At 37.8% G+C, this 72,089-nt stretch overlaps 2 protein-coding genes across 4 annotated transcripts; both read left to right on the forward strand.

Moving 5' to 3' along the window:
- The first annotated feature begins 19,997 nt into the window (after positions 1-19,997).
- On the forward strand, positions 19,998-21,766 carry LOC104663445 (olfactory receptor 2D3). Its single transcript, XM_010364596.2, is given in 1 exon segment — positions 19,998-21,766. A coding segment is annotated over 1 exon segment (1,065 nt). The 5' UTR covers positions 19,998-20,361; the 3' UTR covers positions 21,427-21,766.
- Positions 21,767-25,816: 4,050 nt separating this feature from the next.
- On the forward strand, positions 25,817-51,858 carry ZNF215 (zinc finger protein 215). Of its 3 annotated transcripts, XM_010364597.2 has the most exons (7): positions 25,817-26,116; positions 27,027-27,172; positions 31,987-32,565; positions 41,240-41,322; positions 42,751-42,883; positions 43,215-43,310; positions 49,496-51,858. In XM_010364597.2, the coding sequence occupies exons 3-7, from the start codon at positions 32,163-32,165 to the stop codon at positions 50,335-50,337; spliced, it is 1,557 nt and encodes a 518-aa protein (XP_010362899.2). In that variant the 5' UTR covers positions 25,817-26,116; positions 27,027-27,172; positions 31,987-32,162; the 3' UTR covers positions 50,338-51,858. The 3 variants fall into 3 exon arrangements, with proteins under 3 accessions (XP_010362899.2, XP_030774788.1, XP_030774789.1); XM_030918928.1 differs by lacking the exons at positions 42,751-42,883; positions 43,215-43,310; XM_030918929.1 differs by lacking the exons at positions 25,817-26,116; positions 31,987-32,565; positions 42,751-42,883; positions 43,215-43,310 and having other exon boundaries at positions 27,152-27,172.
- The last annotated feature ends 20,231 nt before the right edge of the window (positions 51,859-72,089 follow it).

The following is a 72,089-nucleotide window of genomic DNA, read 5'->3' on the forward strand; positions in this document are numbered from 1 at the left end:
AAATTAGATTTATTTCTCCATTTATGCATGTTGACTTTTCCTGTATTCTTTCTGAACATATTCACATTTAATTCATACCTACATATTTTGGCAAAAAATATATATCTATATCTAGATTTTTTTGAGATGGAGTCTCATTCTATCACCCAGGCTGGAGTGCGGTGGTGTGCTGTCAGCTCCCTGTAACCTCTGCCTCCCAGGTTCAAGTGATTCTTCTGCCTCAGTCTCCTGAGTAACTGGGACTACAGGCATGTGCCACCACGCCCGGCTAATTTTTGTATTTTTAGTAGAGACAGAGTTTCACCACATTGGCCAGGCTGGTCTCGAACTCCTGACCTCGTGATCCACCTGCCTCAGCCTCCCAAAGTGCTGGGATTACAGGGGTGAGCCACTGTGCCCGGCCATTAATTGTATATTTTTAAAATTAATTTTATAATTAGTTCTGATTAATATATAAGAAAACCATGCACATAGTTACATATATAACTTACCTGCTTACAGATTTTTTATTCTAATCATTTTTCAGATTATATTAAAATTTACAAACAGAAAATCAACCTACAAGTAGTGATCAATTTACCCTCTCCTTTCCAATAATTATACCTGTCATTTCTAGTTTATATTTCTAATTTTTATTTCATTAGCTAAATCGTGGCAAATAAACAGACACCTTTTTTTTTTTTTTTTTTTTTTTTTTTTTTTATTTTTTAGCTACTCAAGATTCATGACCTTTAATATTTTATATTCTAGTCAAGGATGGAAAAAACACAAACAGAATGGAAAATAAAAACACTTTTTAAACAATATGCTGAAATACACTTAACTACCAAGTGTAATACCAACTGTGAAGATGGAGCAATTAAGTCTTCCTAGTGGAAGAAATGGTGTCTTAGAAAAGATTCATTTGATCTTGATCTGGTTTTTTTTTTTTTTTTTTTTTTTTTTTTTTTTTTTTTATACTTTAAGTTCTAGGGTACATGTGCATAACGTGCAGGTTTGTTACATATGTATACTTATGCCATGTTGGTGTGCTGCACCCATCAACTCGTCAGCACCCATCAATTCATCATTTATATCATGTATAACTCCCCAATGCAATCCCTCCCTCCTCCCCCCTCCCCCCTCCCCATGATAGGCCCCAGTGCGTGATGTTACCCTTCCCGAGTCCAAGTGATCTCATTGTTCAGTTCCCACCTATGAGTGAGAACATGCGGTGTTTGGTTTTCTGTTCTTGTGATAGTTTGCTAAGAATGATGGTTTCCAGCTGCATCCATGTCCCTACAAAGGACGCAAACTCATCCTTTTTTATGGCTGCATAGTATTCCATGGTGTATATGTGCCACATTTTCTTAATCCAGTCTGTCACAGATGGACATTTGGGTTGATTCCAAGTCTTTGCTATTGTGAATAGTGCCGCAATAAACATACGTGTGCATGTGTCTTTGTAGTAGAATAATTTATAATCCTTTGGGTATATACCCAGTAGTGGGATGGCTGGGTCATATGGTACATCTAGTTCTAGATCCTTGAGGAATTGCCATACTGTTTTCCATAATGGTTGAACTAGTTTACAATCCCACCAACAGTGTAAAAGTGTTCCTATTTCTCCACATCCTCTCCAACACCTGTTGTTTCCTGACTTCTTAATGATTGCCATTCTAACTGGTGTGAGATGGTATCTCATTGTGGTTTTGATTTGCATTTCTCTGATGGCGAGTGACGATGAGCATTTTTTCATGTGTCTGTTGGCTGTATGAATATCTTCTTTTGAGAAATGTCTGTTCATATCCTTTCCCCACTTTTTGATGGGGTTGTTTGTTTTTTTCTCGTATATTTGTTTGAGTTCTTTGTAGATTCTGGATATTAGCCCTTTGTCAGATGAGTAGGTTGCAAAAATTTTCTCCCATTCTGTAGGTTGCCTGTTCACTCTGATGGTAGTTTCTTTTGCTGTGCAAAAGCTCTTTAGTTTAATTAGATCCCATTTGTCAATTTTGGCTTTTGCTGCCGTTGCTTTTGGTGTTTTAGACATGAAGTCCTTGCCCATGCCTATGTCCTGAATGGTACTACCTAGATTTTCTTCTAGGGTTTTTATGGTATTAGGTCTAACATTTAAGTCTCTAATCCATCTTGAATTAATCTTCGTATAAGGGGTAAGGAAAGGATCCAGTTTCAGCTTTCTACTTATGGCTAGCCAATTTTCCCAGCACCATTTATTAAATAGGGAATCCTTTCCCCATTTCTTGTTTCTCTCAGGTTTGTCAAAGATCAGATGGCTGTAGATGTGCGGTATTATTTCTGAGGACTCTGTTCTGTTCCATTGGTCTATATCTCTGTTTTGGTACCAGTACCATGCTGTTTTGGTGACTGTAGCCTTGTAGTATAGTTTGAAGTCAGGTAGCGTGACGCCTCCAGCTTTGTCCTTTTGACTTAGGATTGTCTTGGCAATGCGGGCTCTTTTTTGGTTCCATATGAACTTTAAAGCAGTTTTTTCCAATTCTGTGAAGAAACTCATTGGTAGCTTGATGGGGATGGCATTGAATCTATAAATAACCTTGGGCAGTATGGCCATTTTCACGATATTGATTCTTCCTATCCATGAGCATGGTATGTTCTTCCATTTGTTTGTGTCCTCTTTGATTTCACTGAGCAGTGGTTTGTAGTTCTCCTTGAAGAGGTCGTTTACATCCCTTGTAAGCTGGATTCCTAGGTATTTTATTCTCTTTGAATCAATTGTGAATGGAAGTTCATTCCTGATTTGGCTCTCTGTTTGTCTGTTACTGGTGTATAAGAATGCTTGTGATTTTTGCACATTAATTTTGTATCCTGAGACTTTGCTGAAGTTGCTTATCAGCTTAAGGAGATTTTGGGCTGAGACGATAGGGTTTTCTTAATATACAATCATGTCATCTGCAAACAGGGACAATTTGACTTCTTCTTTTCCTAACTGGATACCCTTGATTTCTTTCTCTTGCCTGATTGCCCTAGCCAGAACTTCCAACACTATGTTGAATAGGAGTGGTGAGAGAGGGCATCCCTGTCTTGTGCCAGTTTTCAAAGGGAATTTTTCCAGTTTTTGCCCATTCAGTATGATATTAGCTGTGGGTTTGTAATAAATGGCTCTTATTATTTTGAGATACGTTCCATCAATACCGAATTTATTGAGCGTTTTTAGCATGAAGGGCTGTTGAATTTTGTCAAAAGCCTTTTCTGCATCTATTGAGACAATCATGTGGTTCTTGTCTTTGGTTCTGTTTATATGCTGGATTACGTTTATTGATTTGCGAATGTTGAACCAGCCTTGCATCCCAGGGATGAAGCCCACTTGATCATGGTGGATAAGCTTTTTGATGTGCTGCTGAATCCGGTTTGCCAGTATTTTATTGAGAATTTTTGCATCAATGTTCATCAGGGATATTGGTCTAAAATTCTCTTTTTTTGTTGTGTCTCTGCCAGGCTTTGGTATCAGGATAATGCTGGCCTCATAAAATGAGTTAGGGAGGATTCCCTCTTTTTCTATTGATTGGAATAGTTTCAGAAGGAATGGTACCAGCTCCTCCTTGTACCTCTGGTAGAATTCAGCTGTGAATCCATCTGGTCCTGGACTTTTTTTGGTTGGTAGGCTATTAATTGTTGCCTCAATTTCAGAGCCTGCTATTGGTCTATTGAGGGATTCAACTTCTTCCTGGTTTAGTCTTGGGAGAGTGTAAGTGTCCAGGAAATTATCCATTTCTTCTAGATTTTCTAGTTGATTTGCGTAGAGGCGTTTATAGTATTCTCTGATGGTAGTTTGTATTTCTGTGGGGTCGGTGGTGATATCCCCTTTATCATTTTTTATTGCATCTATTTGATTCCTCTCTCTTTTCTTCTTTATTAGCCTTGCTAGCGGTCTGTCAATTTTGTTGATCTTTTCAAAAAACCAACTCCTGGATTCATTGATTTTTTGGAGGGTTTTTTGTGTCTCTATCTCCTTCAGTTCGGCTCTGATCTTAGTTATTTCTTGCCTTCTGCTAGCTTTTGAATGTGTTTGCTCTTGCCTCTCTAGTTCTTTTAACTGTGATGTTAGAGTGTCAATTTTAGATCTTTCCAGCTTTCTCTTGTGGGCATTTAGTGCTATAAATTTCCCTCTACACACTGCTTTAAATGTGTCCCAGAGATTCTGGTATGTTGTATCTTTGTTCTCATTGGTTTCAAAGAACATCTTTATTTCCGCTTTCATTTCGTTATGTACCCAGTAGTCATTCAGGAGCAGGTTGTTCAGTTTCCATGTAGTTGAGCGGTTTTGATTGAGTTTCTTAGTCCTGAGTTCTAGTTTGATTGCACTGTGGTCTGAGAGACAGTTTGTTATAATTTCTGTTCTTTTACATTTGCTGAGGAGCGCTTTACTTCCAATTATGTGGTCAATTTTGGAATAAGTGCGATGTGGTGCTGAGAAGAATGTATATTCTGTTGATTTGGGGTGGAGAGTTCTATAGATGTCTATTAGGTCCGCTTGGTGCAGAGATGAGTTCAATTCCTGGATATCCTTGTTAACTTTCTGTCTCGTTGATCTGTCTAATGTTGACAGCGGAGTGTTGAAGTCTCCCATTATTATTGTATGGGAGTCTAAGTCTCTTTGTAAGTCCCTAAGGACTTGCTTTATGAATCTGGGTGCTCCTGTATTGGGTGCATATATATTTAGGAGAGTTAGCTCTTCCTGTTGAATTGATCCCTTTACCATTATGTAATGGCCTTCTTTGTCTCTTTTGATCTTTGATGGTTTAAAGTCTGTTTTATCAGAGACAAGGATTGCAACCCCTGCTTTTTTGTGTTCTCCATTTGCTTGGTAGATCTTCCTCCATCCCTTTATTTTGAGCCTATGTATGTCTCTGCATGTGAGATGGGTCTCCTGAATACAGCAGACTGATGGGTCTTGACTCTTTATCCAGTTTGCCAGTCTGTGTCTTTTAATTGGAGCATTTAGTCCATTAACATTTAAGGTTAATATTGTTATGTGTGAACTTGATCCTGCCATTAGATATTAACTGGTTATTTTGCTCGTTAGTTGATGCAGTTTCTTCCTAGCCTCGATGGTCTTTACATTTTGGCATGTTTTTGCGATGGCTGGTACCGGTTGTTCCTTTCCATGTTTAGGGCTTCCTTCAGGGTCTCTTGTAAGGCAGGCCTGGTGGTGACAAAATCTCTAAGCATTTGCTTATCTGTAAAGGATTTTATTTCTCCTTCACTTATGAAACTTAGTTTGGCTGGATATGAAATTCTGGGTTGAAAATTCTTTTCTTTAAGAATGTTGAATATTGGCCCCCACTCTCTTCTGGCTTGTAGAGTTTCTGCCGGGAGATCTGCTGTTAGTCTGCTGGGCTTCCCTTTGTGGGTAACCCGACCTTTCTCTCTGGCTGCCCTTAAGATTTTTTCCTTCATTTCAACTTTGGTGAATCTGTCAATTATGTGTCTTGGAGTTGCTCTTCTGGAGGAGTATCTTTGTGGCGTTCTCTGTATTTCCTGAATTTGAATGTTGGCCTGCCCTACTAGGTTGGGGAAGTTCTCCTGGATGATTTCCTGAAGAGTGTTTTCCAACTTGGTTCCATTTTCCCCCTCACTTTCAGGCACCCCAATCAGACGTAGATTTGGTCTTTTTACGTAATCCCATACTTCTTGCAGGCTTTGCTCATTTCTTTTTCTTCTTTTTTCTTTTGGTTTCTCTTCTCGCTTCATTTCATTCATTTGATCTTCAATCGCTGATACTCTTTCTTCCAGTTGATCGAGTCGGTTACTGAAGCTTGTGCATTTGTCACGTATTTCTCGTGTCATGGTTTTCATCTCTGTCATTTCGTTTATGATCTTCTCTGCATTAATTAGTCTAGCTGTCAATTCTTCCACTCTTTTTTCAAGATTTTTAGTTTCTTTGCGCTGGGTACGTAATTCCTCCTTTAGCTCTGATAAGTTTGATGGACTGAAGCCTTCTTCTCTCCTCTCGTCCAAGTCATTCTCTGACCAGCTTTGATCCGTTGCTGGCGATGGGCTGCGCTCCTTTGCAGGGGGAGATGCGCTCTTATTTTTTGAATTTCCAGCTTTTCTGCCCTGCTTCTTCCCCATCTTTGTGGTTTTTTCTGTCTCTGGTCTTTGATGGTGGTGACGTACTGATGCGGTTTTGGTATAGGTGTCCTTCCTGTTTGATAGTTTTCCTTCTGACAGTCAGAAGGACTGTCTGTTGGTCTGTTGGAGATTGCCTGAGGTCCACTCCAGACCCTGTTTGCCTGGGTATCAGCAGCAGAGGTTGCCGAAGATAGAATATTGCTGAACAGCGAGTGTACCTGTCTGATTCTTCCTTTGGAAGTTTCCTCTCAGGGGTGTACTCCACCCTGTGAGGTGTGGGGTGTCAGACTGCCCCTAGTGGGGGATTTCTCCCAGCTAGGCTACTCAGGGGTCAGGGACACACCTGAGCAGGCAGTCTGTCCGTTCTCAGATCTCAACCTCCGCGTTGGGAGATCCACGGCTCTCCCCAAAGCTGTCAGACAGAGTCGTTCACGTCTGCACCGGCTCCTGCTACTTCCCCTGTTGGTCTTCAGCTGTGCGCTGTCCCCAGAGGTGGAGACTACAGAGATAGGCAGGCTTCCTTGAGCTGCTGTGAGCTCCACCCAGTTCGAGCTTCCCAGCGGCTTTGTTTACCTACTTAAGCCTCAGCAATGGCGGGCGCCCCTCCCCCAGCCTCGCTGCTGCCTTGCGGATAGATCGCGGCAGACTGCTGTGTTAGCAGTGAGGGAGGCTTCGTGGGCGTGGGACCCTCCCGGCCAGGTGTGGGATATATTCTGGTGTGCCTGTATGCTTACAGCGCAGTATTGGGGTGGGTGTTACCCAATTTTCCAGGTGTTGTGTGTCTCAGTTCCCCTGGCTAGGAAAACGGATCCCCTTCCCCCTTGCGCTTCCAGGTGAGGCGATGCCTCGCCCTGCTTCAGCTCTCGCTGGTCAGGCTGCAGCAGCTGACCAGCACCGATTGTCCGGCACTCCCTAGTGAGATGACCCCAGTACCTCAGTTGAAAATGCAGAAATCACCGGTCTTCTGTGTCGCTCGCGCTGGGAGTTGGAGACTGGAGCTGTTCCTATTCGGCCATCTTGCTCTGCCCCTCCAACAGACACCTTTTGTGTAACTCAGAATTTAATGTGAATATTTCTAGTATTTCACCATTAAGCATGATGCTAGCATTTCGTTTCAAATATCTATTATTACACAAAAGAAGAAATACTCCGATTTCTTCTTTAAAAAGTATACTTAAGTTCCTGTTTGACTCAAAGTACTTATCAAGAATGAAATATGAACGTTATTAAGTATCTTTTGAGGCACTTACTAAGATATTTTTCCCATTCTAATCTATTAATATGAAGAATTGTTTTAATAAATTTACTAATGTTGGCCTAAATTAGCACTTATGATAAAAGCTCACTTGATCACAGTGCTTTATTCCAATGGAATACTGTTGGTATCTACACATTTTCATTTTATTTTGACTTTACATCTATTTTATATGTATTCATTTAATGTCAACTTTATTAAAAAGCTGACTTTTCCTTTTTTCTCTATGAATGAAGTAAATGAAATAGTAATTGCCATTCCTTAAAAGTTCAAAAGAATTCTGAATTTGTTAAAATGCTGATATTTTTATTATAATGCAGTTTAAAATATTTTACAATTTCACTTGATTTCCTCTGTGACTCATGTGTTATTTAGAATTGTGCTGATTAATTTCCAAATGCTTGAGGATTTCCTAGATATCCTTTTGTTATTGGTTTATCATGCAATCCTGTCATGGTCAGGGAAATATGCCCTATGTTATTTCAATCCTGTGTTACTAAGACTTGATTTACTGCCTAGCATATATAGTCTAAGGTTGGTGAACATTCCTTTTGCATTTGAAAAGAATATATACGCTGTACCTATTGGGTAGAGTAATCTATAAATGTCTTTTAGGCCAAGTTGGTTGTTCATGTTGTTCAAGTCTTCTGTATCCTCATGGATTTTCTATTTGTTCTGTCAGGAAGACTGTTGAAATCTTCAAATATTTCTCTGTTTTTTTTTTCCTAATTATCCTTTCAGTTACATCAATTTTTCTTTGTACATTTTGAAGTTTCATTAAGTGCATTCATATTAAGCATGGTTTTGTCTTTGTGGTGAACAACACTTTATCATTATGAAATGTCCTTTGTTTCTGGTAATACTTCATATTCATATATTCTAGTTTTTCTATGGCTAGTGTTTTTGTGGTATATTATTTTTCATCCTTTTATTTTCACGCAACTGTTTTTATGTTTAAAAATGAATCCCTTGTATACAAAACATTGTTATGTCTTCTTTTTTTGTCCAATCTGACAACAATCACTGCCTTTAATTAGATGTTTAGTCCACTTCTTCTTCTTTTTTTTTTTTTTTGAACAGAGTCTTGCTCTGTCACCCAGGCTGGAGTACAGTGGCACGATCTCAGCTCACTGCAAGTTCCGCCTCCCAGGTTCACACCATTCTCCTGCCTCAGCCTCCCGAGTAGCTGAGACTACAGGTTCCCACCACCACGCACGGCTCTTTGTTATTTATTTATGTATTCATTTATAGTAGTGACGGGGTTTCACTGTGTTAGCCAGGATGATCTAGATCTCCTGACCTGCCTTGGCCTCCCAAAGTGCTGAGATTACAGGCGTGAGCCACCGTACCCTGCCATCCATTTGTTTTTCATATAATTATGGATAAAGTTTAAGTCTACCATCTTACTTGCTTTCTAATATTCCTATGTACTCTTTGTTCTTTTATCCATCTTTCTTGCTTTCTTCTTGAGTACTTTAAAATTATTCCATTTTTGGTTTTATTTTTAACTATAACTCTTATTTTATATTTTAATGGTTATTCTAGGGGTTACATTATGCATCCTTGACTCATCACGATCCTCTCTTACTGTCTACCCTCTCTGAGGTATCACCTCAGTGTCAGGGGTTTTCAATAAAGATTCTTCACTCTGACATAATGAAATTCCAAAATCTTATAGCCTTCCATGAGCTACCTGGCAGTTGCTATTTTGGGACCTGGCAGTCCTATGCTGTGTATGTACAGCTTAATATTCAGCCAAGACTCAGAGAGATTCCTGAAGTCCCTTTCTGCAGCTTATTCCATTCTGCTACTCACTTGCATAATTCAAACTATCAATTATGGATCTCCGTCTCATCAGTTCAGCAAGGGTCTCATGCTCTCCTTAGGCTCCCACTCCATGGACTACAGTCCTGAAAGTGCCTCCAGGCATAAAGCTAGTGTGATCATAGGGCTTACCTTGTTTGTTTCCTTGCTATGTCACATTATTTTCTGAGTTGGCTGTTTGTTGTTTAAGGTCTGAAAATAGCTGTTTCACATATTTTCTTTTATATTTGCTTTCTGCAAGTGGGCTAGTCCTATAAAAGTTACTTTACTGAGACTTCTTATCATGTATAAGTAAAGAAATGACTTTAGAGCATCCTCAATTAGGTACTACTACATTTTTCCATTTTTATTTTTTTCTTATATTGGTAATATAGGGCTTTTTAGAAAAGAGTAAAAGTGTTTGCTCTTGCTTCTCTGGTTCTTTTAATTGTCGTGTTAGAGTGTCAAGTTTAGATCTTTCCAGCTTTCTCTTGTGGGCATTTAGTGCTATAAAAATCCCTCTACACACTGCTTTAAATGTGTCCCAGAGATTCTGGTATGTTGTATCTTTGTTCTCATTGGTTTCAAAGAACATCTTTATTTCTGCCTTCATTTCATGATGTACCCAGTAGTCATTCAGGAGCAGGTTGTTCAGTTTCCATGTAGTTGAGCGGTTTTGATTGAGTTTCTTAGTCCTGAGTTCTTTTTTGATTGCACTGTGGTCTGAGAGACAGTGGGGAAAGGATTCCCTATTTAATAAATGGTGCTGGGAAAATTGGCTAGCCATAAGTAGAAAGCTGAAACTGGATCCTTTCCTTACTCCTTATACGAGAATTAATTCAAGATGGATTAGAGACTTAAATGTTAGACCTAATACCATAAAAACCCTAGAAAAAAACCTAGGTAATACCATTCAGGACATAGGCATGGGCAAGGACTTCATGTCTAAAACACCAAAAGCAATGTCAACAAAAGACAAAATTGACAAATGGGATCTAATTAAACAAAAGAGCTTCTGCACAGCAAAAGAAACTACCATCAGAGTGAACAGTCAACCTACAGAATGGGAAAAAAATTTTGCAATCTACTCATCTGACAAATGGCTAATATCCAGAACCTACAAAACACTCAAACAAATTTACAAGAAAAAAACAAACAACCCCATCAAAAAGTGGGCAAAGGATATGAACAGACACTTCTCAAAAGAAGACATGCATACAGCCAACAGACACATGAAAAAATGCTCAACATCACTGGCCATCAGAGAAATGCAAATCAAAACCACAATGAGATACCATCTCACACCAGTTAGAATGGCAATCATTAAAAAGTCACGAAACAACAGGTGCTGGAGAGGATGTGGAGAAACAGGAACACTTTTACACTGTTGGTGGGATTGTAAACTAGTTCAACCATTATGGAAAACAGTATGGCAATTCCTCAAGGATCTAGAACTAGAAATACCATATGACCCAGCCATCCATTACTGGGTATATACCCAAAGGATTATAAATCATGCTGCTATAAAGCCACATGCACATGTATGTTCATTGCGGCAATATTCACAATAGCAAAGACTTGGAATCAACCCAAATGTCCATCAGTGACAGACTGGATTAAGAAAATGTGGCACATATACACCATGGAATACTATGCAGCCATTAAAAAGGATGAGTTTGTGTCCTTTGTAGGGACATGGATGCAGCTGGAAATCATCATCCTCAGCAAACTATCACAAGAACAGAAAACCAAACACTGCATGTTCTCACTCATAGGTGGGAACTGAACAATGAGATCACTTGGACTCCGGAAGGGGAACATCACACACAGGGGCCTATTATGGGGAGGAAGGAGGGGAGAGGGATTGCATTGGGAGTTATACCTGATGTAAATGACGAGTTGATGGGTGCTGATGAGTTGATGGGTGCAGCACACCAACATGGCACAAGTATACATATGTAACAAACCTGCATGTTATGCACATGTACCCTAGAACTTAAAGTATAATAATAATAATAATAATAATAATAATAATAAAATGACAAAAAATTCAAAAAAAAAAAAAAAAAGAATAAAAGTAACCTACTCATTATTCCAGTACCCAGGGTCAACCACTCTCAACATTTTGGAAACTTTTTTCTTCTAGTCTTTTCTGTGCATTTTGGAAACATATATTAGCATTGGTCTCTAAGACAACAGCAAAACCACTTTTGGTAAGTACCAATGGGAGGTGATTCTCATTATTATTGATAACGATATTAAGAATCACCATCTGTAGGATCCAAAGGAAATAGTAGTGATCATATAGACCTAGACAGCCAGAGAAGGGGAAAAAGAAAATGACAGGCCCCAACTATTCTGGGGCTGAGGTAGAAGGTTGGAGGTTGGCTTGACCACAGGAGTTCGAGGCTGTTGTGAGCTACAATAGTACTGCTGCACTCCAGCCTGGGTGACAGGGTGACAGAGCAGACAGAGCAAGATCCTGCCTCTAAAAAAAAAAAAAGAAAGAAAAGGAAAAGAGGATATGACAGACATTACTTTGGGGGTAACAGTGATATGTTCCTAAGAACATATAAGTTATTCTCTGTGGAATTTCAGAAATTATTGCAGGAGAAGAAGTGGTTCTTTGAATAGGCTGTTTCACTAATTTTGATAATTCCAATTATACCTAGATAGATACTGTGCCCTTATATTGTCAATATTTTGCCCATATCGTGCCCCCTTTCACTGTTGCAGTTACATATACTTGAAAACATGCTGTAAGTAAATTTTTGAGACTAAATTTTGAGTATGGGGCACATTTTTCCTTTCCATATTCTATTGAGAACTGGGTCAAAACACATGAATATTTAAGTCTTTTACTGTAATTGACAAAATTACTTTCCAGAAAGAGTAATACAAATTTTCCTAACCACTTGCTTTTGCAAATGTGTCCTGTTTGTGTACCTTCATTATACAGCTAATTAATTCTATACTTGCTAATTGTATGATTTGGGGACAGTAACTTAACCTTTCTGTGCCTCAGTTTCCTTACCTACAAGACAAAATTAATAGTATTTTAATTTATCTCATAATGCTATTGGGAAGATAAAATCCTATAAAACCCTAAAATTAATGCTGTTATGGGTTCAATGCTTAATGAATATACTAGCTATTTTTTGTTATGGTTTTGGTGTTAAAATCTTAGATAATTACCCAAGTGAAAATTTATCTTTCATTGTTTCAATTGTACTTATTGAATTTTAATAATATTGAATATTTTTCTTATATTTAGTAGCTATTTGCATTTCTTCTTTGTAAATAGTCTGTTCATATCCTTGGCCCATTATTTCTTGGACTTCACAATTTTCATAGAGCTTTATACAAACTCTTAATGTAATAAGGTCATTTAATTTGACTTCTTTTCCTATTTGGATGCCTTTTATTTTTTTCTCTCTGCTGGTACTATGTTGAATATGATTGGTGAGAGTAGGCATCCTTGTCTTGTTCCAGTTCTCAAACAGAATGGTTCCAGCTTTTGCCCATTCAGTCAGATGTTGGCTATAGGCTTGTTACAGATATACCATCTTTCACGAGTCAGAATGGCTTTCATCAAAAAGTCAAGAAATAACAGATGATGGCGAGGCTGCAGAAAAAAGGAAACACTAATATGCTGTTAGTAGGAACGTAAATTAGTCCAGCCACTGTGGAGAGCAGTTTGGGGACTTCTCAAGGAACTAAGAATTAAACTCATACCAACAATCCCACTGCTGTATATACACCCAAAGGAAAATAAATCATTCCACCAAAAAGACACACACAATTATATGTTCATCACAGCACTATTCACAGTAAAAAAAGAAATGGAATCAACCCAGGTGCCCATCAATGGTGGATTGGATAAAGAAAACGTGTAGGTGGGGGCGGAGCAAGATGGCCGAATAGGAACAGCTCCAGTGTACAACTCCCAGCGCGAGCGACACAGAAGACTGGTGATTTCTGCATTTTCAACTGAGGTACTGGGGTCATCTCACTAGGGAGTGCCGGACAATCGGTGCTGGTCAGCTGCTGCAGCCTGACCAGCGAGAGCTGAAGCAGGGCGAGGCATCGCCTCACCTGGAAGCGCAAGGGGGAAGGGAATCCGTTTTCCTAGCCAGGGGAACTGAGACACACATCACCTGGAAAATCGGGTAACTTCCACCCCAATACTGCGCTTTAAGCAAACAGGCACACCAGGAGAGTGTATCCCACACCTGGCCGGGAGGGTCCCACGCCCACGAAGCCTCCCTCACTGCTAACACAGCAGTCTGTGGCCATCTATCCGCAGGGCAGCAGCAAGACTGGGGGAGGGGCGCCCGCCATTGCTGAGGCTTAAGTAGGTAAACAAAGCTGCTGGGAAGCTCGAACTGGGTGGAGCTCACAGCAGCTCAAGGAAGCCTGCCTGTCTCTGTAATCTCCACCTCTGGGGACAGCGCACAGCTGAAGACCAACAGGGGAAGCAGCGGGGGCCGGTGCAGACGCGAACGACTCTGTCTGACAGCTTTGGGGAGAGCCCTGGATCTCCCAACGCGGAGGCTGAGATGTGAGAACGGACAGACTGCCTGCTCAGGTGGGTCCCTGACCCCTGAGTAGCCTAGCTGGGAGACATCCCCCACTAGGGGCAGTCTGACATCCCACACCTCACAGGGTGGAGTACACCCCTGAGAGGAAACTTCCAAAGGAAGAATCAGACAGGTACACTCGCTGTTCAGCAATATTCTATCTTTGGCAACCTCTGCTGCTGATACCCAGGCAAACAGGGTCTGGAGTGGACCTCAAGCAATCTCCAACAGACCTATAGCTGAGGGTCCTGACTGTCAGAAGGAAAACTATCAAACAGGAAGGACACCTATACCAAAACCCCATCAGTACGTCACCATCATCAAAGACCAGAGGCAGATAAAACCACAAAGATGGGGAAGAAGCAGGGCAGAAAAGCTGGAAATTCAAAAAATAAGAGCACATCTCCCCCTGCAAAGGAGCGCAACCCACTGCCAGCAATGGATCAAAGCTGGTCAGAGAATGACTTTGACGAGATGAGAGAAGAAGGCTTCAGTCCATCAAACTTCTCAGAGCTAAAGGAGGAATTACGTACCCAGCGCAAAGAAACTAAAAATCTTGAAAAAAGAGTGGAAGAATTGACAGCTAGACTAATTAATGTAGAGAAGATCATAAACGAAATGACAGAGATGAAAACCATGACACGAGAAATACGTGACAAATGCACAAGCTTCAGTAACCGACTTGATCAACTGGAAGAAAGAGTATCAGCGATTGAGGATCAAATGAATGAAATGAAGCGAGAAGAGAAACCAAAAGAAAAAAGAAGAAAAAGAAATGAACAAAGCCTGCAAGAAGTATGGGATTACGTAAAAAGACCAAATCTACGTCTGATTGGGGTGCCTGAAAGTGAGGGGGAAAATGGAACCAAGTTGGAAAACACTCTTCAGGATATCATCCAGGAGAACTTCCCCAACCTAGTAGGGCAGGCCAACATTCAAATTCAGGAAATACAGAGAACGCCAGAAAGATACTCCTCGAGAAGAGCAACTCCAAGACACATAATTGCCAGATTCACCAAAGTTGAAATGAAGGAAAGAATCTTAAGGGCAGCCAGAGACAAAGGTCGGGTTACCCACAAAGGGAAGCCCATCAGACTAACAGCAGGTCTCTCGGCAGAAACTCTACAAGCCAGAAGAGAGTGGGGTCCAATATTCAACGTTCTTAAAGAAAAGAATTTTAAACCCAGAATTTCATATCCAGCCAAACTAAGTTTCATAAGTGAAGGAGAAATAAAATCCTTTACAGATAAGCAAATGCTTAGAGATTTTGTCACCACCAGGCCTGCCTTACAAGAGACCCTGAAGGAAGCCCTAAACATGGAAAGGAACAACCGATACCAGCCATTGCAAAAACATGCCAAAATGTAAAGACCATCGAGGCTAGGAAGAAAGTGCATCAACTAACGAGCAAAATATCCAGTTAATATCATAATGGCAGGATCAAGTTCACACATAACAATATTAACCTCAAATGTAAATGGACTAAATGCTCCAAATAAAAGACACAGACTGGCAAACTGGATAAAGAGTCAAGACCCATCAGTCTGCTGTATTCAGGAGACCCATCTCACATGCAGAGACATACATAGGCTCAAAATAAAGGGATGGAGGAAGATCTACCAAGCAAATGGAGAACAAAAAAAAGCAGGGGTTGCAATCTTTGTCTCTGATAAAACAGACTTTAAACCATCAAAGATCAAAAGAGACAAAGAAGGCCATTACATAATGGTAAAGGGATCAATTCAACAGGAGGAGCTAACTCTCCTAAATATATATGCACCCAATACAGGAGCACCCAGATTCATAAAGCAAGTCCTTAGAGACTTACAAAGAGACTTAGACTCCCATACAATACTAATGGGAGACTTCAATACTCCACTGTCAACATTAGACAGATCAACGAGATAGAAAGTTAACAAGGATATCCAGGAATTGAACTCATCTCTGCACCAAGCGGACCTAATAGACATCTATAGAACTCTCCACCCCAAATCAACAGAATATACATTCTTCTCAGCACCACATCGCACTTATTCCAAAATTGACCACATAATTGGAAGTAAAGCACTCCTCAGCAAATGTACAAGAACAGAAATTATAACAAACTCTCTCTCAGACCACAGTACAATCAAACTAGAACTCAGGACTAAGAAACTCAATCAAAACCACTCAACTATATGGAAACTGAACAACCTGCTCCTGAATGACTACTGGGTACATAACGAAATGAAAGCCGAAATAAAGATGTTCTTTGAAACCAATGAGAACAAAGATACAACATACCAGAATCTCTGGGACACATTTAAAGCAGTATGTAGAGGGAAATTTATAGCACTAAATGCCCACAAGAGAAAGCTGGAAAGATCTAAAATTGACACTCTAACATCACAATTAAAAGAACTAGAGAGGCAAGAGCAAACACATTCAAAAGCTAGCAGAAGGCAAGAAATAACTAAGATCAGAGCCGAACTGAAGGAGATAGAGACACAAAAAACCCTCCAAAAAATCAATGAATCCAGGAGTTGGTTTTTTGAAAAGATCAACAAAATTGACAGACCGCTAGCAAGGCTAATAAAGAAAAAAAGAGAGAGGAATCAAATAGACGCAATAAAAAATGATAAAGGGGATATCACCACTGACCCCACAGAAATGCAAACAACCATCAGAGAATACTATAAATGCCTCTACGCAAATCAACTAGAAAATCTAGAAGAAATGGATAATTTCCTGGACACTTACACTCTCCCAAGACTAAACCAGGAAGAAGTTGAATCCCTGAATAGACCAATAGCAGGCTCTGAAATTGAGGCAACAATTAATAGCCTACCCACCAAAAAAAGTCCAGGACCAGATGGATTCACAGCTGAATTCTACCAGAGGTACAAGCAGGAGCTGGTACCATTCCTTCTGAAACTATTCCAATCAATAGAAAAAGAGGGAATCCTCCCTAACTCATTTTATGAGGTCAACATCATCCTGATACCAAATCCTGGCAGAGACACAACAAAAAAAGAGAATTTTAGACCAATATCCCTGATGAACATCGATGCAAAAATCCTCAATAAAATGCTGGCAAACCGGATTCAGCAGCACATCAAAAAGCTTATCCACCATGATCAAGTGGGCTTCATCCCTGGGATGCAAGGCTGGTTCAACATTTGCAAATCAATAAACGTAATCCAGCATATAAACAGAACCAAAGTCAAGAACCACATGATTATCTCAATAGATGCAGAAAAGGCTTTTGACAAAATTCAACAGCGCTTCATGCTAAAAACGCTCAATAAATTCGGTATTGATGGAACGTACCTCAAAATAATAAGAGCTATTTATGACAAACCCACAGCTAATATCATTCTGAATGGGCAAAAACTGGAAAAATTCCCTTTGAAAACTGGCACAAGACAGGGATGCCCTCTCTCACCACTCCTATTCAACATAGTGTTGGAAGTTCTGGCTAGGGCAATCAGGCAAGAGAAAGAAATCAAGGGTATCCAGTTAGGAAAAGAAGAAGTCAAATTGTCCCTGTTTGCAGATGACATGATTGTATATTTAGAAAACCCCATCGTCTCAGCCCAAAATCTCCTTAAGCTGATAAGCAACTTCAGCAAAGTCTCAGGATACAAAATTAATGTGCAAAAATCACAAGCATTCTTATACACCAGTAACAGACAAGCAGAGAGCCAAATCAGGAATGAACTTCCATTCACAATTGCTTCAAAGAGAATAAAATACCTAGGAATCCAACTTACAAGGGATGTAAACGACCTCTTCAAGGAGAACTACAAACCACTGCTCAGTGAAATAAAAGAGGACACAAACAAATGCAAGAACATACCATGCTCATGAATAGGAAGAATCAATATCGTGAAAATGGCCATACTGCCCAAGATTATTTATAGATTCAATGCCATCCCCATCAAGCTACCAATGAGTTTCTTCACAGAATTGGAATAAACTGCTTTAAAGTTCATATGGAACCAAAAAAGAGCTCACATTGCCAAAACAATCCTAAGTCAAAAGGACAAAGCTGGAGGCGTCACGCTACCTGACTTCAAACTATACTACAAGGCTACAGTAACCAAACCAGCATGGTACTGGTACCAAAACAGAGATATAGACCAATGGAACAGAACAGAGTCCTCAGAAATAATACCACACATCTACAGCCATCTGATCTTTGACAAACGTGAGAGAAACAAGAAATGGGGAAAGGACTCCCTATTTAATAAATGGTGCTGGGAAAATTGGCTAGCCATAAGTAGAAAGCTGAAACTGGATCCTTTCCTTACCCCTTATACAAAGATTAATTCAAGATCGATTAGAGACTTAAATGTTAGACCTAATACCATAAAAACCCTAGAAGAAAATCTAGGTAGTACCATTCAGGACATAGGCATGGGCAAGGACTTCATGTCTAAAACACCAAAAGCAATGGCAGCAAAACCCAAAATTGACAAATGGGATCTAATTAAACTAAAGAGCTTTTGCACAGCAAAAGAAACTACCATCAGAGTGAACAGGCAACCTACAGAATGGGAGAAAATTTTTGCAACCTACTCATCTGACAAAGGGCTAATATCCAGAATCTCCAAAAACTCAAACAAATATACAAGAAAAAAACAAACACCCCCATCAAAAAGTGGGCAAAGGATATGAACAGACATTTCTCAAAAGAAGACATTCATACAGCCAACAGACACATGAAAAAATGCTCATCATCACTCGCCATCAGAGAAATGCAAATCAAAACCACAATGAGATACCATCTCACACCAGTTAGAATGGCAATCATTAAAAAGTCACGAAACAACAGGTGCTGGAGAGGCTGTGGAGAAATAGGAACACTTTTACACTGTTGGTGGGACTGTAAACTAGTTCAACCATTATGGAAAACAGTATGGTGATTCCTCAAGGATCTAGAACTAGATGTACCATATGACCCAGCCATCCCACTACTGGGTATATACCCAAAGGATTATAAATTATTCTACTACAAAGACACATGCACACGTATGTTTATTGCAGCACTATTCACAATAGCAAAGACTTGGAATCAACCCAAATGTCCATCTGTGACAGACTGGATTAAGAAAATGTGGCACATATACACCATGGAATACTATGCAGCCATAAAAAAGGATGAGTTTGCATCCTTTGTAGGGACATGGATGCAGCTGGAAACCATCATTCTTAGCAAACTATCACAAGAAGAGAAAACCAAACACCGCATGTTCTCACTCATAGGTGGGAACTGAACAATGAGATCACTTGGACTCGGGAAGGGGAACATCACACACTGGGGCCTATCATGGGGAGGGGTGAGGAGGGAGGGATTGCATTGGGGAGTTTTACATGATATAAATGATGAATTGATGGGTGCTGACGAGTTGATGGGTGCAGCACACCAACATGGCACAAGTATACATATGTAACAAACCTGCACGTTATGCACATGTACCCTAGAACTTAAAGTATATTTAAAAAAAAAAAAAAAGTGTAACATATACACAATGGAATACTATGCAGCCATGAAAAAGAATGAAATCATGTTCTTCACAGCAACATGGATGCAGCTCAAAGCCATTATCCTAAGCGAACTAAGGAAGGAACAGAAAACCAAATACCGCATGTTCTTACTTGTGAGTGGGAGCTAAACATTGGGTACACATTGACATAAAGATGGGAACAACAGACACCGGGGACGACTAGAGTGGGGAGGGCGAGGTTGGGGGAAACGGCTGAAAAACTACTTCTTGGATACTGTGCTCACTACTTGGGTGGCAGATTCATTTGTACACCAAACCTTAGCATTTGTACTCCAAATTTTGTAACAAACTTGCACATGTACCTTAATTCTAAAATAAAAGTTGAAGAAAAATAAAATTATTTAAATTTTTTTCTGACATCTCCCTCCAACATTTTTCTCGGTTTGTGGCTTATCTTATGATTCTATTATCTCACAGTAGTCTTTCAATTTGTGTGGCAAATTCTGCACATATTTTTCTTCATGGTTTCTTAGAAAGTATTTGTGTTTTTCAAGTCTGGTCCTATCCAAATATCACAAAAATTTTAATTTATTTTTTCTTTTTGTATTGCTTTAATTTTAATATTTTATTTCTTAATCCAAATAGTTTGGCCTTTAGTGTAGGATAGCTAAGGCTTTACTTTTAAACCCAGCAAAAGTCTGTTGCTTCTTAATAGGTCAAATTAAGTTTGATTCCTGAAAACCACTTCACACTTTTGAAGTATATGTTATAATTAAATATGTGGTATTTTAAATAGTTAGTGGTAGAGTTTTCCGCATAAGGATAGTCCTAACAGTATATACAGTCATTTCCTAACAGTATATTTATAGCCAGTTAGAAAATCCACATGAACTCTAACATCCTTACATCAGAACTAGCCAAGAGGGCTTTAACAGTATTATACTTTATTTAGAAGCAGTACTGTGGAGAGAGGATTTGGAAAATAACTAACTTGGTTTAAATTGCAACCAATTAATAATAATAAATATATGCATTTATTGTTAATCAGAACAAGCTGGATAGCAAAGAGCTAGAAATACTCAACTAGGTGTCAGTTTTAACATGACCCTCTTCTACAAGATTTGATGTCATAGACCCAACAAAAATGTGTTCTTTCTTTTTGTGCCAAACAGGTAAACAGGCAAAAGTATCAATGGGAGAAGAACACCAAACCTTTGTGTCCAAGTTTATCTTCCTGGGCCTTTCACAGGACTTGTAGACCCAGATCCTGCTATTTATCCTTTTCTTCATCATTCATCTGCTGACTGTGCTTGGAAATCTGCTCATCATCATTCTCATCTTCCTGGATTCTCGCCTTCACACTCCCGTGTATTTTTTTCTTATAAATCTCTCCTTTGCAGATCTCTGTTTCTCTACTAGCATTGTCCCTCAAGTGTTGGTTCACTTCCTGGTAAAGAGGAAAACCATTTCTTTTTATGGGTGTATGACACAGATAATTGTCTTTCTTCTGGTTGGGTGTAGAAAGTGTGTGCTGCTGGCTGTGATGTCCTATGACCGGTATGTGGCTGTCTGCAAGCCCTTGCGCTACTCCACCATCATGACCCAACGGGTGTGTCTCTGGCTGTCCTTCCGGTCCTGGGCCAGTGGGGCACTAGCGTCTTTAGTAGATACCAGCTTTACTTTCCATCTTCCCTACTGGGGACAGAATATAATCAATCACTACTTTTGCGAACCTCCCGTCCTCCTGAAGCTGGCTTCCGCAGACACTTACAACACAGCAATGGCCATCTTTTCAATGAGCGTAGTAATTCTCATGGCCCCTGTCTCCCTGATTCTTGTTTCTCATTGGAATATTATCTCCACTGTTATCCAGATGCAGTCTGGGGAAGGAAGGCTGAAGGCTTTTTCCACCGGTGGCTCCCATCTTATTGTTGTTGTCCTCTTCTATAAGTCAGGAATATTCACCTACATGCGACCAAACTCCAAGACTACAAAAGAATGGGATAAAATGATATCTGTGTTCTATACAGTGGTGACTCCAATGTTGAACCCCATAATTTATAGACTGAGGAACAAAGATGTTAAAGGGGTTCTCAGGAAACTAGCTGAGAGAAAGTCCTTCTCTCATAGGCATAGACCTCTGAGTCTGACTTTTAGAGCTATGGTAACATCCTTTAAAAAGGAGCAAGATTTTAGTAGGCAATTATGAATTAGGTTATTTCAGGAAGAAGTATGAAAATGAACATGTTCTAAAAACTGTGAATACTACAATATAAACAAGAACATAGGAAAAAAATAAAAGCATGAAAAGTTAGGTCATTTCCTGATTGTAAAAGGTGTTGGGTGCTACTGTGAGGAGTTTGTAGTTAATTCAGCGGCCATGGGCATGTTTTAAGCACAGTCACAATTGAATCTAGGAGGTTTCAACCAGATTATTCTGAAATAACAGCTAATACAAATTCCAAGCATAAGTCTAACATCAAAGACATCTCAAGTTTGTATGTCTTCAGCATACAAACCTTAGAATAGGCTCTGATTAAAACAATTAAAGTATCTGTAAGAATCTTTAATACTGGGTTCATTAGATCCTAGAGCATTTCAGCTTGTGAAAAGGTATCAGAGAAAATAATACTTCCTAGTTCTTCATATTCTCTCCTGAAAATCCCCCAAAATTTTATATAATCACCTCAAATTTCATGTAAGCATAGACTATCAGAGTAAAAAGGGAATTCAATAGTAATATAGTCCAACCACATACCTGAGACTTAAATTATTCCATAATATCTCTATCGAATAATTGTTCAGCATTTGCCTAACCAGGAATGATACAGGTCCTTACTCCATTGGGCCACTCTCTTTCATATAGAGGTAGTTTTTACTATTACAGAGATCTTCCTCATAAGTCAAAATTACTTTTCCTCTGTCTTCAACCTAGTTTCTCTAGTTTTAGTCTTAGAGCAATTGTCGTTATTCTTCTGTACCAGAACACACTAGGTCAATTTCTGTATTTGCCCAAATTCAATTGTCTCTGCCAACTGCCATTAGTTTCTTTACAATTTCTTTATCTAACATGCTTTGGTACCCTGTATTCATCTTGGTCATCCTCTTTTGAATGAGCCCAATTTACCTAATGAGTATTTCTTTAAAAAACAAAAAAGAAATTAGAATTTTAGAAATTAGAGTTTACCAATTCTAGGGTGACCCCTCCATAGGCTTCAATGCCTGCACACCATGTCACACTGTGGCCCAACTTCTCTAAAATAGTCAATTCCAGAGTCTACTTCAGTTCCTCATAAAACCGTAATACAAATACACTGGCTGGTAGCCACTTCGCTCTTTCACTTAAACTTCTAACATTCACATGTTTAGAGGTGGTTTTCTATGGTAACTATTCTACAGCCATCATGCACATGGGGTCCAGAAACCACAGACCTCAGATTGACTGTGTAGAAGTCCCCTCCAGTGAAGAGCTATCCAATAGCTGTACTTATTTCTTTCTTCTTTAATTCATACATACATACATCCATTTTAAAACCAGCTATTGATCTTTTATTTCATTTTATCTTATCCAATTCTGAGTGTATTTTATATACCCAGAGTAATGACTGAGACATAATGTATTTTAATACATATTTTTTACTATCTTTTAAAAATTTACTGGAACTGTACCACAATAGGCAAACTTTAATCTGGGGTATGATAATCACTGAAAACCTTCATTCAAATGATATGTGCTAGTTGAGGTGATATAGAGAAGGATAGGAAATTTTTAGTTGACTTTGGTAACTTTGGCTGCTAGTTATGATCTAGATGAGATCTATTTCAGTGAATAGAGGAAAAATAAGAAAATGTAAACAGACATTTGGAGATGTTTTGCCATGAGGGAGAAGGAGGAAATGAGGTGTGGTTAGGAAAGTGGGATTGTGGGGGTTTTATTCATTTTATTTTATTTTAGATGCTTAGGCTACTCCCCCACCCATTCCTTGCAGATTCTAGCCCCTGACTCACTGCCACTTTCCCAAAGATACTGCTCCTATGTTATAGTTCTTGGTTATTTTAATTTTCACATAGAATGAAATATTCAAATAGTTTGCATTCTGAGATTCCTTATTCCTCGCTTCTTTAATGATTTCAGCTACTCATTCCCATGGTTCATTCTTAAATATCGACATTAATGATAACTGCCATTCCCTTCTGACCACATTTCAAACACACTCCTGAGTAAAATAAAATGATTGCTGTTTTAAAGCACTAAATTTTGAAATGGTCTGCATGCAGCAATGGATTACTGACACATTGAGAATTATGTTCCCACTCATTCCACCAAAATAGATGCCAGTGGGGCTTCTTCACAAAGCTGTCTGCATGAAACCACTACTTCCCATGCTAGGGAGGGAAGGGGAAAATAAAGACTCAAAAAATTTCTAATGAAAACATATTTAATACATACACCAAGAAATCATCACAATGATGATACATCAGTCAGGGTTTTTAGTTTCAAGTAACAGAAACTAAGCATGATTTAAGTTAAAAGTAAAAATATTGAAATAATATTTGAGCCATGTAACCAGAACCACAGACCAAAATCGTACCACAGAATTGGTCCTATGAAGACAAGACTTCCATTTAGCACTAGAGGCATGATTTACCTGCCAACACCATCAGGACAGGACACTGCTGCCAGAGCTGCTGATTCTGGAAACTGAATATTGCTGCATCCATTGCCACTGTTGGAAAGAAAAAAAAATATGTCTTCTGACAAAAACAACCTGAGCCAGGTGATCAAACTGAACAACAACAATGATAAGTCATGTTGATAGTATGTACCTGTGATGTGATGTAATAAAAATGGTACTCTATCTCTGTGACCTTCATCTCCAGTCTAACCACAGGAAAAACATCAGAAAACTCCCAATAGAGGGAGATCATACAAAATGCTTGACCAGTACTCCTCAACACTGCCAAGGTTATCAAACACAAAGAAAGTATGAGAAACCGTCACAGTCAAGAAGAGCCTAAAGAGACATGACAACCAAATGTAATGTGATATTCCAATTGGGATCCTGCATCAGAGAAAAGAAAAAAGATAAAAACAAAACAAATAAACCAACTAAAGAAATCTGGTCTTTACCAACCTGGACAACATGGCAAAAATCCATCTCTACAAAAAATACAAAAAAAAAAAAATAATAATAATAATTAGCCAGGCCTGGTGACAAGCACCTGTAGTTCCAGCTACTTGGGAGGCTGAGATGGGAGGATCACATGAGCTCGGGGAGCTCCAGGCTACAGTGAGCTGTCACACCACTGCACTCCAGCCTAGCAGCCTGGGTGACAGAGTGAGAACCAGTCAAAAAAAAGAAGAAAGAAAAGAAGCAAGCAAGGAAGAGAAAGAAAGAAAAGAAAAGAAAAAAAATAAAAAGAAAGAATGAGAAAGAAAGGAAGAAGGAAGGAAGGAAAAAAGAAAAGGAAAGAAAAAATAAAAGGAAAGAAAAAAGAAAAGAAGAAATCAGAATAAAGTATTGTGGACTTAATAACGTATCAATGTTATTTCTTTTTTTATTTTTATATTTTATTTTTATTTTCTTAGTTGTAACAAATATACTATAATAATGTAAGAGGGTAATAATAGGGAAAACTAGTTGTGGAGTAAAAGGTAACTCTCTATATTACCTTCTCAATGTTTCCAAAACTGTAAATCCAAAACTGCTCTAAAAAATAAAGTCTATTTAAAAACAAACAAATAAAATAAACTATATGGTGTGTCCTTGTTTTTTTTTGTGTCACTAGCTGTTCAAAGTTGCCATCTTGTTTTACCTTAGTCAACTCCTGGCCTAAATATAAAGCTCTCTCTGGTTTAAGTTCTTTCACTCTGCTCCTACAGCACTGTTTACATGCCTCTGTGCAAGCACTAATCATATTATCATGTACTTAATGTCACCAAGCATTCTGTACTTTGTGACACACACATCCTTCCCTCTGTGTCTCCGCACCCACCAGATTTCCTCCTACCTCTCAGGCTGATCCTCCTCCTTTTTTTTTTTTTGCAGGTCCGCCTTCCTGTTGGTATTCCCCGGGCCAATCCCAGCCCATTTCCTTCTATTCTATTTTCTCTCTTCCTCTCTGTCTCTCCCTCTGCAATCCTATTCCAATGAATAGCATCAATCACCATCTACGCAGATTGACACAAATTTTACAGGTCTAGCCCCAGACATCTCTAAACTCCCAGATGCTTACATCCAAATACCTAACTGACAGTGCTTCTCGGATGCCACAAAGTACCTAATTCTTAACAAGCCAAAACAGAACAACGAACTGCAAGACCTCTTACTTCCATACAAAACTGAATGAATGAATCTGTGAACTAATAAACCAATAAAGACCATGTAAGACACAGACAATGTCTTGATGAAATTGTCATTGTTTTTGATTGCAGACAAATGAGGTGTGGGGAAAAGAAAGGCGATTTGGACTCGTTTTCCCAGACGGGATGAGGAAGCGCCGGAAGTATGACGCTTATTTCTTTAAGCCATCAGAAGCGCCTCGTCAGTCTATTCACAGGGTCAGAGTTCCAAGAGTGAGGCGTGGGCGGGGCCTGCAGAAAGGGGCGGGGTTTGAAAAGACCCGCTCTACCTTACCCACCCAGGTGGCGGGGGCTACAGGGGTTCCTTCCATAGCTGGTGCGCGTGCGCAAGAGTGCGCCGAGTTGTACGGTCGCAATATATGAAACTCAGAGCGGGCTGTGAGTTGAGGGTTCGCGAGGTCAGGGATTCCTAGTTGCAGCGTGATTACCAACACCAGCTCCCTTCACTGTCCAAGACAGAGATTCCGCGGCTCCTCTCAGAACTGGCGCTTGGGAGTGACTGAACGGGCCCCTGAAGAGGAGCGGTGGCTCACAGGTATCACCCTCGTTGGTGGGCAGTGGGCACGCGGGGGCTTGGGATTGGGAATCACGCTTGAGGGCGTCCATGCGGAACGTGCAGCTCCCCTCAGCTTGCTTGCAGTTACCCAATTTCCACGCTGCCCTCCAAGGTCTGTGCCTGAGAACCCGGCGGAGGGCGCGAGCTGACTGGAGGGATGGAAACGTGGGCTGCGGAAGTAAGACAAGCGTGAGAGCAGCGACAGAGGGCTAGGGATGGGCGGCGGGACGGCTAGGGTCAGGATCCAGCTCCGCTAAAGCAAGGATTTAACCACACTCCTGTGGCCTCTTCCATTCTGTAATAGGGGCAGTCTCCAGACGCTCAAAGTGGTTAGTATGTTATGATCAGCTGGCTTGGGAATGGCTGGTATTGATGCCTTATGGAAAAACCAAGTGTGACTGACAATGGAGTTTTAATTCCATATTGCCTTGTTTTCCCAGTCATTCCTGGCCACCTCCCTAAAACATGAAAACCTCCAAGTATCGTACTTATTTTAATATAGTTATTTCTCCATTTACTATAAGTGACTTATATTCAGTCACTTATTTGCAAACTGTTTTCTGTTCCTCTTTATCTGAGCTAATCTCGCCAGGTGGTTCTTACCTCAAGCAGCTGTCCCACCTACAACCTGTTTGATTAGAAATAACCCTCTTCACAGACAGTACCCTTTTTCCATAATTAGCAGCTGTTCAAGTTCCTTGCGGCCGTAAAACCGTAGAACTGGTGCCACCTGATTATCTTCGTCTAACCCTCCACTATGACGTTCGGGTCCCTCCGTCACAGTGGCACCGGCTCTGTGTCTTAATCCTGAATCCCACCTTTATATCAGAGGCATCTATTCAGTACTTTAGAGTTTAACGGTTATATTTCTTGGCTTTGTATATTCCAGTGTTCATGACTTACCATTTAAGCTACTTGAAGTCACGTCACACCTTGGATCTCTATCATCCAAACTGTTCCACCTCGGAAATCTTAATTAAATGCGGCATGCCATCCTGAACATCTCTCCCTGTCCTAGCTCTGTAACTGTTTACAGTGAGTAATTCATTAATTTGTATTTTTCACCTACAAACCTCCCAGTATATTTGTTGCTTTTTTTATTTCCTGAGTTGGATAGTTAATGCATCTCATTCTTGTTTAATTATATGTAAGGCTTTTCCATTGCCTATCAGGAGCTTCAGCTATGCTCTTTAGATTTTGACGTACAATGTTTTTACTGTTTTTAGATACTTTGCAGTTGTACTTTTGATTCTCTTCTTTTTTTCTTTTTCTTTTTTTTTTTAGTAGCAAACATTTGAATTTTAAAGTAGGTGAAATTGTTTTTTCTATGTGGTTTTAATTTCTGGTTTTGCATTCTAGTAATAAATGTGGTTTCCACTACTCTTGTTTACCATTTATCAAGGATTTTCTATTTGGTAGCCTAATAAATCACTTTCATAAATATTCCCATAGGTGCTTGAATAGAAACTACATTTTATCTAGTTCTATTTATTAGGCTAAGCATATTATTTATATCCGCTATACTATTACTTTTTCGACTTTGTCTGTCAAAGTCTAAGAAAGTTACCTAATATTCCATTTCTATTGTATCATTGTTGACTTCATTTCTTGTTTTCTGAGAATTTTGCTAAAAATGTTTCAAGTATGTTGTACATTTAATGATAGTTATATTTCATTGAGTTATAATCATTTAGTTTCCTCTAATGTATTTGTGCTTTTAATGCATTATAATTTTAATTCACTACACTCTTGAATATTTTTTGTTTGCCTAGTATATTTTAAAAATTATTTTACTTTCAGTTTTGGAGTTCTCATTTTGGATGTCTTTTGAGTTTTATATAGTTTGAGTTTAAATTTTTACCCAGTACATTTATTGTTGCAATTAACATCTTTGTTACTTTTACTTTTTAGCATAAAGCTTTTTCTATTTTGTCTTTGACATATGGCCTGTGAGCTTTTATTTTTTCCTTCTCCATTTTTGTTACTTTCAAAGTATCTGGGCCCATAGTTCATTTTTTTGTTGGACTCAATGATACTACTTCAGGACTATTCCACCAGTCATATTTAAGAGATCACTCTCGGCTGGTTGCTCACACCTGCAATCCCAGCACTTTGGGAGGCTGAGGTGGGTGGATCACCTGAAGTCAGGAGTTTGAGCCTGACCAACATGGTAAAACCCCATCTCTACTAAATACAAAAAATTAGTTGGGCATGGTGGCAGGTGCCTGTAATCCTAGCTACTTGGGAGGCTGAGGCAGGAGAATCACTTAAACTTGGGAGGCAGAGGCTGCAGTGAGCTGAGATTGTGCATTGCACTCCAGCCTGGGCAACAAGAGTGAAAACTCCGTCTGAAAAAAAAAAAAAGGAGAGATTTTGTTTACTGAGATTCTTTTCCCATAGCATTGTGCTTGTTTTCTTTAGTTGAGCTTGTGTGTAGAGGTGGTTCCAATTTGTTTTCTATGTCAGGTGAGATCATGAGTCCTCTAAGTGGGCCTTTCATCTGCAGAAAACTTCACTGAGCCAGTTGCACCCTCATTGTTGCTTGTTTTGTGTCCTCACGGGTTAAGGCTGAGTGGTATATTTTTAGAGCAAGTAAAGAAAGATGTGCCTGGAAATTGTTAGTGTCCTGAACAAATGCAATTGCATAAATCAAAAGTGGAGCTAATGAGGCCAGATCAGGAGGAGCGTGAATGTCAACAGTTGTGTCAGGTTTTCAGTCTATTGTATTATGGTGAGCCTTGGCAGATGTGAATGAGGAGAAAGATGGACTTGTGTTACGAGTTTGAGGAGATGTCAAGGAGCACCCCAGAGGGATTCATTGCAGGAAATCTTGTTTCAGGGCAACTGGAAGCAATTTTCTATCCAGTGAGACCCAGGAATAGCTCAAGAAAGGCACCATTGCCCTTTTCCTCCCCGGGCCATGACAACATAAAAGGGATCTTTCAAGCCAGAAGACACCTGCCTCTGTGGCTTTTCACTTGCTGTGGGAAATCCTTTGGTTAGCTTGCATTCACAGAGAAAAAAAAATTCTAAATAAATTGAATAAAGTTACAGGAAAATAGAGAAGATAGTACAACAGTGTGTCCATACACCCCTCCACTAATTTTTCCTATTAGTAATATTTTACATTAATATAGTACCTTTGTTGCAATTAATAATACTACATTAACTAAAGTCCATGCTTTAAACTTGAATAAGTTTAATTTTTACCTAATGTCTTTCTTATATAGAATCCATCCAGTATACCACATTACATTCTGTTGTCATGCCTCCTTAGGCTTCTCTTGGCTGTGACAGTTTCTCAGACATTCCTTGTTTCTGATCATGCTGACAGTTATGAGGGAGTATTGGTTAAGTATGGAGACCATCTGTTGGAATTTTATGTTTTTCTCATTATTAGACTGGGGTTATGGGTTTAGAGCAGGAAGATCACAGAGGCAAAATGCCATTTTTATCACATTGTCTCAAGGCTACATCCTGCCAACATGACTTATTGCTATTGATGTTAATCTTGGTCATGTGGCTGAGGTGGTATTTGTCAGGTTTTTCCTCTGTAAATTTACCTTTCTCCTCCCCCAACATTTCCTCTTTGGCAGGAAATTCTTATGCAGAGTCCATACTCAAGGGGTGGGGTGGGGAGTTATGCTCTACCTTGTGGATGGCTGAGAATTTGCATAAATTATTCAGAATTTTTCTGCATAGATTTATTCTCCCCCATTTATTAATAAGTTGCCATTTATATCAGTGTGGCTCATGAGTATTAATTTGTTTTAATAATCTAATATTCTGTTGCTTATATTGTTCCAGATTTGGCCACAAGGAGCTCTTTCATTTGGCTCCTGTGTACCTTTGATGTGCCCCAATAAATGTTTCAGTTTCTTTTTTTTAAAAAAAATTTTTGAGCATTTCTTTACTTTCTGGCACTATAAGATGCTCCATGCTTATGTTATATGAGCCTCAGTCCTAGAATCAGCCATTTCTCCAAGAAATCCTGGTTCCTATTGGAGAATGGTATTAGAAACCAAGATCTGGGAGCTAATTGTTCTTTTGCTGCTGGGCTGTTCTTGCTTCTAGACCTACTTAGCCAACAGAGCAAGGAAATATGTGTTTATACTAATCTATGTATATATACATATATGTAAATATTTATGTAACCATCTTCATCCAATTCAGCCAAATACAAGTTCACACATAGGTCTCCAGCTCTAATCCATTATCACAAGGATCATTCTAGACTCCTTCCCTTGGTTTTCTGTAAATTTCTAGTCAAACATTGAGAAACCTGGCTCTTACCACTCATCTGCCACTAAACTATCTTTTAATAGTTCTGTGTGTCCTTCCCCTACACTGTTCACTAATACTTATTTGAATGCTGAATGATCTATTCAGGCAGGCATTGCCATGGACAAAGTCACACAAACTTTTGGCCAATATGTAAGATCTAACATTGTAACATACATGTGTGCATATGATCTACTGAGTGCTTACTGTGTATCAAGAAATGAGATGAGAGCTCTTTTAATACCTATAATTTGATCAGATATTTTTATATCCATTTTACAGTTGAGAATGCAAATGCTCAGCTTTATACATATAGTAACTAGTACAGCTGGGATATAAACTCATGCATCTATGACTCCAAAGTATGTACTCTCATTTATATATCGCCTATAGCAGAGTTTCTAAACCTTGCAATTATCGACACTTTGGACTGGGTAATTCTTTGCTATAGGAGGCTATCCTGTGTAGGATATTTAGCAACATCCCTGGCTTTGACTTCCTAGAGGCCAGGTACAATCTCTAGCTATAACAATCAAAACTGTCTCTAGACATTGCCAAATTTCCCCTGTTGGCAAACTCTCCTGATTGAGAACTACTAACCTTTGATGATCATAATCAAAATGACACCTGAATAGTAAATTGCATCTGGACTTGGAGAACTGTAAATCAAATAGAAAGTTGTATCTGGACAGCCCTGAATGTAGTGACACCTATAATTTGGCAGACTCTTTGAGACAACCCATAAAGTTGTGCTCAGTTGTTATGAGAGATATTGGCTCCTGGGGGAATTCTTTTGAGTCAGAGTGTTTCCTATACCACGTTTATGGGTCTCATCTCCCTGCACTTGAGCTACACTCTGCAAAGACTCACAATGAAGAAAAATGCGTATTATTCTGCTAGGAAGTTGTTTTTTGCCTTCTGAGTAAATTGGTGCCAAATAAGACTAATAGTAATCTTGTGAGTCTAAATGTTCAGTTGCGCCTAAGACATCCCTGGTGGGCATTGCATAATTGTCCATAGTAAGCCCTAACAGATACAAACTTTTCACTGTAGTCTGGGAATCCACTTTTTGATTTATTACTAATAATAGTTTATGGATATTATTCTAGTATATTTTAAACAATTGTCTCTTACCTTAATTTCTAGTGCTATTGTCAGTTTCACTCATAGAATTTTATTAGCATTTAATAAGAACTTGGGATAAGGTTTTTCAGTCATATCTATTCTGAAACCTTAATATCCTACCTAAAGTTTAGTGTTGCTTAATTTTAAGGTAAAAATGGTTTGCTACCTGATATAGAATAAATCTAATTGTAATTCAATTATGAAGTCTTTTTAAATCAAAGGACTCTTCATCATCTGTTTTGGTATATCTATTTATCTGTGTGTGTCCTTTGGGAAACTGGTTAGGAGAAAGGGAAAGCATATTTTCTAGTTTTAAGAAAGGAAAATAAAATAGAGAATCCAGATATGTATTTTTCTTAGGCAATTTTAATAGCAGTAGTTATGTTTTAAAACTATGCTAATATATGTTTGTTACCTGTGGGTTAATTTCTATCTTTTTTCAGTTGCTCAGGTATCTGAATACTGGCTTTGTGTATAAAGTTCCTGGAGCTTTCCTTCTTACCGTGAAATAACTTGGCTTAAATCACACTGCATATAGTACACAGGTGCTTAGCTCAAGCCTGAGAATTACTGCAATCTAGTAAGGTGGATTTGAACTACTGTGGGAGTTCTATTTAGGATGATGCAGCCTCTGAGCAAGTTGATGGCTATCTCAAAACCTCAAAACCTGTCTCTACATGAACAAAGAGAGGTTCTGAGAGCAGATATCTCTTGGCAGCAGGAAACTATCCCTGTCGTGGAGACACATGACTCTGAGGCATCTCGTCAAAAGTTCAGGCATTTCCAGTATTTGAAAGTGTCTGGGCCCCATGAAGCCCTGAGCCAACTCTGGGAGCTCTGTCTTCAATGGCTGAGACCAGAGATTCATACAAAGAAGCAGATTATAGAACTGCTGGTGCTGGAACAATTCCTGGCAATCCTGCCTGAAGAAGTCAGAACGTGGGTGAATTTACAACATCCAAACAACAGTAAAGATATGGTGACCCTCATAGAAGATGTGATTGAAATGCTTGAAGGTGAAGGTAAGAATATAAAAAAATTGAAGGTAAAATACTTGACCTTTCCCATGTAAAGAGAAACTATCTTTTTTTGAGGTCAGAGGGTATCAGGTGCCAGATCTTGAAGGACTTTATACTACTCTATTAGGCAGCCTTGACTTTATTCTGTAGGTAATAGAAATAGAGAATTAGATCTCACAGATTGGGTAGGGGAGTGAGACAGTTTGATTTGCCAGTTAAAAATATTATGTTGACATCAATTTAGAGCAAGAGTTGGTAAAATATGGCACATGGGCCACATATTTTTTTTTAAAAAAGTGTTATTGGAACATAGCTATGTCCATTTACATTTTGTCTATGATTGCTTTTGTGCTATGAGGAGAGTTGGGTACTTGTAGCAGAGACTGTATTGTCCGCAAAGTCTAAAATATTTGTTATCTGCCCCTTTACAGAAAAAGTTTACTGATGTCTCACTTAAAGGAGAGAGATCTGAGGGTTCTGAAAATAGAAAAACCAGTTAGGCTATTGTGATAGATTAGGTGTTAGAGAATGAGCAGTGGGAAAGCAGGAGTTTGAACCTAGAGGAATTATAAACTTATAAATAGGATACCTTTTGACATAAATTCACATGTACTGGCCTGCATGAGTGGAATTTGGGAGTGGGGAGAGAAGTTGTAATACTTTAATTATGTGGCACATTTTATTTGAGGTTCCTGTGGGAGTTCCACAATGAATAAACCAATACATAGTTAACAGTATGCCTTCAGTGTTCAGAAAGAAAAGATTTGGAAGCTTATATGTATGGACAGAGAAGTAGGAGAAATACAAATCCTTGGGGAGCATCAATATTTAAGAGCTGGTCTAGATGTAACTATCAGTTACAGGAAATATAGAGGATAGTGGAACATGTTGAACTATACCATGATAATACCATTTGTAAAATCCAGACTGGGAAACTATAAGACAGTCTAGTTTTTAAGGGAATAGGGAGGAGTATGGCAAAGTGATATGGAGATTAGTTATACATCTTTTAAGTTTTTTAAATCATGTGAATGTGTGGACCTTATAAGACATGAGGCCATGAACTGGATATTTAATGAGGAATTATTGATTGGGGAGAGTGATTGCGTTGGTATCGTGGTTATATTTAGTCTTTGTCTAAAAAATATTTTTTAATGAGTAAAAGAAGAGAAGCCTGATAAGCAGCCTAGAAAGTAATAATCTAGGAAATCAGAGAACCAGAAAAGATTGGTATCTGAGTTAAGAAAGGAGAAATTTTCAAGAAGTGAATGTTCAACAATGGTATAACAAAAAGGTCCTATTAAGATCAATATTAAAAATAATTCATTGAAATTGTTGATTAGGAGTAATTTTAAGGTTTAGTTGGAGCAGTTTTAGAGGATTTGAGGGGTGCTTCTTTGTAGTGAGTTGTATTAGTTTTCTATTGCTACTATAATAAATTACCACAAACTTGGTGGCTTAAAACAACATGAATGTATTATTCTACAAGTCTGTAGATCAGAGATCCAACACGGGTCTCCCTCAGCTAAAATCAAGGTAAAGGTGGTACCGTTTTCTTTCTGGGACTTATGTTCCCCTTCCCGTGTCTTCAAAGCTAGCAACAATGGGCCAAGTCCTTTTCACACTGCCACATCTCTGACACTTTATTCTGTTGTCATAGCTCTTGCTCACTCATGGTGCTTCTCACTATCTCACCACACTGGGAAAGGTTCCTCACTTTTCAGGATTCATGTAATTAGATTGTGATCACCTGGATAATTCAGGATGCTCTCCCTCATCTTAAGGTCCTTGACTTTAATCACATCTGCAGAGTCCTTCTTGCCATGTATCCAAGGACTAAGACGTGGATATCTTTGGGGGCCGCTATTCTGCCCATCATATGAGTTAAAAAACATAGGTTTGAGGTGGGAATATGATCATGATTATAGACTATTCTTGAGAAATCTAGTAGAAAAGACAAATGAGAGGTTGCAGGGTAATACAGAACTGAAGAAAGTCTTTTGGTTGTTTCTTTGGTTTGTCTGGTGGCTCTCTGAAAAACCTGCTCATAGGGCTTGCCCTTATTTTACCTAGCTCAAAAGTCACTCAGAACTGAGTTGGCTACCTGGGGTGTATTTGTCAAAAACATTTCATGGAAAATGTATTAGCTACTGCTGTCTGAGATAATAAATAACAGTTGAGATGCTGAAGAATGATATGCTTTGAGGGAATAAGGGATTTTGAAAGCTCCCACGTATTTCTGAAAATCTGGAAGACTGAAGACATGTTTAGAAAGACCTGAGAAAGCCCTAACTCTTATCTCTAACTGACCTTCAGGTGCTATACAAGCAAGAAGTGAAGAATAATGTAGAGTTAAAAGTGTCTGACTGAGTGAGTGTGCCCTAATACACACAATGCATCTGCAGAGACCAAGTGATGGTTTTTGTTTTTGATATTATTTTTATGTTTCAAGGCATTTAAGAAAATCTCTGTGATATCACAAGCTGACCACTAAGCTGAGGGAACAGATTCATGCAGGTAAACACAACATGGAATATAGACTTTACAAAATTAGTTCAAAAGTTACTAAATGAGCAATAACTACAACAGTTAGAGCCTCAAAATATATGAAGCAAATACAGAAGTGAAAGAGAAATAGATCAAGAATAATTATTGGAGATTTCACCCCAATTTTATTAACAGAAATACTAGAAAAAAGATTAAAAAGGAAATAGAAGACTTGAGAAACACTATAAACTGACTTGAACTAACAAATATACAGAGTGTACTACCCAAAAAACAACAGAAGATACATTTTCAAGTATACATGGAATAGTCTCCAGGATAGACCAAATGTTAGACTAAAAAACAAGTTTCAGTACATTTAAGTAGATTAATATCTCATGAAGTATCTTTTCCAACTATAGCAGAATTAGAAATCAATAACAAGGAAATCTGGATAATTCACAGATAAGTGGAAATTAACAGTCACATAATCAATGGGTCAAAAAGGAAAGCACAAAGGAAATGAAAAAATATTTTGAGAAATGGAAACAAAAATACAACATACCAAAACGTATGACATACAGTGAAGGCATGGCTCAAATTATAGCTATAAATGCCTACATTAAAAAAAGAGATCTCAACCCTCTACCTGAAGGAACTAGAAAAAGAAAACCTAAAAGCAAGATGAAGAAAGAAAATAAATATTAGAGAAAAGATAAATGATGTGGAGAACACAAAAGTAATAGAACCAACAAAACTGAAAGTTGGTACTTTGAAAAGATCAACAAAATTGACAAAGGTATAGCTACACTGACCAAGAAAAAGAGGACTCAAATTACTAAAATCAGGAAAAGTGGGGATATTACTACTGACTTTGCATAAAATGAAAGGGCTCATGAGAGAATACTACGAGCAATTAAATGCCAACAAATTGCACTTAGATGAAATTCACAAATTCCAATAACACAAATGACCAAAACTGACTGAAGAAATAGAAAATCTGAACTCAACTCACCAATAACAAAGGACTGAATTAGTTATTTTTAAACTTTCAACAAAGAAAACTCAAAGATGATATGGCTTCACTGGTGAATTCTACTAAACTTTTGAAAAATTAACACCAGTATTCTCAAACTCTTCCAAAAAACAGGAGGAATACTTTTTAACTTATCCTGTGAGGCAAGTACTAATCTGATGCCAAAGCCTGACAAAGACATCATAGCAAAAGAAAAATGGCAAACCAAATCCAACAGCATTTTAAGAGGACTATACAAAATGACTTAGTGGGATTTATACCAGGAATGCAAATATGGTTCAACAAATGAAAATATATCAGTGTTGTACATCATATTAACACAATGAAAAGGGAAAAATTATATGATTATCTCAATTGATGCAGAAAAAGCATCTGATAAAATCCAATGCCCTTTTATGACAAAAAATAAAAAACAGACTAGAAGTGAACTCACTCAACCTGACAAAGGGCATTTATAAAAAACCCACAGTTAACATTATACTTGATGAACTTGATGAACAAGTGAAAGCTTTGTTCTTAGAATCAGGAACAAGACAAGAATGTCCACTCTTGCCACTTCTATTCAATGTCATACTGAACATTCTAGCTAGTGCAATTAGGCAAGAAAAAAAGAAAAGGTATCATGTTTGAAAAGGAAGAAGTAAAACTATCCCTACTGGCAGATGTTATACTCTTATATAGCCAAAATTCTAAATAACCCAGTAAAAAACTATTAGACCTAATAAATTCAAAGTTGCAGGATGCAAGATCAACAAAAATAGGTTATGTGCCTATAGCAGTGAATGACCCTAAAAAGAAACCAAGAAAATAATTTCATTTATAATATGTGAAAAATAAAAGAGAGGTGTAGGACTTGTCTGCTGAAGACTACGAACCGTTGTTGAAATTAAAGACCTAAGTAAATCCTGCGTTCACATATTGGAAAACTTAATATCATAAAGATAATACTCCCCCAAAGCAATCTACAAATTCAAATGCAATCCCTATCAAAATCCCAGCTGCTTTTTTTTTTTTTTTTTTTCTGGTGGAAATGGACAATTTGATCCTAAAATTCATATGGAATTGGAAAGGACCCAAGATAGTCAAACTGCCTTCATAAAGAAGACAGTTTTACAATGTATACTTCTCAATTTCAAAACTCACTAAAAAACTGCAATAATCAAAGCTATATGGTATTGGAATAGAATTAAGAGTCCAGAAATAAACTCATACATCTATGTCCAATTAATTTTTGACAAGGGTGGCAAGGCATTAAATGAGAAAATAATAGTTTTTCAACAAATGTTGCTGGGACCACTTGATTTCCATATGCAAAAGATTGGAGTAGGGGCCTTACCTCATATCATGCATAAAAGTTAACTCAAAATGGGTCAATTGTCTAAATATAAGAGCTAAAGTCATAAAATTCTGAGAAGAAAATATAGAAATAACTCTTCATCACCTTAAGTTTGGTAATCAATGATTAGCTATGACACCAAAAATACAAGAAACAAAAGAAAAAATAGATAAATTAGACCATCAAAATTAAACAGTTTTTTGCATCAAAAGACACCATCAAGGCAGTGAAAAACCTACAGAATGAGAAAAACATTTTGAAAATATATCTGATAAGGGTCTAATATCAGGAAAATATAAAGAACTCTTACAATTCAATAACAAGATAAGCAACACAGTTTTTTAAATGGACAAAGGACTTGAATGGATATTTTTCCAGAGAAGATATACAAATGGCCAAAAAGTATAGGAATAAATGTTCAGGATCACTAGTCATTAGAGAATTGCAACTCAAAACCATAATGACACCCACTAGGATGGCTATAATGAAGGAAAAAGAATAGGGTTAGCTAGGATATGGAGAAATTGTTTGGAATTGTATGTCGTTGGGAATATAAAGTGGTTCAGCCACTGTGAAAAACAGTTTGGTGGTTCCTCAAAAAATTAAACATAGAATTACCATATACCCCAGAGAATTCAAGACACATATTCACATTAAAAAGTGGAAACAACCCAGATATCCATCAACTGTGCTATATACCTACAATGGAGTATTATTCTGCCATAAAAAAGAATGAAGTACTGATACATGTTTAAAAAAAAATGTTTGGAACTCCAAAACATTATGCTAAGTGAGAGAAGTCAGACACAAAAGGTCACATACTATATGATTCAATTTATGTGGAATGTCCAGAATAGGCAAATTTGTAGAGACAGTATGAGGAAAGGGAGTGTATGGGAGTGACTCCTAAATGAATATGGGGCTCTTTCTTGGTAATGAAAATGTTCTGGAATTACATAGTGGTGATCATTGCACAACATTATGAATGTATTAAAAGCCACTGGATTATATTCTTTAAAATAGCTAATATGGTGAATTTTACATTATGTGAATTTTACCTTTTCTTAAACTTAGTTCTAAGCTTAATAGAGAATGAAGTGACTTCACTAGAGCCATGATAGAATGGGAGAAAATTAAAGAATCAATGTAGTGTAGTGGGACTCTGATAAAAGTTGGAGAATATGCAAAAAGCAAGGATGTGAAAATTGAAAGGATAGGAGGATGCAGTTATCGATTATCTAATTTTATACGCATGGTAGGATAGTTCTAACTAATAAAAACCAGAGTATAAGCAAGGAAGTAGATTGGTTGCTGATGGTTATTAGAGATAAGAAAGTCAAAGTTCTATCAGTCTGGGTTGCTGGAAGGGGTGTCTGTGCCAGTGTTGAAGTAACCTATTAAAAGACTGTCAGGATTTGGGGTGAAAAGCAACAATGTGAACCAAGTAACCACAGTTTTTATTGGCCTAGTACGATTACTTTAGTGTTGGTCATTCACAATACACTAGGCTCTCTGAGGGCAGGTATTTGTGTATCTCGCACATAGGAGATAGTAAATATGTGTTGAAAAAATGGATGTGTGATAGCTTAATATATTATAACATCAAGAACAGTATAGTTAAATGGCATAAACCAGTAAGAAATATTTTTGCATGATAGAAAATACTAGGAAGTGGAAGGGAGGTACAAGTAGATCAGAAAAATTTCCAAGATCATAGTGCTTACAGGATGGAAAAAGGTGCCTTTGATGATGCCAATATCCATTTAGCAAGGGAGAAGGAAGAGTCTATAAAGAACTTGAGAATGTGTATAGATGTTTCTTTGAATGGAATGAGGGTTTCGGAGAACACGATGGTAAAAGTTCAAGAAGGGGAGGTCAGCAGAGAAGAACTAAGGGAAGAAAAGGATATTCAGAGAGAGCAATAAATAAGAGGATAGCTGATTGGAGGGATTTGCACCTTTCCAAGATACCTCAAGAATTTCCAAGAATGTCAAGAACAAGGAACAACATTGTACTGACTGTCCTTAAGATTATGGAATTGAGCAGACTGACATTCTACAAAGTGTTATATAGACCTGAGTAAAGTTAACAGATCTCAGGGCCAGGCTCACACTTGTAATCCCAACTCTTTGGGAGGCTGAGGCAGGAGGATCACTTGAGGCCAAGAGTTCAAGACCAGCCTGGGCAGCATTGAAAGATCCTGTCTCTAAAGAAAAAAAGAAAAAATATAAAACAAAAAACAAACATTATCCGAGCATGGTGGCACATGCTTGTAGTCCTTGCTATTCAGGAGGCTGAGGCAGGAGGATTGGTTGAGCCCAGGAGTTTGAGATTGTGGTAAGGTGTGATTGCACCATACTGCACTGCAGCCTAGACTGAGCGAGACCCTCTTTTAAAACAAACAACAAAAAAAGTTAGACCGTGATATTTACAGCATTCACATGGTACGTTGCTGAGAAATTTGGATTTTTGTTTGCTTTTATTCAGACAGGGTCTCACTTGTCACCAGGCCTGGAGTGTGGTGGTGCGATCACCACTCACTGCAGCCTCGACCTCCTAGGCTCAGGTGATCCTCCTCCCTCAGCCTCCCAAGTAGATGAGAACACATACACACACCACCATACCCGGCTAATTTATTATTATTATTATTTGCAAAGAAAGGGTCTCCCTATGTTGCTTAGGCTGGTCTTGGATGCTAGGCTCAAGCATTCCTCCCACCATGGCCTCCCAAAGTGCTGGGATTACAGGTGTGAGCCACCAGCCCTGCCCTGATAGTGTTTTAAGAAGTCCCCATGCAGTTTAAATTATTGTTGAACCCAATTATACATTTATAATGGAGAATTCATGCTGATTATTATGTAACTGGATGGTTTTAAGATTTCTGGGGGGTTTCAAAGGTCATTAAAAGTTTTAAAATGGGGGTGGAGATGATACAGGTTTGCCAAATCTTTTTAAGTAAAACATTTTTAAAATCAATAACATACTAGAAGACATTTTAACATCAAAAGAAAGTCCCTTATATTGAATAAATGTAATGTTATAACAAACTTACTACATTGTTTCTACTCTTTTCATTTCACCCTGAATCAGTGAAAACTTCACAGACCAGTGTGACACTTGAGGATCACTGATGTAACTCATGAATCTTCCACAGTGGCCCCTGGATAAACTTCTCACTGAATGGCTGAATAAGAGAATTGGTTGTCCCTCAGAATTTTATGTTTTGAAAGAAGCAATAGTTCAAGGTGGACAGGTTGCTTAGGTCTGTGTATAGTAAGCACAGAGCAACTTACAGGAAAACAATCCTTGAAAAGAATTCTCTCTGGAGTGTTTGAAGAAGGGATTGGTTGGATAAAATATTATAAGCTCCAAGTAGAATTATAGCCTGTGATGGCTACGCTGTAGTTAGGCTTTAGTTATGACAGAATTAGTTATTTTTTGGAATCTGCTATAAGCATAGATGAGGTCTGAAAATATTATTTTGTCCCTCTTTCTGATTCAATAGATCGCAATCCGTGGAAGCATATCAGAATCACATTTAAAATATTTTTAAAATACAAGATCTAGGCCTGACCTTTGAAGATTGTGTTTGCTGGTAGGGCCTGACATTATTTTTTTCAAAATTCTATGGATAATTCCTGTGAATGTCATATTAAAACAAGTATACCTTTGAAGATTGTGTTTGCTGGTAGGGCCTGACATTATTTTTTTCAAAATTCTATGGATAATTCCTGTGAATGTCATATTAAAACAAGTATAATTATTAGAAGCTGCTCTAGGGCAAAACTTGTCTCCCTAATATTTTCCTTCCTCTTCCTCAGATACGCCCTGCAAGGACTCTGCCCCACAGATGGGGAACATTAAGGAGAAAATGAAAGCTGGCTCACGAACAGGCAAGCCACAGGTGAATTAGGATTCTAGTCGTTACTGAACATATATGCTGATTTTTAGTATTACCTGCTTTCAATTTTTTGATCTTTGAACTTTTGCCAAACATGGTTCCATCCAAGAACATAAGACTTTTATTTTCCCACAGGACACTGGACCTATTTTAGTTGGTGATATACTCTTAGCCATATAGTCGCTCTGTGTATCTGTTCCCTCAAGAATATAGTTTTATTTTATCTGTAGACGCTACAGATGTAGAGCCTACTCAAAAAATGTTGAGAATTAAGGCTCAAGAGTAGAATCCAGAGCAATGTCACTTACTAGGCAAGAGTAGAAGAAACCTCAAAGCATACTAAAAAGACAGGACCAAAAGATGTAGGGGAAAACCAGGGAAATATGATGTCACTAATGCCAAGGGGTAAGAATATTTAAGTGAGAAATGCTTTAAAGCGTCAAAGTAATACAGCCCAAGTAGTGTCTATTCACTCACGGAGATACTAAAATGCACAGGAATCTAAGCCAGATGTGGTGTGTTGAGGAAAGAGAAAGTGAGGAAGCAGACAAAATTAATGCAGACAACTTATTCATAAAGACTGGCTTGAAGGAGAGGAAAGGAAGACGTTTATATATTTCAGTGAGATTGAAGGTGCCACTAAAGACAAGGTTGAGGATGCTGGAGAGAGAAGTGGAATAATTGATGGTGTGATAAACGAGGGAATTTATTCATTAGCCAATATTTATGTAGTGCATAATATGCCAGATACTGTTCTGAGGGCTGAAAATACAATTGATAAATAAAACAAAATCCCAGCCTTGTGGAGATCACATTCTGGTAGAGGTATACAGGCAAATACAAGCAAATAAGGTAATTGTAGAGAGTAATAATTATTACATAAAAATAAACAATGCAGTAGTAACTGATTAATAGGGAAGCTACTTTGGGCAGTCACTCAGTGTTGCCCATTTGATGAGTGATGTTAAACTGTGAGTCCCAAATGAAAACAGTTATCAGGCAGCATTTCTTAATTAAAGAAAATGCCCTACCTCTCCTCCCAGCAGAGCCTACATTTTAATTACAAATTTCCATCAGAACTACCACAAACTCTTCCTGCTTTGAACTCCTTTTAAGTAAATTATTTGTATGGCATAGTAATTTTTTGTTCCACAGTTATTTCAGTTGTCTTTTTTCCCCCTCAACCATAATGTACACTACTCTAGAATAAGGACTGCACTTCACTTTTCTTTTGTATCCTTAACAGAGTATATATAGTACCAATTTCTTTGGCCCTTACTACAATTTGATTTTCATCACTTAGAACCTCAAACATGATCCTATCAATTTCTGGTGTATTCTGACTCCTACCCTATTCCTTCAAATCCATTCCTCCTCTAGTAGTGTTTTGGGGAGTGACACCTTTGATTAAAAAGGAACTTAATGTTTTAGGAACCAGTGACATTCAAAGATGTGGTTGTGGAATTCAGCAAGGAAGAGTGGGGGCAACTGGACTCTGCTGTAAAGAACCTGTACAGGAATGTGATGCTGGAAAACTTTAGGAACCTGAATTCGTTGCGTAAAGGTGGTTTCTATATGTTTACCTAATCTGTCCATTTAGTAGTCTCTTCCTACTGTTAAAAGCTATAGGACTGCTGAAGTGACTAAGTTCACTTTTGGGTCGGGGTTCAGGTTTGCTAATATCCTTTGGACACAGTAGCTGATTTTCTGACTCAATCTGGTTGAAAGTCCTTTCTGATATTGAGCCAGAGATACACAAGTCTATGGTGCTCTTCTGGCCTTACCCTTCAGCAGCTTAGATTACTGTGTCAGGATAGAGTTATCTTCTCTATAAAAATGTCTGAAGTGTCATATATGTTTGTTGTTGTTGTTCTTTTTATTTTCTCCATGAACAGCATATCTATTTTCCAAACCAGTTGAGAGCCTTAAGTTGGAGAGTAAGAAAAAAAGATGGATAATGGAGAAAGAAATACCATGGAAGACTGTTTTTGGTAAGAATCAGGTAGATATGAGGCCATAGTAAGAAGCTTCTGTTTCTTAAACATACAGACAATGCACAACCCAATCTTTGAATTGTTAGTTGAGAAGGAGATAGCAAAACACATCATTGGCTTTTGTTCACAGGTTCTTTTTCTTATGTGGTAAAATAGTCACATAAGGTTAGGGATAGGACCACAGACACTTAAAGCTATGTGACCTGAGAGAGCCTTTCTGCCAGTTTCCTCATCTGTAACATAGAGTTAATAATAGTATCTACCTCCAGGTTACTGTGAGGACTAAATGAGTTGGTGTGCCTAGTACACTTAGAACAGTGCATGGTGCGGCTGGGCACGGTGGCTCACTCTTGTAATCCCAGCACTTTGGGAAGCCGAGGTGGGCAGATGCCGAGGTCAGAAGATCGAGACCATCCTTGCCAACATGGTGAAACCCTGTCTCTACTAAAAAATACAAAAAATTACCCAGGCGTGGTGGCAGGCGCCTGTAGTCCCAGCTACTTGGGAGGCTGAGGCAGGAGAATGGCGTGAACTCGGGAGGCGGAGCTTGCAGTGAGCCGAGATAGCGCCACTGCACTCCAGCCTGGGCGACAGAGAATGGTCATGGTAAGTGCTACATCAATGAAAATTAGCCCAGCTAACTTTGAATGTTATTCTTTATTTTAAAGAAAATAAGTCAAGTTTATACTAGAGTGATTTCTAGTAATCTTCCATTTTTCCTTTTTTTTTTTTTTTTTTTTAACTGTATCACTTATTTTATTTTCTGGAAACGGAGTTCTCACTGTGTTGCCCAGACTGGCCTCAAACTCCTGAGCTCAAGTGATCCTCCTGCCTCAGCTTCCACCTGGAGAACTTCTTAACTTTTGCCTTAACTCTCTATCTTCATCATTTTTGTTTATTCTTCATTCTTGTTAATACTTTGTAAGAGAAAATAAAATTATGATATTAATATAAGTTCTAGTAAGTATAGAAAAGTAAAACAAGGAATATAACTCGCTCATTACTTCAGTATCCAGAGCTATGCAGTATTAACATTTTTTTAGAGCCATTTTCTTTGTTTGTGATGTTGTATCTCTCAGGTTTCTGAATATTTCTTTTCTGAAATTGTAGAACAGTTTTCAAAATTTTTCCAGAATTCATCAGGGATATGTCATTTTATATCCTCTTTTCACCTAACATACCATCATGAGTGATTACCTATTTCACTAATCTTTGAAAATGTGGTTTGTAATTCCCATAAAATATTCAATTATATCATAATATATTTAACCATTCCCCCCGCCCCGCCACTGCTGGACATTTAGGTTGTTGCCAATTTTTCAGGCGTGTCTGATAACTTCCATAGGATACCCTATTAGAAGAAGAACTTGACATTAGAGTATAAATTTATTTAGTTGTCATATATTATGCTAAATTGTCTACAGAAAGGTTATACCAATTCATGCTCTCACTAACAATAGAGTATTATTATCTCTTTATCATCATCCTAGCAAACACTGGTTATTATTTACCTGAATTCTTTATTAATTTGATAGGCAAATTATTCTTTTCTTCCTTTCTAAGGTAAATACCCTCTGTCCCTGCTCCCATTGTGCTTTGGACCTCATTTGCCCCTACCTTTTCTCATTTATATTTTCACCATTTCTGTCTCATTTTTCCATCAGCTTTTTAACCTTTTCTGGTCATTACTGATTTTTAAAAGTTTTCTTTCAACCCTACATCCTCCTCTAGCTATTACTCTCTTTCTTACCTCTTCTTTGTAGCCAAACTTCTCAAGTACTTTTTTTTTTTTTTTTTTTTTTTTTTTTTTTTTTTTTTTGAGACGGAGTCTCGCTCTGTCGCCCAGGCTGGAGTGCAGTGGCCGGATCTCAGCTCACTGCAAGCTCCGCCTCCCGGGCTTACGCCATTCTCCTGCCTCAGCCTCCCGAGTAGCTGGGACTACAGGCGCCCGCCACCTCGCCCAGCTAGTTTTTTGTATTTTTTAATAGAGACGGGGTTTCACTGTGTTAGCCAGGATGGTCTCGATCTCCTGACCTCGTGATCCGCCCGTCTCGGCCTCCCAAAGTGCTGGGATTACAGGCTTGAGCCACCGCGCCCGGCCTCAAGTACTTTATGATTGTTTTTCTCATTTCCTCACCTCCTATTCCATACCCCATTTCAATTTAGCTCTTACCCCAGACATTCACCTGAAACAGTTGTTGCTAAAGTTTTTAATGACTTCATGTAGCTAACTCCAGTAGATATTTTTGAGACATTCCTTATCTCACTTGAATTCTCAGCAGCAAGTTCCACTGTTAACTATGCCTCTTTCTTAAAACATTTTTAGGTTCTTGTAATACTTCTGATGTTCCTCTTTGGTTGGCTATTCTATGTCTGTCTTTTGCAGACTTAGCTTTCTGTAGCTATCTGATAAATTTCAGAGTTTGCCAACATTTTATCTTGTTTTGTCTTCTCTTCTTGCTCTTTTCTTCCCTAGTTTATTACCTCCACAACTAAAACTTAAATTATTTCACATATATATAGGGGACTTACAGATGTATATCCTTAGATTAGACTTTTTCTCTGGAGATTTATAAATGCTATGACATTTCTCGGGGATATCTTAAAGATGCCTTAAATTCCATGCAACCAAAGTCTGATTTTTTTTCCCTTTCTACTCTTCTATTATTCCCTGAGTAAATGACACTGCCCTCTACCTAGTTATACAAGATACAGTTTATTCTTGACACAGCTTCTTCTCCTTCACTTCTCTAATATTTGTTCCTTTTTACTTCCCCACTATCTCTTGAATGTCTCCACTTTTGTCCAACTGAAGTGCTGCTATGCTAGTCCAGGTACCATCATCTCTCACCTGAACCACCACCTTGGCATACTTCTTAGCTCTATTATTCTTGTCCCAACTCCCATCTTGGAACCATACTGCAACCAAGGAGATCAGATTTTGTGATCTGCATTTTTTAAATACTGTATTGATTTCAGTATTGTTGATTTCACATTTTATTCTCTGCCTACTTCTCCAATCTCATCTTGCACCACATCCTCCCCTCCCTCTTTATACTCAAGCCACACCTATCTACTTTCAGCAAATCAACATCAAATATATATTAAGCATCTACATACTGTGTCCTAAGCACTCTCACAGGTGTTGGTGTGCAGCAGAGAAAAGATTATTCTAAAGGAATGCATTCTGGTTGTCCCTGGAATGTGGCTTGCTGTCTCCCATCCCAGCTTTTGACATAGAACGCTCTTCCCCCTGTCCTTTACCTAATTGACCCTTATTCCTCAGATCCCAAATAACTGCACATTTCCTTAAGGAAGTCTTTCTGACTTGGTTTTTTCTGTTGTACACTTGTACAGCACCTTACTCTTCCTTTTAGCAGTTATCACAATTATATTTTACATGTATCTCTGTGAATATTTGTCTCCCACATTAGGCTGTATGTTCCTTGAGGGTAGGCATAATGTTTCCTTTTACCCTACCTTTACATCTCCAGCCTGTGGTGCATATAGGAATCAGAGAAAAAAGGATGGATGGATAGATATTAGATAAGAAAGGTAAAAATTATTTTTTGAATTGTCATTTAGTAAAGGGCTGTTTATGTGGTTTATTGGTTAAAACCGTAGGGGTTTTTAATTAATGTATTAACATCTTATGTAAATTCTGTAGATCACAGTTGTGGCAAATGGAATATCTCAGTTTTGTTTTTTACTTTTATTCATGGTGTCTGCCACACGTTTTTTAAACTTATGTAACTGTATTTCCCCATTGTTTTATATCTGTTCATTTTATACATGTTTTTCCATCCTAAAACTAGGAAACATTTTCTGAGTATATTCTACTTTATCTATCTCCCCATCTAAACATAATAAATTAATCTGGAATTTACTTCAATAAATGTAAGTTATTTTCTCAAATAGTTAATGGATTGTGGTGGATTAAAGATGACTACAAAATCTTATGTCATAGTCTCCATCATGATGTAGACTTTGCCAAGGCAGGAGGATTTCTTGAAGCCAGGAATTCAAGACCAGACTGGGGACCATGGCAAGACACCATCTCTACAAAAAATAAGCTGGGCGTGGTGGTGCATACCTGTAATCATAGCTGCTTAGAGGACTGCTTGAGTTCAGGAGTTGGAGGTTGCAGTGAGCTATGATTGTATCACTGCACCCCAACCTGGGCAACAGAGCAAGACCTTGTCACTAAAAAAAAAATAATAAAAAAGAGTGAGGAAGTTATATGAGAAATGAGTTGTACAAACATGAGTAACAAAGATTTGATTAGCGAAATACAATTGGAAATTCTGCTATTACATAAATACTACTAGAACACTGTTTTTGGTTATCTGTTGCTTTTAACAGATTACTCAAAACATAGTGACTTAAAAGAGCAATCATTTTATTCTCAAATTTTGTGAGTTGACTGAGGAGTTCTTATGTTTCATACGATGTTAGCTAGGATTGCAGTGTTCCAGGGCTCAAATGGGATGGAATGTCCAAGATGGCACATCATATGGGTGAAAGTAAATGCTGGCTGTTCCTCGGAACTTAACTGTTCTTATGGGCCAGAGCACCTACATGTGGCCTCTCTTTGAGGCTTGGGCTTCTCACAGCAAGGTGGCTGGGTTCTGAAAGGCAACATTCTGAGAGAAATCAGAAGCTGTCACCTTAAAGGCTAGGTCCAGAAGTGGCCATGCCACATTCTATTGGCTTAGCAATCATTGGATCCGCCCAGATTCAAGGAGAAGCAGAATAAACTCTACTTCAGTACGGGGAGAGTGGCAAAGAATGTGCAGCCATTTTGATCTACATTAATCTGTCCTCTGGTTACAAAATACCTGTAAAATACATTGAAAAATACATTTACTCTCTCCTAAGACCCCCAAAGTCTTGCCTATTATGGCATCAAGGTTGAAGTCTAGGATCTCATCTAAATTAGGTCCAGGTTTGGAATACATTTCTCTCTCTGAAGACTTGTGAATTAAAGGAACAAGCTATCTGCCCCCACACACCCAATGTACACTGGTGAGGCAGAGACAGGAAATTTTTTTAAAAGAATAGAACCAAAGCACAGATTTGATATGGGAAATGAAGGACAATGGTTATTCAGTTTTTTTATGGACTCCAGTATAAATATTAGAAAAGCAATGACTCAAACAAAAATGAAGACATTGAAGTTTTTTTCAACATGGAAGATGACTTCAGCCTCTCATTTGTTAAGCTAGAGGACTATGATAGTCAAGTGGAGATGTCCTAGAGACTGATGAAAACAAGGAACAGTAATGTGAGTACAAAGCTGACATGATTTGGTCACCAATAAATGTTGGAGAATAAAATTATTAGGCATACTTGAAGTTACAAGAAAAAAGTCAGTGAAATTTAATTTTTAAAAAATTACTAGAATATAGAGTATACATAGTATATAGAAGCTAAGTGAGAGGAATTTTGAGAAATGAAGTGGAACATAAAACAGAAATGAGGACAGGTGAAAGGAAAAGGCCCAATCTTAATTAGAACAGGTAAAGTTTTGAGTTCTAGGAAGTACAGTAGAAAACTACCAAAGCACTAATGTTGGAATCAGGAGTTATTTTGAGCCCAGAAAAAGGACTTCCTGCTATCTTACATTATAGTTCTTTTTGCCTTTGTTATATGTAGGAGTAATTGTGGCTGTATGGAAAAGGAGGGGCACTAAGATTGCAAGTTTGCTTTTAGCTGGTTAAGGTATGGTGCCTGGGAATACAGACATATTCTTAAAATTAGGATTAAATTGGTATTTTATAGAAAGGAATATTTATTGTTGGTGAACAGCCTGGGATAAACAAGATGCTAGAAGAAGGAATATTAGAGCCTTCACACACTAGTTTCGAACCAGTGATAACTTGAATTATGATGTGATATGCCACCCCATCCTTGTTCATATAACCATATTTTACTTGAGCCCTATATAGTTTTATATAGTTTTTTTATATTCCCGAATAGCTGCATTTTATTTACTAACCACCTTTTAACATTTTTGTACCATTTATTTATAAAATAAATAAGTATTTTTTTCTAACTTTGCCACACATTTCCATTCTGTGTTTAAGACCCGTGATATATGCATGTACCTTATACAGTTCAGCCTCCATTTCCTAATGAAGCAGTTTCCTTTCTAGTTCATGGCATTTTTTATTTATCTTTAGACATGCAGAGTACTTCTGGAGAAGAATCATCCCATGGAGTGATGATGACAAGGTTTACCGGAAGTGGACACCCTTCTTCAGATGTCTGGAAAGGTGAGAATTGGTTACATAGGAACCAGAAAAAATGGGACATAAATTTGCCACAAGAGGCTTTCATTCCTGAGACAACCTACACTGAGGAGGAAGATTTTGAATGTAGTGAAAATAAGGAAAGCTTTGATATTAATTCTGTTAGCTCAATTTGTGCTATACAACAGGGAATTTCTTCAAGAAAGGGGTCTCCAAAATGTGACAAGTTTAAAACTCACTTCAAATTTAATTTAGACTCAGTAGGTAAGCAACATTCAGAATATGAATATGGGAATGACTTGAGTCTAAGCACAGATATTCAGCACCAAAAAAGTCATACTACAGTGAATTCCTATGAATGTTATCAATGTGGGAAAGCCTTCTGCCGAAGTTCATCCCTTATTCGACATCAGATCATTCACACAGGAGAGAAACCCTATAAATGCAGTGAATGTGGGAGATTCTTCAACCGACGTACAAACCTTACTAAGCATCAAAAACTTCATGCTGAAGCAAAGGCCTGCACAAGCAATAAATGTGGAAAGGCCTTCAGTAAAAGTGAAGACAGTAATAATCCAACACTCCATTTTGGAAATAATTTCTATGAATGTGTTAACTGTGGAAAATCCTTCAACCGGAGCTCCTCTCTTATTCGACACCAAATGATTCATACAGGAGAGAAACCATTCAAATGTAAGGAATGTAATAAAGCCTTCAACAGGAGTTCAAACCTTGTTAAACATCAAAAACTGCATACTCGAGATAAGTCCTGAGAAAAGAAAAAAAATGAAAGATTAATTATCTTCAGTCAGAACGCAGAACTCATTCAACATCATGAATTTATGCTGGATAAAATCTCATGAATATAATGTAAGAAAACATTTGTCAGATTATTCTTTAAATGATATCACAGAATTAAAATTGGATAGAAATATTATTGGATAGAAATCTGTTTGAAGGAATTTTCCTGGTTTTCAGATGAAGCCATAAGGCTTTGGAGTTAAACATGGTATCACCATACAAGTGTTTGTGTATCATTATTTTGATATCCATTACCCTTACCTCTCCCTAGTTCATAAATAGGTCTATAGCATACTAATATCCACCTGATTTATTGATGTAGTAAACATTAGGCAAAACCAAGCAATACTCTTGGAGTCGATATTTAACAAAACTCAGCCCTTATAAGAAGGTCACAAGAAATCAGGAGCTCATGAGAATATAAGAGAACACTTCTAAGGACAGAAATCTCTGAATTAATGGCTAAGACAACAGTAACAGCCATTTACTCCATTCCTGACAATACCCTTTGCTGTCTTGCTACTGAATAGAGACTAGAGTTGGGATAGGGTTATCAGTTGCAATGGGAGAAGTATGTATTGCTGTTAATCTATATGTATTGTTAAAATCTGCATTTGTTTAAAGTACAGCAGGTCCTTGAAAAATGTTTTTGTTTTGTTATAATTGTTATGATGTTGATGAGAAAAATATCGATTCCCAGCCAGGGACACTGTGTGGAGTTCGCACACTCGCCCCATGTCTCCAGGTGCTCCAGTTTCAAACCCAAAAGATGTATACATTAGGTTAATTGACATATCTAAGTTATCTCAGTCTGAGTTTGTAGGGAGTGTGCCCTGCAGTGGAGTGGCTACTAATCAGGGTTGGTTCCCACCATTGCCCTGAGCTGCTAGGATGCTCTCTGTCCACCCATGGCCCTGTACTGGAATAACGGTAAATAATTATCTTACCTGTTTTTATTAATCCTTCTTAAATGTGTATATAGCTCAGATTTATTTTAATGTCTAATATTGGAAGTGTTTGGGGTCTTTAGAAGTTTGATGATGTTGTGACGAGACATTTGCCATAGGAACTTAACTCTTGTTTTTATCCATTAGTCTACAGTAAAGTCGGTTTTGTTATACATCATTTCACTTAAAGTTGCAGTTTCTAAGAACCTATTGATGATGTTCAGTGCAGACTTACTGTACCTTTGGGAACCTAGGCTGCAGAGACATCCATAGCCTTAGGTATATCATTTATACCAGACATTATGAGGTTATTAAAGTCTCCTAATACTCTGTACACCAGAACTCTGCCTTCTGTAAACTACCTCAGGATCCCATCTGGTTCTTGAGCCAAGAAAGTATGACTTAATCTGCCCCAAAAAATTCACACTGGAGACATTCCCAATTAATGATGATGGTAGCTTTTTGTGAAAGTTCATACTTTATTCAAAGGCAGAAAATGTATACTGGAGTGAACTCCTATGATTAGTTAAATAATGTCAAAATCTATGTTTGTTCATGCTTTATATTATAACACAAGTTTTATTAGGACAAAGCCCTACATAAGTAATTGATATAGAAATTCGTATAAACAAGAGGTAACTTGTAGAGAAGCCTAACAAGAGAAAAGCACTCTGAATGTAAAAAATTCTTGAGGTATAGTTCTTCATCAAAGTACTTACATTAATGGATTCCGACTTTTTAACTTTAGGTATTCCAAGTCCAATATTTCAGTTTTGAAAATAAGCTGTGATTTTCTTTTGGACGGTTGAAAGATAGAAGTACTATTTTCATTCTTTATATTCTTTGAACAACTAGCTATTTGAGCCTAAATAAAATACTTATTTTTTTCTCTTAAATCTCCAAGCTTTCTTTAAAAAGTGTTTACTATATTCATTAAGTTTAACATCACATAGTTTCAAATAATTTTTGGAGTACATTTAAAGCTCCTGCAGAGCATTTATAGCCAATTAACATCTTCTCACAGCCTTGTTCCACAAGCCTATTTATTTAGTACATTGTATTAGAGTTCTCTAGAAGGACAGAACCAATAGGATAGATGTATATATAAAGGGGAGTTTATTAAGGAGTATTGATTTACACAATCACAAAGTGAGGTCCCACAATAGGCTGTCTGCAAGCTGAGGAGCAAGAAAGCCAAGTCCCAATTTTACACAGAGTCCAAGTCCCAAAACCTCAAAAGTAGAGAAGCCGACAGTGCAGCCTTCAGTCTGTGGTTGAAGGTCCAAGAGTCCCAAAGCTGAAGAACTTGGAGTCTGATGTTTGAGGGTGGGAAGCATCCAGAACAGCAGGAAAAATATGTAGGCCAGAAGACTAAGCCAGTCTAGTCATTCCAATTTCTCCTGCCTTTTATTTTGCCACACTGGCAGCTGATTAGATTGTGTCCACCCAGATTGAGGGTCTATCTGCCTTTCCTAGTCCACTGACTCAAATGTTAATCTCCTTTGGCAACACCCTCACAGACACACTTGGGAACAATAATCAAGTTGGCACTCAATATTAATCATCACATATTTGAGTTTTACTATATACCATCAAAGGTAGATATCTAAGCTGAAACATGAAGAGTGTAGATTAACCAGGTTGTGTCTAGCAAGTGTGGAAATGTTAGGAGAGATGATAAAGGAAAAACAAGGGGCACAAAGCTATAAAGGGATGAGGGCATGGCATGTTCAGGAAACAAAGTTCACTTACTAGAATACAGCATTGGGAAAGAATGGAGCTTTCATGTCACATAGAAGTAAAGCTACAGAGAGACTCAAGGGGCACATCATGAGAGGTCTTGTAAGCCACTTTAGAAGTTTGAGCTTCAGCCTAAAGGTAATAGATAAAATTGTTAACTACACATTTAATACTCTGAAAATGCTAATTGAAGTAACAAGACAAAACTCAAAAGGAGAAGAAAATCATTTGCTGCTGATAATGGTTAACCATCATGACAACCTAATAAATTTCGTTGAAAAACTTAGATTTAATAAATGAATTTAGATAAGGTACATCAACTTTTCTCAAAAATAATCTTGAATAAGTGGAAAGCTATGTCTAGATGGGAAGACTGCTGTTGAGATTTTGAGTCTCTACACATTAAACAACAAATGAAAAATTCTAATCAGATATTCAATGGGGAGGATTTATTTCACAAAATGATTATATAGTTTACTTTCTAGAAGTAAGAAAATAGTTGTGACCGTTTTTTTAAAAGCAAGGTAATGAGAACATTACTAGTAACATAGTGTGATACTAGTCTATTGACATGCGTGAGACAATTGTTTATAATTAGACCTAGATGTTTATAAGAATTTAGCATATAATAAACTGTCACTTCAAATTAGAGTGGAAACATTCAATATTTACATATATATCATATACAGATATATACATATATGAATATATATGATATACATTGATATATTTTTTGAAAATTTGACCATGCTGTGGAAAACTGGTCTGAAAAGTTAAATGCCAGTCTCAACCAATAAACAAGGGAAATTTTCCATTTTCTCTAATACTAAAATACTTAAAGATCACATATTGGGCTGATAGACAACATATAAAAGGAACAATGACACTCAATTTTAGTGGGACTCTCAAGAAATGTAACTCACATGCCACTATGGGAATGCAAATAATTACTTTCTGGAGGGTCAACTTGACAATATATATTGCGAGTGTTTAAAAAGTCAAGTTACAGGAGGGAACAGCACAAGTTAGGATTCAAAAAATCACAAGACCACATGAGCTCCAGAGAGTGACAAAGAATGCACAGTCTGCACAAAGGAAGAGCAATGGGAGTTGAAGAAAAGACCAGCATCCGGCCTACAAAGAGGAAGGAAGGAGCTGCAGAAGTCAGCCCGAGCAAGCAAAAAACAAGTATGAGTCAAGAACCACCAGATTCACACTGAGCAGCATCAACAATCACCTAGAGGTAAGGCCAAAGATGAGGATAATAGGGGTAAAGCAGGTGCTTCACCCAGACTCTCTTTCTTCTACTTAAATACATCATAAGCACCTTACTAGGCTGTCCAGCTATTTCATTTTTAGAGAGTTGTAATCCAGGTGTCATTGCCATAGATTGCCATGGATCGATACTCTGATTATCCATGTGCTTTTTTGCAGCCTAATGCTGAATCCCGCTTAGAGGATCTATTTTGTAGAGCTGCTTTGGTCCCAGTCTTCATTTTCCTCTGGGTCAGCAGGAAACAGATGTCATTCTCAATTTTAGAATAAGAATAGTTGAATATTATGGGACTATTTTTAAAGGTGTGGGCAAAGTTTAGGGAAACCACAAGAAATAGGAAAATACCCAAAAGCTAGTAATAAGGGTTTTTTTTGTTTTTATCCTTAGGCCTAAAAAGGCAAGACGAAGGAGTCATCACTAGAAGCTAGGAGTCATGCAAAGAGGGCACTTTGGTAAGAGCTGCAACCTGAGGTCTAGGAAAGCAGCAGTCAAAATCAACCCTCCTGTCTCCTGCCAGGGACTCCCACTGGCTATAGCCATGGAGTTAAAGAGCCCGTTGATGTCACCCATTTAGGCCAGCCTCCCAGAGTGGAGAAAAGTGGAGAGTGAATCTAGAAGGGAAAATAGAAGATATCTGGTATGGGATCCAGATTGATCTGATAAGGGACTTAGTGTGAACCTCAGTCCTTCTATATATATCTATGAGTCACATCCTTGGAAGTCCAACTCCTTGGGCTGGTTTCTGTACCCTATTATGTTATCTACAGCAAGTGGAAGTATATTTTTTAAGTTTGGCCATCTCACTTGGTAATGCTTGGTGTCTTCACCTTGTAGTGTAAGTGGTTCTTACAGGGTGGTCCCCAGACCAGCAGCATCAACATCTCTTAGGATTTGTTAGAAATACCAGTTCTTGGGCCCCATCACAGACTTAATCAGGCAGAAATTCTGGAAAATGGACAGTAATTTTTCTTGTAACAAGCCCTCTAATTCTGATGGAAGTTTGCAAACCTCTGATCTAAGCTTGACATCTGGGCCTAATCTTACCAATGATGCTGATTGTAAGTATACATAATGTTTCTAAAATTGGCCTTGCATCAGCTATCACCTATATTTTTCCTGTGTCATATTGCATGTCATAAGCCCTTGTTTCTGAAGGACCCTTGTATTCTAAGTTTCTCTTCAGAGAGAAATAATATATTCAGAAACTATCAATTGTTGATGCCCTTCTCAAGCAAATTAACAGTTCTACCCATTTTCTTAGTGCCTAGTATTTCTTTTTTTTTTTTTTTTATACTTTAAGTTCTAGGGTACATGTGCATAACGTGCAGGTTTGTTACATATGTATACTTGTGCCATGTTGGTGTGCTGCACCCATCAACTCATCAGCACCCATCAATTCATCATTTATATCAGGTATAACTACCAATGCAATCCTTCCCCCCTCCCCCCTCCCCATGATAGACCCCGGTGTGTGATGTTCCCCTTCCCGAGTCCAAGTGATCTCATTGTTCAGTTCCCATCTATGAGTGAGAACATGCGGTGTTTGGTTTTCTGTTCTTGTGAGAGTTTGCTAAGAATGATGGTTTCCAGCTGCATCCATGTCTACTCATCCACCGTTCCTGGGCATGGTCTAATTTAAAGAGTCTTAGCATACATTTAATTAGTGAATTCAATTGACTTAATCATATAGTCATGTAACTACCACCATAATCCATATATAGAACAGTTCTACCACTACAGAAAATTCTCTCCTGTTCTTTTATAGTCAAGCTGTTCCCTCAACCCCAGCCTTCATGACCACTGATCTGGCCTCTCTGTATATAATTTTGCCTTTTTCAGAATGTGATATAGGTGGATTCATATGGTATATAGGTTTCTTAGTCTGGCATCTTTCACTTAGCCTACGTAATTGAGATTCAAACATGTTATTGCATCTTATTTATTGCTGAGTAGCAATAAAATATAATTACTATTAAAATGTGGTTACATATATTCTACTCAATATATGAACCATCTGAGTTATTCATATATGTGTTATTTTTAATTTTGTTATTTATTCATATATAGGAATAACTGTTATTCATTCACCAGTTGAGAGACATTTGGATTGTTGGAGTTAAGTATTAAAAAATCACAAATATTTATAAGAGTTTGTGTTAAGATATGTTTTCATTTCTCTTGGTATATACCTAGGTGTGAGATTGTTGGGTCCTATGGTAAGTGTATGTTTATCTTGATAAGAAACTGTCAAACTATTTTACAAAATGGCTGTGTCACTTGGCATTCTGACCATAATGGATGAGAGTACCTGACGTTCCACATACTAACATTGGATATTCCCAGTTTTGCTTTGCTTTAGCTATGGTGTACTAGAGTAAGTTCACATTGGCTCACAAAAAGTAACTGTTAAATTATCAGGAATTTTGTGAGCTAAGTGAAATTATGTTATAGCTTGGAATCAACCACGATTTACACCACAGAAACTGACAAATGCTATTAATCAGGGTTTGTTTTCTTTTTTTTTTAATGTTTTTTGGAGACCTAGCTAAACATTTACCATACCACTATGTTAGCAATTGTAATAAGTATGTAATAGTACCTCAGTATCGCTTCAATTTGCATTTTCTGAATGACTATATTATATTTTCATGGGCTTGTTATACATATATTTTTGATGAAATGTCTTCTTAAATCTTTTGGCTATTTTTAAATCTAGTTGTTTTCTTAAGTTTTGACAGTTTTTTATATATTCTAGATGGAAGTCCTTTATTGGATATGTATTTTATGTAAACATTTTTGGCACAGTCTATGGCTTGTCCTTTCATTTTAAACAGTGTCTTTCAAAAAGAAGTTTATAATGTTAATGAAGTTAATTTTATCAATTGTTTCTCTCATTGATTGTGCTTTCACTGTCATACCTAAAATATTTCTCCAATTTTCTTCTAGAAGTTTTAGAGTTTTAGGTTTTACATTGAGGTTTATGATCCATTCTTAGTTAACATTTGTATATTATGTGAGGTATGGGCCAACCTTGATTTGCTTATGGATAGCCAGCAGTTTCAGTACTATTTGTAGAAGACTATAGATTGAATTACCTTTGAACATGTGTCAAAAGTCAATGAACTGTTATGTCAGTCCATTCCTGGAGTCTGTTTTCTTTCACTGATCTTTGTGCCTATCCTTTCAGTAATACATTAGTCTCTTTTTTTTTTGGAGACGGAGTCTCGCTCTGTTGCCCAGGCTGGAGTACAGTGGCCAGATCTCAGCTCACTGCAAGCTCTGCCTCCCGGGTTTACGCCATTCTCCTGCCTCAGTCTCCCGAGTAGCTGGGACTACAGGCGCCCACCACCTCGCCCGGCTAGTTTTTTGTATTTTTTAGTAGAGACGGGGTTTCACTGTGTTAGCCAGGATGGTCTCGATCTCCTGACCTCGTGATCCGCCCGTCTCGGCCTCCCAAAGTGCTGGGATTACAGGCTTGAGCCACCGTGCCCGGCCATACATTAGTCTCTTGATTAATGAATATTTAGCCTTGAAATCAGATCATGTAAGTCTTCTTAGTTTTTTTTTTTTTTTTTTTTTTAATGTCTTTGGCTTTCTTGTTCCTTTGCAGTTTCATATAAATTTTTAAACTTAGGTTATTTTTACAGAATAATCAAGATGAGTTTTTATTAGGGTTGCATTAAATCTAAAGATCATCTTTTGTATATGTGTCTTTTAACACTGTTTTACATACATTACTGTGTGTTGAATGTAATCACTCACTGAAATAACATTCTCAAATGAGTGCCCGAGTAACAGTCTAAGAAGACTCTTTTACATTTGTATTTAAACAAAGTTTTACATGCATTACATCATAGTGAATACATCCATTTGTTGAAATGCTAGTACTCAAGCTGTAGAAGTAGAACTCCTACATCATCTTTTATACATGGATCTTCAGATGCATCATTTGTGGTGAACTCAGATGTGGCCACCACATTAATGTGAGTAATCAGTGTTGAAAGACAAAGATACAGAAGAAATATCTGAGTGAAACTTCCACACCAAACTGAGAACAGTGTTATTTCAGTAAAGGTATATTGAACACTGTAATACATATTATAAAGAGTTTAAAGTCACACATGTAAAAGTGTTTCTGAGAGTGCCACTTGTGTACCAGGTTGAGAATGGTGTTATTTCAGTGATTGGATGTATTCACTACTATGCAATGATGTAAAACTTGTTTTTAAACACATGTATAAAAGATGTTTCCAAAGTGCTACATGGGCATCAATTTGAGAAACATGTTTTTAGTGTACAAATGTGCTCACTCTGTTCAAACAATGTTTAAAGGCACCTAAATAAAAGATGTTTCTAGGACTGCTATTTACAGACAAATCTAAAGATCAATTTTGGGAAATTTCACATTTTAAAAATACTGTGTCTTCCAATACATAAACATGGTGTATCTTAAAGTTTTTTTATATCTTTTGTCAGTCTTCTGTAGGTTTCAGCATACAGAACTTACAAAGATTTTGTTAGATATACTTCCATGTAATTAACATTTTTAGTACATTATAAATAGTACTGTTTTTGTAACTTGAATTTCCATTTGTTCATTCCAGTGTATACAAACAAAATTATTTCATATTGACTTAGCTTCTTATAAGGGTGCTAAATTCACTCTAGTAGTTTTTTGTTATCTCATTGAGTTTTTTTATATAGACAATCATGTCATCTGTGACTCTTTTTTAGTATTTTAGTTCTGTCTTCAGGGAGGATACTGGTCTTTTAATTGTACGTCTTGGTCTAGTTTGGATTGGACTAATGCTGGTATAATTAGGTGAGTTGGAAAGTTGTTCCTTATTTTCTATTTTCTGGAAGAATTTCGGTAAAACTGGTATTATTTCTTCCTTAAATATCTGATAGAATTCTTCAGTGAAGTCTTTTTCTTTTTTTTTTCAGAAGAAATCTCTTTTTTTTTTTTTTAATTATACTCTAAGTTCTAGGGTACATGTGCATAACGTGCAGGTTTGTTACATATGTATATTTGTGCCATGTTGGTGTGCTGCACCCATCAACTCCTCAGCACCCATCTATTCATCATTTATATCATGTATAACTCCCCAGTGCAATCCCTCCCCCCTCCCCCCTCCCCATGATAGGCCCCAGTGTGTGATGTTCCCCTTCCCGAGTCCAAGTGATCTCATTGTTCAGTTCCCACCTATGAGTGAGAACATGCGGTGTTTGGTTTTCTCTTCTTGTGATAGTTTGCTAAGAATGATGGTTTCCAGCTGCATCCATGTCCCTACAAAGGATGCAAACTCATCCTTTTTTATGGCTGCATAGTGTTCCATGGTGTATATGTGCCACATTTTCTTAATCCAGTCTGTCACAGATGGACATTTGGGTTGATTCCAAGTCTTTGCTATTGTGAATAGTGCTGCAATAAACATACGTGTGAAGTCTTTAGGCTTTGAGCTTCCTTCGTTGGAAAGTTTTAAATTATGAAATCTATTTTTAAGAGAAATAGAGCTATTGAGAGCTATTTGTTTCTTCTTGAGTGAGCCTTAGCACCTGGTGTTTCAAGAATATACCATTAAATATTACACAGCCATAGAAAAGAACAAAATCATGTCCTTTGCAGCAGCATGGATGGAGCTGGAGGCCGTTATCCTAAGCAAATTAATGCAAGAACAGAAAACCAAATACCGCATGTTCTCACTTATAAGTAGGAGCTAAACATTGAGTACACATGTGCATAAAGTAGAAAACAATAGACATAGGGCCTAGTTGAGGGTGGAGGGTGGGATGAGGATTGAAAAACTACCCTTCAGGTACTATGCTTACTATCTGAGTGATGAAATAATTTGTACATCAAACCCCAGTGACACACAATTTACCCATGTAACAAACCTGTATGTATCCTCCCCAAAACTAAAATAAAAAATAAAAGTTGGAAAGAAAAAACAATGTTTATATCATCTAAGTTGTGGAATCTATAGGGATAATATTCTATGGAAAGAATTGTTCACAATATTATCTTGTTTTCCTTTTAACATCTATAGGATCTGTAGTCCCTTCTTTCCTGATAGCATAACTTGTATTCTCCATTTATCTCTTAGTCTGGCTAATGGTTTATCATTTTCATTCATTATTTTTCTATTTTTAATTTCATTTTTATAAGTTTGTTCCTTCTGCTTGATTTGGGTGTACTTTTTTGTTTCTTAAGGTGGATGCTTATTTTTTTAAGTATATGGGAAGTTGACATTTCTTTTATTACTTATTACACTTTAATTTCTGGGATCCATGTGCAGAACAGGCAAGTTTGTTACATAGGTATACACGTGCCATGATGGTTTGCTGCATCCATCAACCCATCATCTGCATTAGGTATTTGTGCTAATGTTATCCCTCCCCTAGCCCCCTACCCACTGACAGGCCCTGGTGTGTGATGTTCCCCTCCCTGTGTCCACGTGTTCTCATTGTTCAACTCCTACTTATGAGTGAGAACATGTGGTGTTTGAGTTTCTGTTCTTGTGTTAGTTTGCTGAGAATGATGGTTTTCAGCTTTGTCCATGTCCCTGCAAAGGACATAAACTCATCCTTTCTTATGGCTGCATAGTATTCCATGGTGTATATGTGCCACAATTTCTTTATCCAGCCTATCATTGATGGGCATTTGGGTTGATTCCAAGTCTTTGCTCTTGTGAATAGTGCTGCAATAAACATACATGTACATGTGTTTTTACAGTATAATGATTTATAATTCTTTGGGTACCCAGTAATGGGATTGCTGGTCAAATAGTATTTCTGGTTCTAGATCCTTGAGGAATCTCCACACTGTCTTCCACAATGGTTGAACTAATTTATACTCCCACCAACAGTGTAAAAGGGTTCCTATTTCTCCACATCCTCTCCAGCATCTGTTATTTCCTGACTTTTTAATGATTGCCATTTTAACTGGCATGAGATGATATCTCATTGTGGTTTTGATTTGCATTTCTCTAATGACCAATGATGGTGAGCTTTTTTTCATATGCTTTTTGACTGCATAAATGTCTGCTTTTGAGAGGTGTCTGTTCATATCCTTTTGTTTGTTTTTTTCTTGTGAATTTGTTTAAGTTCTTTGAAGATTCTGGATATTAGCCCCTTTTCAGATAAATAGATTGCAAAAATTTTCTCCCATTTTGTAAGTTGCTTGTTCACTCTGATGATCGTTTCTTTTGCTGTGCAGAAGCTCTTTAGTTTAATTAGATCCCATTTGTCTATTTTGGCTTTTGTTGCCATTGCTTTGGGTGTTTTAGTCCTGAAGTCTGGCCATACCTATGTCCTGAATGGATTGCCTAGGTTTTCTTGTAGGGTTTTGATGGTTTAAGGTCTTACATTTAAGTCTTTAATCCATCTTGAGTTAATTTTTGTATAAGGTGTAAGGAAGAGGTCCAGTTTCAGTTTTCTGCAAATGGCTAACCACTTTTCCTAACACCATTTATTTAATAGGGAATCCTTTCCCCATTACTTTTGTCAGGTTTGTCAAAGATCAGATGGTTGTAGATGTGTGGCAATATTTCTGAGGCCTCTGTTCTGTTCCATTGGTCTATATATCTGTTTTGGTACCAGTACCATGCTGTTTTGGTTACTGTAGCCTTGTAGTATAGTTTGAAGTCAGGTAGCCTGATGCCTCCAGCTTTGTTCTTTTTGCTTGGGATTGTCCTGGCTATATGGGCTGTTTTGTGGTTCCATATGAAATTTAAAGTAGTTTTTTCTAATTCTGTGAAGAAAGTCAATGGTAGCTTCATGGGGATAGCATTGAATCTATAAATTACTTTGGGCGATATGGCCATTTTCACAATATTGGTTCTTCCTATCTATGAGCTTGGAATGTTTTTCCATTTGTCTGTGTCCTATCTTATTATACATTTCATCTCCTGATTACTCTGAATTACATTTTAACTTCTCTGTGTGGCTCACATATATGGGGCTTTTTTTTTTTTTTTTTTTTGAACAGGCACCTTGGTATGTAACAAGGTTTGAAATCAAATTTAAACCTGGGCACAGGCGGCTCACACCTGTAATCCCAGCACTTTGGGAGGCCAAGGTGGGTGGATCACTTGAACCCAGGAGTTCAAGATCAGCCTGGGCAAAAGGGTAAAATCCCATCTTTACAAAAAACACAAAAGTTAGCTAAGCATGGTGTCACATGCTTGTAATCCCAGCTACCAGGGAGGCTGAGGTGAGAGGATCACCTGAGCCCAGGAGGTTGAGGCTACAGTGAGCCATGAGCATGCCACTGAACTCCAGCCTGGGCAACAGAGTGCGACCCCATCTCAAAAAAAAATTACTTATATTCATGTCCCTATTTTCTGGGTAAATGTTTTAATAAAACAAGGCTTGAATAAAACAAGCTGCTTCTGGTCTTCCAAATGCCTCTCTAATTGTTCATTACATTCTATGATTTCTTTGCATGAGAATTAGTCACTGGCCTATCTTTCCATTATTATGCCATGTGCTGATTCTTCCTAATAAACTGGGTACTTCGGTGTTGAATCACTGGATTTTATTCAGGTTTCCATTTCTAAATGAAAACCAAAATGTGGCGGACTTCCCAGCCCCACTCCTGTCGGGATGTTGGGACTGCATCAGGAACCCCGCCCGAGAGCCCCACGGGGGGACTCTGTCGGCCTCCTCTGCCGGAGGCCGACAGACCTCTCCGTACCCACCTTCTTCCCCTGAAGCTAGGTGACCAAAAATAAATTTGCAGTTTTGCTCCTAAAAAAAAAAAAAAGAAAACCAAAATGTGAATTTATTTCATGTCCTTATGCTTTTAAGAAAGGAAGAGCCCTCATATTGACAATTAGAATCTCAGTAACAGTGACTTTGCTTCCAAGGATAAACTTGTAAATTGTGAAAGAACATGTCAAGTACGCTGTCACTTTAAGGCCATTACAATTTCTGTTTACTTTCCTGTATCAAATTTTCTCCAAATATACATTTGAGCTACTCGTTGTGGAATTAAGAAAACCCACATTTTTCCTGATTATCTTAATCTGTGATTACTGAGGTATGATTGCCACCACAGAGAAAAAGCTTTACTAAAAAGATATACTTTTTTTCCAAAAGCAAACAACATTTTCAACCTATGTGTACAAATAACTTGAATGTACTCCATTTTAAATTTTGACTTTGGAATCACATAAATGTTTTATATAATGAAACATAATTGCATCAGTAAAGTGAAAATAGCTAAAAAAATAAAAATTAGTTAAAACTAATGAACCCAACTATATATTGGTAGTAAAAGCACAGAATTATCTCAAGATTTAAAATATAGTATACTTACTAAACATGATGGATTATATCCTAAGAAAAAAATTGCAAAGAGCTTTAAACTATATAACAATGCTCTCATCTTTTCATAACTGATATTAGCATTGGTAGTCTGTTACTTTTTATTGTTTGAGATGGAGTCTCACTTTGTTGCCCAAGCTGGAGTTCAGTGGTGCAATCTTGGTTCACTGCAATCTCTACCTCCTGGGCTCAAGCAATTTTTGTGCCTCAGCCTCCTGGGTAGCTGGGATTACAAGCACCTGCCACCATACCTGGCTAATTTTTTGTATTTTTAGTAGAGATGGGGTTTCACCATGTTGGCCAGGCTGATCTCAAACTCATGACCTCAAGTGATCCACCCACCTTGGCCTCCCATAGTGCTAGGATTACAAGCGTGAGCTACCACACCTGGCCAGCATTGGTATTTTGAAATATATATCAACCCCTATGACATATTATTATTAAAACTCAATCTATTCAAGCTTCTAGATCTATAAGTGCAGAAAAATATGGAAATATGAATAATACAGGATGATGATAACTACAAAATGCAATCAGTGAAATAAAAATATAAAAATCTGTATAGAAAAAAATGATCCAATTTCTTTAACAAAATGCATGAGAACAAGTTACAGATGACAAGCGACTTAAGAGGCATATTAACCAAGTCCAATGTCTTGCCCTTGTTTAGATCCTGATCTGAACAAATCTACTGTAAAAAGATATTCTTGTAACAATTGGGAAAAATTGAACATGGACTAAATGTTAGAAAATATTCGGTATTTACTACTATTAACTTTGTTAGGTGATAAAATGTATTTTGGTTATTTTTTAATCCTTGTATATTAACAGTACACACTAAAGTGTTTACGGATGAAGTAATGCTTAAGATTTGCTTGAAAATACAGATAAAAACGAGATAATTTAAACAAGAATGACAAATTATTGACAATATTTAAGCTTGGTGATGAATAAGTGGGCATTCAGTATACTGTTCTCCCTGTTTTTGAAATTTTCCATCCTGAAAAGTTTTTAAAATAATTTACCCTATCTCACTTGTGTCAGTGTGCAGGTACCTACTACAACATATGCTCTGCTTCTTACTGAGCACACAGCTAGATATTCCCAAACTTCCTTCCTTGCAGGTACATGTATACATGTGATAGTTCTAAACAATGGGATGTGCACCAAACATGATAAATGAAGCTTTCAGAGCTGCCCCATACAGCCCTGCGGGGGAATTCTATCGTGCTCTTCTCCCTTGCAAGTGATTGGTAGAACAATGACTAGAGCAATCTTGAAAGCCAAGTGTTGAAGATGACAGAGTGCAGACATCCAGAGTAATCTGAAGGGTCATGTGGAGCAAATACCCCTTCAGCCAGCTTTAAATATTAGCTCTGGACTGTCACATGAAAAAAAATGGATTAAGTTTGGATCATTACATTTGAGTGTATTTCTTAGAGAAGTCTGCCTCCTTAACTAATAAGAATCATCTCTTGCCTGAATCCTGACTGCCTAGCACAGTGTCTGAACATAGCAGATGTTAAAAAATGTGTAAGCATAATAATCCTAAATCTTTTCCATCACATCTGTCAACAGTGAGTTAATCATATCTCCTTCTATGACAGATTATTCTTCCTCCGTAGCAGAGTTGTTGCTCCTCTGCATTTACATAGCTCTTTGGGCTAGCTTGTATTGCAGTCTTTTCATTGCAGTTTGGTAATACCTTCTCCTCTATCTCCCTGAAGATAATAAATTTTTCTGTACTATTTTGTATCCCGTCACCAATCAGAATGCCAGGAAGATAGTAGATGCTCAATAAATGCTAACTAACAAATGCCTATCATAGAGAAAGCATAAAATGGATAGATTAAAACATGAAAATCTTTGAGTTCTTTGAGTGCATATCTTTAGAAAGGAGCAGAGAAGAAAAGTGAGAATTATTAGATTTTTCTTTAAGAGGAGAAGCCAAAAAATAGGAATTAGAGTAACAGAAAATTGTTAGGAAGAAACCTATGAAATGATATTATAAGTTCACACATTCTGATTCAGTCTTAGTTAAAATTGTTATCAAAACCATAGACATAAAGTCAAAATAATATTTAGCAAGAACTCAAGCTGGGAAGAGAACGTTGATACAGGTGTTTTGAGTACATAAAGCAGGGTTAGCCATTGTCTTAGGAATAAACTGGAAAATATTAAAGAGTACTTACAGAATAGCTAACAAATTTTAAATTAAAGTCATTTTTAAACTACATGTTGTCACTGTAAGGTTGTTTTTGCCAAGTCTGTTTACTAAAGGAAAATTTTTTCCCTGTACTACTCAGAGATTTGTTTTAATAGTTGTCTTCCCAAGACTACTCATCTGGAAACCTGAGACTGCCTACTATAATCTGGGAAACCACATTAAATGTTTGAGATAATAATATTTGTTAATTTAAAGTTATAGACCTGGCATCAGTAACCCCTCCCCCCTTTTTTTTCTGTAAAGAATGAGATAGTAAATATTTTAGGCTTTATAGTTTATATAGTCACTCTTTGTCAAAACTACTAAATTTTTTACGAAAGCAGCCATAAGCAATACATAATGAATGGGTATGACTGTGTTAAAATAAGATTTTATTTACAAAAACAGGTGACAGGCCAAATTTGGCCCATATAATTCATCAGCCCCCTTTAGACTAAGTTTATCCTATGAGACTTTTTTTTTGACCAATATTGTAGCAGTTTATTTCCTATAAATTTACAGATTTTTTTATATTTAACTCAATATTGAATAACTATAAACACTGTAAACTCTACCACTAAATTGGGAATGTATCTAAGCTTTTCTCCTTGCAAGAGATTTTTGCAAGTAAAATTCATGAGTGATTTTAATAAATGGATTTTAAATTAGAGTAGAAGATCTTTTACTTTCATAAATTCCAAAACTCTTATATAAATCAATGGAAGGTAGAATTTCAAGGAGAGTAGAAATCTTCCCTGGCAAATGCCAAAGAAATTTTGACAGAGATGAAACTAAAATAATTCCATTGTATTTTCCCATAAAATGATTACCAGGACAGTATTAGTAGAGTAGTGTGAACTATAAAATTGTAGAGCTCAAGAGGCTAGAAAGAGCTGATCTGTAAAGAAATTCAGACTCTGGCCGGGCGCGGTGGCTCAAGCCTGTAATCCCAGCACTTTGGGAGGCCGAGACGGGCGGATCACGAGGTCAGGAGATCGAGACCATCCTGGCTAACACGGTGAAACCCCGTCTCTACTAAAAAATACAAAAAACTAGCCGGGTGAGGTGGTGGGCGCCTGTAGTCCCAGCTACTCGGGAGGCTGAGGCAGGAGAATGGCGTAAACCCAGGAGGCGGAGCTTGCAGTGAGCTGAGATCTGGCCACTGCACTCCAGCCTGGGCGACAGAGCGAGACTCCGTCTCAAAAAAAAAAAAAAAAAAAAAAAAAAAAAGAAATTCAGACTCTGCATTTCCAATGTCATAAAATAGCCCTCAGCATTGAAAGGATTTTTTAAAATATTTTAATTTGGAATTTTTGTGGGTACATAGTAGGTGTATATATTTATAGGGTACATGAGATATTTTGATACAAGCATGCAATGTAAAATAATCACATCATGGAGAGTAGGGTATCCATCCCCTCAAGCATTTATCCTTTGTGTTACAATCCGGTTACACACTTATTTTTAAATGTACAGTTATTATTGACTACAGTCCCATTGTTGTGCTATCCAATAGTAGGTCTTAATTTATTTTTGTTCCCATTAGCCATCCCCATCTGCCTCCCAGCACCCAGCTACCCTTTCCAGCCTCTGATAACCATCCTTCTATTCTCTATGTCCATGAGTTCAATTGTTTTAACTTTTAGATCCCACAAGTAAGTGAGAACATGTGATGTTCATCTTTCTGTGCCTTATTTCATTAACATAGTGATCTCCAGTTCTATCCACATTGATGCAAATGACTGGATCTCATTCTTTTTTATGATTGAATAGTACTCCATTGTGTATATGTTCCACATTTTCTTTATCCGTTCCTCCGTTGATAGACACTTACGTTGATTCCAAATCTTAGCTGTTGTGAACAGTGCTGCAACAAGCATGAAAGTGCAGATATTTCTTTGATATACTGATTTCCTTCTTTTGGATACATACCCGACAGTAGGAGTGCTGGATCAGATGGTAGCTCTATTATTAGTTTTTTAAGAAACCTCCAAACTGTTCTCCATAGTGGTTGTACTAATTTACATTCCCATCAACAGTATACAAGGGTTCCCTTTTCTCTAAATCCTCACCAAATGTTATTGCCTGTCCTTTGTGTATAAGCTATTTTAACTGAGGTGAAATGATATCTCATTGTAGTTTTGATTTGCATTTCTCTGATCAATTATGTTGAGTACCTTTTCTGCCTGTTTGCCATTTGTATGTCATCTTCTGATAAATGTTTATTCAAATCATTTGCCAAGTTTTTGACTGGATTATTAGATTTTTTTCCTATAGAGTTGTTTGAGCTCCTTAAAAGGAATTATTTCTTAAAAGTAAAAACAAAATAAATCTCATGTAAAAGTGGCCTGAGTATCATAAAATTGATTTATTTTCCAAAAAGTCCGATTAATGTCTTAAAATATGAAATGTTGAAACAGAGACCAAGGATGCTAACATCTTATGATGAAAATTAGGGCCCAGTTGAGGCACATGAGAATAAATCCAGAGAACTGGCAGCGTTTAATTGATGAAGAAGCACCTACATTGAATTCAGAAGAGCATATGAGCTAATCAGTATACAGAAGATATGTGAAAATGATGTTGCAGTACTGAGGGAACTTAGCTGACTTTTGTCTTATCCTCAGACAAAGGAAACTTAGAGGAGTTTTTGTTGTTGTTGTTTTATTTAATAATTCCATTTAAGAAGAAATTGCTTCCTCTCTGGCTAGCAAATACTTTTGGTTCTCACCTGGAGAGGTAACTTACAGATTATTTTATTCTCCACTAATCATCACTCTTCCCCAAGGTCCAGCTGGGTGATTACAATTGGCTTGAAAAATCAGTATCTTGTTTGTGGAGAGAAATGCACATGTATATGTTTTCTGTTTCTTCTATCAGTTTCCTGTGACTGCTATAGCAAATTACCACAAACTTAATGGCTTAAAACAACACATCTTTATATTCTTAAAGTTCTAGATATCAGACATCTGAGATCAGTTTTAATGAGAAAAAAGTCAAGATGTTGGCAGCATCGTGCTCTTTCTAGAGGGTCTGGGGAGAATCTGTTCCTCACCTTCTCTAGCTGGCATTCCTGGGCTTGTGGCTATATCACTTCAATCTCTGTTTTTGTGGTCGTATTGCCTTCTCTTCTGTGTGAAGTTGATAAGGACTGAATTGTGTCCTCCAAAATTCATGTGTTGAAGCCCTAATTCTGAATACCTCAAATGTGACTGCACAGTAGTCTCCCCTTTTCCATGGTTTCACTTTCTGTGTGGTCAACCACAGTCTAAAAATATTAAATGGAAATTTCCAGAAATAAATAATTCATAAGTTTTAAATTCTGAGCCATTCTGAGTAGTCTGATGAAATTTTGCTCTCCTGCTCTGTTCCACCATGTCCAGCACAGGATGTGAATGATCCCATTGTCCAGCATATCTGTACTATAAACTCTACCTGACAGTCACTTAGCAGATACCTTATTATTAGATTTTTTAAATTTTGATGTATATAAGGCTCTGTACTCTCCGTGGTTTCAGGCATCCACTGGGGGTGTTGGAATGCATCCCCTGTGGATAAGGAGAAACTATTATATTTGGAGATCAGGCCTCTAAAGAGATGATTAAGTTAAAATGATACCATTAGAGTGGGCCATAATCCAATCTGTCTGGTATCCTGATAAGAAGAGGAGATTTGGACCCACAGAGAGACCTAGGTATGCATGCAAATAGAGAAGGAACATGTGAAGACAGATGGAGGCCTCAGAAAAAAATAACAAACCTGCTGACACCTTGATCTTGGAATTTCAGCTTCCAAAATTGTGAGAAAATAAATTTCTGTTGTTTATGCCACCTAGTCTGTGATATTTTGTGATAATGAATACACTCTTGTGACAACAAACCCACTTCCAAGATAACATTAATTCATTCATGAGGGCAGAGCCCTAACAACCTAATCACTCAGAATTGAAATATATATACTCAACACTGTTGCACTGAGTTTTAAGTTTCCAAAACATGAACTTTGAGGGACACATCTAAGCCACAGCAAAAGGAAATCATAAAGATCAGAGACTCAAATCTGGGAAAAGGCAATAGCTCACTGTTGGTGAATTCCACCTCCATCAGTGTAATGTCTCTTTTTTTTCTAACTAACATTACTAAACATTTACTACCCAGCAACTGATTCAAAAATAATGTTTTCTCCCATTTATATGAAATGTCTAATATAGGTAAAACAGTGTTCAATGAATGAACCCAAGTGTTCAGTAGGAGAGTGGATAAATTTACTATGATATATTCATAAAAATAATACTCAGCAATAAAAAGGATTGTGCCCCTACACGTGCAACATGGATGAATGTCAAAAATATGCTGAGTGAATGAAACCTTAGAATAGAAAATAATCTATGGTTTCATTTACATGAAGTTCTTGAACAGGCAAAATTCATCTATGGTGGAAAACATTCAGAACAGAGATTATCTCTGGTGGATGATGTTGGGGACTGATTAGAAAAGGGCATTTGACAAAGCTCAGTGAATAGACATTTAGTAGCCTAGTTGAAAACAAATATTGGACTCTGATTAATATTTATGCTGCAATATGTAGGAGACAGCATACTGATGCCTCTAGTTTCACTTGAAATGATTGAAAAATAATATGGATTGATGGATAACAGAAAAATAGACAGAGGGACAGATATGATAAATCCAATATGGTAGAAGGTGAATAGAAGGTCAAGTGTAGTGGCTCACACCTGTTATTCCAGTGCTTTGGGAAGCTGATGCAGGAGGATCACTTGAGGTCAGGAGTTCAAGACTAGCCTGGGCAACATAGCAAGGCTCCATCTCTGCCAAAAAAAAAAAAAAATGTATTCACTGTAAAATTCTTTCAACTTTATGCTTGAAAATGTTCATAATAAAATGTTGGAGACATGGTTAATATAATCCACCTATACACTTAATTTTAAAACACTAATTGGAATTAGTTGAATTATAAGATGAATAAAAATGAGAAATGTAAACTCATAACATTGAAATATGTTTTCCAGCTCTATCACCGCTAAGATAGTGTTGCTGCCTAACAACAGCAGCACTTCTGCTCACTATTGTAATAAAATTACTGTGTCCCCCATTGCCTAAATTTTATACTGTTTTAAAGCTCTTATCCACCAAAAGGAACAAGCACAACTTGCCATGTAATGGAATACAAATCTTGGATCAGTAGAGCATAAGGAGGGATATATGTGCCAATTATCAATTTATTGTCTCTCAGCCCCCAGTTCCCCTTTCTTTGTCCAGCTCTATGATACTGTACTCTGAGTGACATAGTAGCAATACTGTTTCCAAGAATATCAGGGACAATGTTGAAAGGATAAAGGAATAAATCTAAAGGGACTCCTGCTAGCAAATTTTACAATTTGCTTGTTGAATAAACAGTAATAATAAAATAACAATTGTGGTATATTAGAACAAGCTGAGTCTGTGAAAAACCACAGATTTATAATAACTTGATTTTTAAGCTTTTAAAAGAAGAGTTTGAGGGCGGAGCAAGATGGCCGAATAGGAACAGCTCCAGTCTCCAACTCCTAGCGTGAGCAACACAGAAGACCGGTGATTTCTGCATTTTCAACTGAGGTACTGGGGTCATTTCACTAGGGAGTGCCGGACAATCAGTGCTGGTCAGCTGCTGCAGCCCGACCAGCGAGAGCTGAAGCAGGGCGAGGCATCGCCTCACCTGGGAAGCACAAGGGGGAAGGGAATCCCTTTTCCTAGCCAGGGGAACTGAGACACACAACACCTGGAAAATCAGGTAACTCCCACCCCAATACTGCGCTTTAAGCAAACGGGCACATCAGGAGATTATATCCCACACCTGGCCGGGAAGGTCCCACGGCCACAGAGCCTCCCTCATTGCTAGCACAGCAGTCTGCGATCTAACCGCGAGGCAGCAGTGAGGCTGGGGGAGGGGCGACTGCCATTGCTGAGGCTTAAGTAGGTAAACAAACCCTCTGGGAAGCTCGAACTGGGTGGAGCTCACAGCAGCTCAAGGAAACCTGCCTGTCTCTGTAGACTCCACCTCTGGGGACAGGGCACAGCTAAACAACAACAACAACAAAAGCAGCAGAAACCTCTGCAGATGCAAACGACTCTGACAGCTTTGAAGAGAGCAGTGGATCTCCCCACACGGAGGTTGAGATCTGAGAAGGGACAGACTGCCTGCTCAAGTGGGTCCCTGACCCCTGAGTAG

The sequence above is a fragment of the Rhinopithecus roxellana genome, chromosome 15 (genome assembly GCF_007565055.1).
Source record: "Rhinopithecus roxellana isolate Shanxi Qingling chromosome 15, ASM756505v1, whole genome shotgun sequence".
Lineage (NCBI taxonomy): Eukaryota > Metazoa > Chordata > Mammalia > Primates > Cercopithecidae > Rhinopithecus > Rhinopithecus roxellana.

What these genes read in the sequence shown, in the direction of transcription:
- ZNF215 (XM_010364597.2), top strand. Translation starts at nt 32,163, where the DNA reads ATGATGCAGCCTCTGAGCAAGTTGATGGCTATCTCAAAACCTCAAAAC. An exon ending in TGAAATGCTTGAAGGTGAAG is followed by an intron (nt 32,566 to 41,239) that starts GTAAGAATATAA and finishes CCTCTTCCTCAG; the next exon opens with ATACGCCCTGCAAGGACTCT. An exon ending in CACGAACAGGCAAGCCACAG is followed by an intron (nt 41,323 to 42,750) that starts GTGAATTAGGAT and finishes TTAATGTTTTAG; the next exon opens with GAACCAGTGACATTCAAAGA.